At 37.3% G+C, this 56,791-nt stretch overlaps 1 protein-coding gene across 1 annotated transcript; it reads left to right on the forward strand.

Annotated features, from left to right (window-relative positions):
- The first annotated feature begins 14,200 nt into the window (after nucleotides 1-14,200).
- LOC149816314 (putative mitochondrial adenine nucleotide transporter BTL3) lies at nucleotides 14,201-30,676 on the forward strand. The gene is made up of 4 exons (XM_089986870.1): nucleotides 14,201-14,616; nucleotides 23,297-23,600; nucleotides 29,440-29,910; nucleotides 30,334-30,676. The coding sequence occupies exons 1-4, from the start codon at nucleotides 14,201-14,203 to the stop codon at nucleotides 30,400-30,402; spliced, it is 1,260 nt and encodes a 419-aa protein (XP_089842996.1). The 3' UTR covers nucleotides 30,403-30,676.
- The last annotated feature ends 26,115 nt before the right edge of the window (nucleotides 30,677-56,791 follow it).

Consider the following 56,791-nt stretch of genomic DNA (forward strand, 5'->3'; position numbering starts at 1 on the left):
CCAGACCCGATAAGAACTATATGAACCATACCCGGTAAAATAATATTTTTTTATCATTTTTACATTGAAAATTTGAAGGTCTTAATCGGTACTCGGTTCGGGCTCAGGTTTGGTATAAAATTTTACAAACTATACCCAGCTCCATGTATTAATTGGACCCTTTGGGTCTGGACCTGGGTCTTAATTGGGTCTTCATATTTATCACTCCTATAGGGTCTGGTACGGGTAAATCCGACCCGTTGACACCCCTAGGTGCAGCTGCAACACACTAAAAGTGTGCTATCACATTGCACCTGATCCTCCCTCGCTCTGTTGCACCTCTAGTTTTTAGAAACTATTCTTGGACCCTCATCTAAGCATAGACATGGAATAGTGTATTGCACGATATGCATAGTCTTCTAGTCAAAAGATTAGGGGTGTCAACCGTCCCGTTTTGTTCAGACCCAAGTGAGACCAAACTCATAAGAGAAACCATACCGGACAAAATGATATTTTTTTATCCTTTTTATATTGAAAATTTACAGGTCTTGGTCAGAACTCGGGTCGGACCCAGGTCTGGTATGAAATTTCACAAATCTTATCTGGTTCCATATATTAATGGAACCTTTTGATCTAATACAAGTTCTAATGAGACTTCCTTGTTTATCACCAAACCTTGACCCTGTAGGGTTTGGTACGGGTCCGGTCAAACCTGAATCATTGATATCCTTACAAAAGATGATAATATTGGCTCATTTCACCCCCAAGGGGTTTGGGGGTAGTGGGAGGGGAATTTGACCATAAGATGGGTATAAGGGTAATTCTCATGGGCATGAACCCCTTGAAGGGACAAGGGCATTATGTTTGGCGCTATACAGGTTTACACTTTCGGGAATGCCACTGTGATTCTGATGAAACGAAAAAAGCAAAACAAAAGCAAAGTCAAGTGGCATTTTAGTAAAATCAGATATCTGAGAGGGAGAATCCTGTCATCAACGTCCCATTAGGCGACTCCGGCGAGGGAATGACAAAAATTGGAAGCATCTTTTCTCTCAATATTATTTTTGTAAAGAGCCAAGGGCTGGATGCACTAGCCGTTAGCCTTTTTGGAGGGGTCTGAGTTACTCACGAGAAAGTGTTCTTGGTGGGGCCCTGATGAATTTAGGGATGTACTGATGTAGACCTTAGTGGTGTGGATCGGATATCCCAATGAACCCAAATCCATTTTATCGTGTCTCGCAACAATTAGAGGTGCAAACAGCCCGGATCCTGGCCTGATCTTGTTAGATCTGAATATGAAATGCAAACAACAGATCTGGATCCGAATCCAAATTAGTTCTGATGAAGTAGGGTTGAATCTGAATCCAAATACAAATGATAGTACTGGATGCAGAAAAAAATAGCAGAAAAACAAGCTATTTACATGTAAAAAATTGCAAACAAACCGGATTCTGACTCTGATCAATTGCAGAACTGAAATAAAACATTGATCTGAATCTTATCTGAATCCGGAAATAATTCAATTGAATAAATCCAAATTCACATTTGGGTTTTACTTAAAGGATCCAAAACTGAATATAACATTAGGACTCTAAAGTCCGATCAATTTGCAGCCCTAGGGTCAAGTGCCGGACCTCCACCAGAGTTGGGAGGGTTCGGAACCGGTTCTGACCAAGAGGTGCTGGTACTGGGCTTGGGCTTGGACTTGGGTCTTGCTGGATCTTCCATAGAAACCCACATTCGGTCATATTAAGGATTACATAAACCGGACCTGATGTCAGGTAAAATATTTTTTTTCAGATTTTTTACATTAAAAAGTTGTGGATCAAAAATAGTGAGAGACCAATAGCTTGTGTGGGACCCAGGTTTGATATGAAATTTCATAAATCATACGTGGCTCCGTATGCTAACTGGACCTCATGGGTCCAACCCAGATAGTTAATCAGACACCTTTCTTTGTAGCCAAACCCTGACCCTACCAGATCTGGTATAGGTCAAGACCAGGTCATAACAGATCCATTGGCACCCCTAGCTACAGTAATCGTAACATGTCGTTCTTCAAAAAAATAATCATATATGATTAGTTAATCTGGTCAGACCCAGTTTTTTGTGATTTTGAATCTGAAATCTTATATCCAACTAGATCTGACCCTGATTACATGTTAATCTAGATCTGATTAGGACACATAGCAAATCGGATCTTGGTTCAATACGGGCTTTCTGCATCCAATCTCAACCCTATTAGGCTGTATCGATTACTTCCAACCCAAGTCTGACGCGTATCCATCCTTACCAATGATAGCGATATCAGCAGTTTTGGACTGGGTCGAGTATTTGATTGGTACAAATCCAATCCGTTTAGTCACCAGGTAAAAGAAAAATAATTTGATAATTGGATTCAATACAGACTTTACATATGTATCGGAATCCAAATCAAAATCTGACTAATCTCTGTATCAGGGAACATATATAAAGGGCATGTTTGATTAGATTAAAAAAATTCCAAATCTAGATTCAGTTGTACCCATTTTTATTTCATCTGAATCTAGAACGGGCTCCAAATCTGGTGGCGGGTCCAGTTATATCAGATTCAGTGATGCTTACGTCTGAACCAGATCTGACCCATTTAGATACCCATGGTGTTGGGTAGAGATAGTGATGCAAGTGGTTGGTTCGCTATCCAATTGACACAGGATTTGGATCATGTTCTTGGATACAGTAGCCTGTATCCAAATCTTGGTTGGAATCCGGTCATGCATGGTCGGGTCTTATCAGATCCAGACCCAGAACCTGGTATAAGCAGGTAACATTGAGTCCTGGTCGGATGCAGGTTTAACCTAGTTCCTTTGAATTTTTACGTATGAAAAATAACAGAACATATTCATTTCACTGGATCTAGAGTCATAGAGGTTTGAATTTGATCCACTCCCCCGTGAGACACCAATCAGATCTGGATCCAGGACTGAATACAAGCTTGACCTGACGCATATCCAAAACCTTTGCTGACCTATGTGTGGAGATAGGCCCATGATATGGGGGATTCTTTATCAAGCTTGCTTACCAACATGTTAAGGGGAAATGTCAGCTGCCCTCGACTATACTGTACTCTCTAGTATACGGATATAGTCTATATTGTTTGCTTAGTCAAAATACTGTTTAGATCGTCTAATTATGTTGTATAAGAATTTTTTAAAAGCTTCAAATTTCAATGGCTCACAATGAATTAAAATTTCACAAGTCACAAAACCATGCCTTTACATAGAAGCCACTAACTTCAAATTACATTCTATGGGGTCAGATTGATCAAATAAAGTCCATGCCTACGAGTTTCAGCTAGAGAGTACGGTACTCTAGTGTGTAACCAATATTTTTTCCTGATTATTGACAATGGGCTCATGTGGAACAGGAAAATATTGGCTACCCAAACAACCCACTTCAGCACATTTCTTGATTTTTTTTGTGCATCAAGCTTTGTAGATATGATCTGTATGGTTTGTTTAGTCAAAATCATGTTTTAGATTTTTTTATTGCATTGTATAAGCAAAGTTTTAGAGGATTCAAAATTCAGCAGTCTATAATGTGTAAAAAATTTATGATTGAAAAAATCACGTTTTTCCCATCAAAACTACTCGGTCAAAAGTGTATTCCTTAGTAAAAGAACCATGCTGAATGCATCTGGAGGGTCAAATTGATGAAATAAAGCTTACATGTATGAATCCTAGCTAGAGAGTATGGTACTCTAGAGTGTAGCCTATATTTTCTGGTATTGAACATGCATATGTATGTGAATGGCATTTATTCAAGGAAGTGTATGATTCATGCATGTAGAATACATGTCAGGTGAATCTTTGAATTAGTAGATGATTGAAAATAGCCAAGGAGGCAATACATGGAGGCACAATACACTGAAAGATTGGCCCATGGTCTAGAGTTGTCAATGGGTTGAGTTTGTTTAGAGTGCCCGTCCTTACCAGTCAGTACACAAGGTATGAGCATGAAATATGATCGAAAAATAATCATATTAGTCTTGTAAAATGGTGTGATTTCATAAATACCTCACAATTTGTCAAAATCTTCTCTATGTCTAAAATGTTTGATTCTTGACTTTTTTAGTATATTGTTACTCATGGCAGATGTTCTCACGATAGATACATAAGTCATCTGAAGGTCGCAACATCTAAATAAAAAAGTGATTTACATGAACATTTTGCAAACCCGATGAAATTCACATAAAGTATTTGTGAACGGTTAAAAATTTTATATGGCCTTGCATAACTTTTGATGAAACCTATTGATATTCAAATATGATCGTGATTATGTTCATGAATTGTTGTTTTGGTATTGAGTGAGATTATAACTTATGCAATATTTTATCATGCTTTTACTAGTTTTGGTTGTAGGATTAGCTCATCTGGGCACTTATATAAGTAGTGGCAATTTGAACACGAGAAAAAGGCCCAGCTTCAAAACTTTGGATATACTACCTTTGTTGTTTAACAAATCAGGTTAAGGGTATAAGCCTGAGTGTGTTGGGGTGATGCAATGTTTCTTATTTTTTTTATAGTAGGATCTCTTGAAGATGATACCTTCAAGAGATAGACTTACTCACGACACCAGTATGGAAAAATCACTTAAGAACTCGACATAGACTGTAGAGCATGCAACACACATGTTTCCAATAGACCCGACATTGTCTCTCTGCCATTTAGGCAAATTGATATGCACATGTTAGTAGCCATATTGAGAGGCAATGATTAATAACCACACTTGTTAGTAGCTTTCGAGATAGGTTTAGCTATGCAAACTTTTGTCTTAGATAATCAATGTATCCTATCTTGGTACCGTATGTCTTTGTACTGAGTGAGCAAAGTTTTTTTCATGCTTGTAACAATAATTAGTGTGAGCGCATTATATTAAGGTTATACCTCTAGTGCATCTTTCAATATGGTCCCAGATAATTTACTAGTAAATATGGATATATTGCACAAAAGTTATGATTTGCCAAACAAGTTTTTTTGTAAATATTATTTTCAAGACATGTTTATAATTATTATGTTTGTTAAATTTTGTTTTTGGTATTCTTAAAATCTCTATAATTTTCATAGTCTAATTTTAATTAAAAATATTACCTAATAAGAAATGGCCTTATCAATTAAAAAAGTGTGGTTGAAGGTTGGTATCAAATGTAACTCTTTTTATTAATGGGGGGCTGGAGTTTTCATACTCTCTAAATAAAAGTTTTCACCATAGAGAGGAGCAATAGCGAAATCTTTTTTGGATAGCTTTGTGCCATGTAACCAAAAGGCAAACTTAGGTCCACCTCATTTGGTGTACTCTTAAACCTAAGGTGAACATAAAAGCTTAAGCTCAATTATATTTTTATGATGGTTCAAGTTAAAGTAAGTTGATCTTGTCTTATGCTTTATTTTTTCTTTCTTTTTCAATCAAAATAGACCTGAAAATCTTTCGTTTATGAAGGGTATGCTTTCTCTTCTCCTCTTTCTTGATGTTATTATTAATGTATACATATTATTTATTCAAATTTGTGTTTTGATCCTATACTTATTTAAATTCTGTATTTTTAAGCCAAAAGCAAAATTTTCTTCTATATGTCAGAAATTACATAACAATCAAACAGTTTTGGTTTTGGCAGATTAGGTTGCTTGTTTAGATAAGTTGATCTTATTTAAAATCATATTTATGATTTTTTATTATGATTACATGTTTTTAATTGCAAGTATATTATTTGAAATTTAATCCATCTAAAAAACTTAGATAGTTTAATTGATTATTTATGATCATATATACTAATTTAGAACATGTTCATAAAAATTTTATTTGCATATTTAAATTGACATGTCATATGGATCATGTATAAAAGTGTATAACTAATTTCATTAATATGATAATTTTAAATAAATAAACAAAAAAATATATTTGTTTCTCATAAAACAAAGTAATGAAATTCTATACCTAATTACAATCATATGTGGATATGTCATACTTGAATCCTAACACAAGAGATTCATATATGAAATATGTGGATCTTATGAGATTAGAAAGCGAACTTTTTAGAATTTAAAAGTTTCAGCTCCAAAAATTTATATCACACATTTGTGGATATCAATACATACGTGCATATGTCATGCAAAGCCTCATTAACTAAAAATTTTCAAGTATATACGCAAATGTGTAACTTTTTTTTTGAAAGGCAAACTGGGGTTAGGCAGACCCCTACCAAATATCTCTTAAGCCCCATGTGGCAGAGGAATTCAAACCTGGGCATTCAGCTTGGCACAAGATCCCGCTTACCACATGGGATACCACCTCGGTGGTACGCAAATGTGTATTGTAAATGTTCTTAACCTCACATCTTTTATTATTCAAGCTCATCAAGTTTATGGCACATATTTATGGATATCACAACCTTGCAAATACCATGAAAACTTCTTTTAACTAAAAACTCACATAAAGCTAAACATACACTCATAAATGTGTGTTTGACAAATATGTGTTGTTAATGTCCTTATTTTTGCATGTTTCTTTATTCAAACTTGACAGGTTCGTGTCATACATTTGAGGATATCATAACCTTCGCGAAGATAACTTGTAAACAACTTTTAACTAAAATTGCATAAAGTTAGGATGTCCGCAAATATATGAAGTGACTTTCATAAATACTATATGTGAACCTCTTGTTAATTCAATGCTAATATATTTTAACGTGTGAATATTCTTACCTTCACATGTTTTTTTATTCATATATAAAGTCATTGGCGGTCCTTTTTTCCTTTTTTTGTTTATCATTAGAACCCTAACTCTTTTTTCTCTCCCATTACAGTGATTCTTGAGCATTTTATATTGCAGTATTTGACAAGGTTGAGATAACTTTTTGGTCAACCTTTCCTATCTTTCAGCCCCAAAAACTTAAGACAAAGAGTGAGTTTCATATATTTTGTTGTTGGATTAAGGTTTTTTATAGATATATATTTGTTAGCCTTTTAGTATTTGTATTTGGTTATTGTTGTGGATGATTTATATTTGTTTGCATGTATTTTATTTAATATTTGACACTAGATTGTATGATTATAGTTGTTTTATTCTGAGGTAATGGGGTTAGAGTTGATTGTCCGCAAGCATTTAATTGAGGTAACGAAGTTACAATTGAACTAACTGGTTTTCAGTTTGAGACAATAACTATGGTTGATATAGGCAGTTATGTCAAATAAATGTATGAAGGTTATATTATATAGATGGCATTTTGTTAAATGTTATTTTTATTTGATGCATGATATATTATGTGGTTGGTGTAGACAATTAATGATGACCTCAGAAAGGGTTAAATTACACTACCTTCTCATCGATGACCCTCATTGAAGATCTATAATGATGTCCAAAAATAATACCTTTAAGAAATTTATGGCCTTAATGTATCGTAAAAACTGATATACCAAAGCGTATCTGAACTTCTAATACAGTTATTCTGCAAACATAGAAAGTCAAAAAATAATTATACTCATTCTAGATGATGATGATTTAGACTTTATGTTATATAATAGTGACATTTACTTAATTTTCTTCATTGTACTACATGACAAAGTTAAATAAAAAGCAGTTGAAAGTAATTTTCGAGAAACAGCTGATGAACAAAATAACCACTAAAGAAACAATATATCAAACAATGCTAAGAAACATATGAAAAATATGCATTTATCTCATGCAATATTTGTTGAGAGAAATCATGTGGCGAATATCCAACCCTCCAAACAGTTGGTAATATAGATGTTCCTTACATGTACATGAAGAGCATAAAGTTGTCCCAACCAATTAAGGATATCGATGTCGTATGTGCATGTAATGATCAATTTACACAAATAATTAATGTTGTACATGATCAAGAGATGTATCAATATTCTTCTATACAATAATATATACACCATCAGCCATTGAATATTTTTTTTAAATAATATTTAAGAGAGAACAACTTCAGTATATTACATAAGTTTTATGATATAGAGCAATTTCTATCAGCCTATTTGTAGCATGCACATATCATGCATGTCTCTTTGATCGACCAATAGGTGTTGGTGCCTACATGTCACTTTCTTTACTTGTCATCTTTATAATATAAGATAAAAAAATTCTACACAACCAAATTCGAGTATAGAGGTAAACAGGCAAGCAAAGGAGACTAACATGAAATTAAATTTTGAAAAAAAATAAACAAGGTATTAAAAATGCAAAAATAACTTGAGATTCATACCATTGTTTACTCATTATCTTTAATATATGATAAATAACTAAATTCGAAGCTAGAGGGGTACCAGATTAAGAAAAGTGAGCAAAAAACACTTACATGAAATTGAATTAAATAAAAAATGAAATAGGCTATTGAATATGCGAAAACAACTTGAAAATCACGTCATTGTTTTGTAAAATAACTTAGCATGTCATTGTTTTCCAAAATAACTGACTCAATCGATTGAAACATGTGCTTACCAGAAAATCTCATCGTCGATAAAAAAAAATAGGCTATTATGCAAAAACAACTTGAGAATCATGTCATTATTTTACAAAATAACTTATTCATGTCATTGTCTTTCAAAATAATTGATTCAACTGTTATGAGTAAAACATGTGCTTATCAGAAAATCTCGTCATCGATGATGTGCCTAGTGCTAAAAAACTCATTGATGATGTGTTGTCGCATGATGGATATCAGGCAAGAACAGTAACACCTCATCAAAAAAATTTGTCGGAGAAACAAGTTGGGGACCACAAAACCCTCACTAAGAAACCCCGTTATGTGAACATGGTCTTCAAATGTGAAACATGGCTTTTATACAAATAAAGAGTCGTATTTAATGTGCGTGTGGAGGTTCGCAAATGTTATGCGTGAGGGTCAGGAGATTCACACAAAGGTCATGAGAATATTTGTGAACCTGACAACTTCGCATGTTGAATATATGAATGTTATGTAGGCCCCCAATTGAGGTTAGAAGATCTGCATATACAAAGGAGGTTTGTGAGTCGTCTATGCAAATGCCAGTTGTACAACCACAAATGTATGGTGCAAACATGCCAAACTCGAACCAGAAAACATGCAAATGTAAAGATATTTGCAAAATAAGCTTAAGACAATCACATTTTAAATAGAATTGTGTTTCATTATTAGACTTTTATGAAGGCCATGACATACATTTGTGAATATCTTGACTTTGTTTAAATTTTTTAGTTAAAGGAGGTTTGAATGTGGTCTGTGCGAAGGTCGGCATGGCCGCAAATGTATGACACAAATTTGTCGAGTTTGATCTTTTAAATTCTAGAAGGTTCACATATAGTATTTGTGAAAGTAACACTATACATTTGTGGACATCTTGACTTTATGTGATTTCAGTTAAATGAGGTTTGCATGCTATTTGCACGAAGGTTGGGATGTTCGCAAATATATGACACCAACCTATCGAGCTCGAATCAGAAAACATGCGAAGGTAAGGACATTCACAACACATATTTTTGAATGTCAAACACACATTTGTGAACATACATCCAGATTTTATGCGAGTTTTTAAGTTAAATAAGGTTCGCATGGTATATATGTGAAGGTCATGATGTCCACACATGTGTATTGTGAACATGCTGAGCTCAAACTTTTAAATTCTAAAAGGTTCACATCAAACTTGCAAATCTCAGAAGATTCACACATTTTAAATGTGAATCTCTTGTATTAGGATTCAAGTTAACCATGTTTGTAAACACTTTATGTGAATTTCATTTGAAAAATGTTCATATAAATCTCATTTTTATTAAGATGTTGCAACCTTCGGACGACGTACACATATGTCGCATGAACATCAACAGATTCATTTGTGTAAAGGGTAAAAATGTTTTAAAGAAGTCAAGACTCAGACATTTTGAACACGAGAAGGATTTCAACAAATTGTGAGGCATTTCCAAAATTGCACTATTTTACAAGGACAATACAATCATTTTTTTTTATAATATTCGGATCAATTGAGTTTCGAGTAATATGTGGGTCAAGATTGAGTTATGATTTCTTTTAGTTCAATCTCGACTCGGATTGACCTATGTATTTAAATTATATGGGTTAGGTTTGGGCTTCTATTTTCTGAATCCAACCTGACAAATTATTATGTAGCATCGTCATTTTAGCTTGAGTAATTAAACAACTCTTTTGGCCTATCAGTCAGTCGATGAAGTGCTACACCTAGTCACCAGACTAGCATGCATCGTGTTGAACTATTTGAAGTTGGACAGGTTTTCTCTAGTTTTTTTTTTTGAAAGGCAAGTAGGGGTTAGATAGACCCTTACCAGATATCTCTTAAGCCCCAAGTGACAGAGGGATTCTAACCTAGGCCTTCAACTTGGCACAGGACCCTGCTTACCACATGGGATTAGGAATGCACTCCAAACTAAGCTGGCTCAGTTAAAGCTCGGCCAGGGCTTGTCCGCTTCATAAATGAGCCGAGCTTGAACCGGTGTATGAAGCTCGATAAGGCTCGGTTCGTTGCAAACCCAATATATATAATATCTTTGCAACACTTAAGTCAAAAGACATATTTTAACTTAATGGTGTGGGTCACTTGGTTAGCTTTTAAGAGGAGGTCGGGGGATCAAATCCCTCCTCCACAAATTGTTTTTTAATGATCTTGTTGAAGCTCGACTCGAGCTTGGAACCTAGCCGGACAATGCCTTACAAGCTTGGCTTTGAGCTTGGACAAAGTAATTTTGAACTAAGCTGAGTTCGAACTGAGTTGAGTTCGAACCGCCCAGGCTCAGCTCGTGTGCATCCCTACATGGGATACCACCTCAGTGGTAGGTTTGCTCTAGTTCATGATGACACGGAGACCATGGCAGAGAGAGAGAGACCCGTAAATTGTGAAAGTTAGTGGGTTTCAAAACATTCAAGTTGTGTTTGATTCGTCCCAAAGGTGTTTGGCACAGTGAGAGGGGCCAAGGCCTAGGCTGCCTAGCAGTCAAGGTTCCATTCCCATATGCATCACACCTCTTGCATTAGCCGAAGCAAGGTGACTCCCTGTGGAGAGGGGTATGCCTACAAAGTTTTACGCTACCGGGTCGGTGACCGTACGTACAACAGGCCAAGTCCAGTGCAACTAGGTTTCTAGCCCAGGGGCAGTTTGTTCATGTACTAGAAAAAAAAGTGTGTTTGATTCACTGGACAAACACTGCCAGGATGGACTGGGTGGCATTTGTTTAGGACACATGATAATTAGGCTTGCAACTCACCTGTCCCACACCCAAGTTAAAATGTGGGGTGCAGGACTTAGTTTGTTATGGGTGTCCCTGACGCAAGCGAGTCAAACACCTCTTTGCAAGATGACACGGTGACCATCCAAACAATGTTCAACATTGACAGGCCTTCTCAAATGAAGTACCTTGCCATCCAACCCCGTGTTGATTGAAAACCTTGAAAGAGGATTTCACCTAATGAGGGCACAATTTTACTCTAAGAAGCTAGTCATAACCTGATAAAAACCTTTGTGTTGGATCCAATAGTGTCCTCATTGATATCTTTCTATACATTGTCTGTCGTTCATCTTCAATTGACTCTCATTCATTTTCAGGGATGTAAATGGGTTAGATCCAGGATGGAGGTTTTGAAATTTTTGGTTGTATTAGATTTGAACATATTCAACTCCCCAATACATTTAGTTGTTTTGTGTCTGATTTATAAAATTAAATATAAATCCGATGTGTTTATAAAGAGACAAAGTAAAATTGATGGCGAAGGGTTTCTCTGGGCTTTGATTATCACGAGACATTTGCTCCTGTGGCTAAATTAATTTCTGTCAAGATACTTTTTGCCATAGCAGCTGCAAGAAACTGATTTTTACATAAGAGGTTGTCCATAAGGCATTTTTACATGAAGATCTACATGAAAAGGTATACATGAAAATGCCTCAAGGATTAGATCGACAGAGAAAGTCTTTGGTGAGGAAGTCTTTAGTGTGTAAGTTGAACAAGGCTGGCCTAAAACAGTCTCCAAAAAATTGGTTTGAGAAATTTTCTTGTGCTTTCACAAATTATGGATTCTTGCAGTCTAAAGCCGACTACTCTCTCTTCACCCTTACAAGAGAGAAATTATTTATTGTTGTGTTGATTTACGTTGATGATCTGATTATAGCAAGGAACAATGAAGACTCAATAAATACTTTGAAGTCCTATTTACATCAATAATTTTATACGAAGCTTATTCATTTCCTTATAAATGACGCCGAAAATTGGTTCCTTATCTTTTTTTTTTAATTTATAACCCAAAGAAATCGCACCCGGCTAGGACCCCTGCCTCTCTGGGGCCTATGCTACACATTGACTTGCGCAGAAGGGTGACGCCCATGAGAATCGAACCTTGACTGCCAGTTTAGCAGCCATGGCTAAATTCAAAGTGTTAGAAATCAGGGGCTTTATTTTTTTAAGTTTTTATCTAACCCTCTTGCAATACTAGTGCATGCAAGCATATATTCCACCAACTTGTTGGACTCTTAGCATGCAATGGTGCAACTATAGCGTGGAACCAACTTTTTCAACAAGATAATAGACTTACTTTATGCGCACTAGATTCAGTAATCAATGAGTTATGCTTGATAGGCAACTGTACTATTAATGTGACACTTGAGAATAATTTATGAGGGTTGTTGCCTTGTGGAATATTGTTGGGATGGTGAGTTAACAGGATCAGGGAATTGTTCCATGCACAATATGTGCACCATCATAACAGAAAGGTGCACAACTTGCTGCTGCCCATGAAGAGTCACTTAATAGTTGTTCACACAAACAAACAAGGGTAAACCTCCAATTTGACTAATCCTTCATTTGAACCTAAATGGATTCATCTAGACCCAAGGCAGATCCAAATCTAAAGTCAATCACATTCAATATCCAAATTTCAAAGATTCACTAATGTTCACCTGAACCTAAATGAATCCATCCCCAAGACATATCCAAATCTAAAGCTTATTGCATTCAACTCACCATACTACACAAACTTAGGGATGCCAATGGATTGGATTTTATCCGATATCTGACCGAAACCGATTCCGTTTAGTCGCATTCGGTAAGTCAAAACCATATTGGATTATAATCGGATTCAAATATTGTTTTTGGTTTTTGTTACCTAAATCCGACGGATCTCCAGTTTTGATGGATCTCCGAATCTAGTTAGATGTAAAAAATCAGACTGGTGTGAGCATTTCTTCATCCTAATTTGAATCCAAATCTGAATCTTCTTACTCAATATCCAATCAGTAGAATATGGTATTGGCAACATCCAAGCTGAATCCAAAACCATGTAATCCCTACAAATAGAGATGCCAACAAATCAGATTTTATTCGATATCCGATATCTGATATCCAACTGAATTCAATTCCGTTTGGTTGCATTTGGTAAAGCCAAAACCATATCCAATTATAACCAGATGCGGATATGGTTTTGATTTTTTTGTAACTGGATCCCACAAATATCCAAATTTGAGGAACCTGTTTACATATAAAAAAAGTGGATGTGATATGAGCTTTTCACCATCCGAATCCCAATCCGTTTAGCCAACATCGGATTAGTCAAATATGATATTGGCTACATCCGATCCGAATCAGAACCGTTTACATCCCTAACTGCACACAATCCAGCGACATCTGCCACTATCATGCTCATGTTATGCACAATATATTCAAGTTCATGTTATTCACAATGATGCTTAGGCTTTCCAACGTCTAAAAAGAAATTTATAGAAGTTTTCCGCCGATATGATATTCGATAAAACTCAAGGGCCTCGTGAGATACAATAAACTGAAAATTTTGGTCCATGCTTCAGGGGGAGGGGGCAACAACTAATATTTAAATCTTTGTTTTTCATTTCCTCACATTTCCCATCTCTTCATAATATCAAAACCCCCCCAAAATTTGTGAATCTTTTGTTTTTGCATCATAGATCGATGCGATGATGGCCGTCTCTTGAGCGCCGCAACTGGGAAAGCAATCGATGGGAGCTCGCCCACTTGCTCGATCTCCTTGTCATGGCATCCGGAAGCCGCACAGATTCTCATTCCCTCGTCTCCTTCAGCAATCTTCCTCTCTCGCGAGATAGCGATGGACTGAGCATTCTCCGCACCACCCACGGATTCTCCCCGCTCCCCCTCGTCGCAATCCCTCCCCATTGCCGAATTCCTCGCCCCCAACGCGATGCTGGGATCGAGGTACGTCGATAGCGCGGAAAATGGTGAATTGGGTCGTCCTCTTCTTGGCGGTTTGTTTCTCGAACCGTCCGTTTCTCCGTCGTTCTTTGCCGCCGTTTCAAGTGGCAGAGGGGAGTCTGTGTGGATCCGTAGATGCCGGAAACCGGTGATCTCTTTGTGTTTTTCGAAGGAGTCGGGGTGCAGATGGCGGGGAGGTGGAGGGGGGAAGGGGGTGTTTCTTTCGGTGGGGTTGTCGATCAAGGAATCGGAGGAGAGTTTGGGGCAGAAGAGTGAAAGGGTGGTCGATGAGGAGGGGGAGAGGAAGGGAGTGGAAGGAGAGCGGAGAGTGGGGTTTAAGAGTTCGGGTGCGGTTGGTACTGCGAAGCATCTCTGGGCGGGTGCGGTGGCTGCAATGGTTTCTAGGTGGGTGTTGATTCTGATTTTGAGGGTTTTGTTCTTCTTATTTCTTTTTTTGGATTTTATTGAGTTGGGTTTGGTTCGAATTCTCGAATTCTCGTTGTAGTCATTGTTTTCTTCGAAATGATTTAGATTTTCTTGATGTTGTTTTCTTGAATTGTGTGATCTGAGAGTTTTTTGGTAATGAAGAACTCTTTTGAACGTTTGTTTGTTGTATTATTTCTCTTGGACGGTTGGTAGCACTTCTTTACTGGTCTTTCTTGGTGATGTTTGTTTCTTTTTTGCTGATGTTTTGGATTCTTTCTGCAATCTTGTTATATTTTTTTTGTTTCTTTGGTTTAATCGTCATTGATTATTCAATCGAGATTACTTATTGGCAATTTGAAACGTTCATTGGAGTTTAGATGCAGTAACTCTTCTTGTGAACAAAGCCTTTAATTTGATCTTATGTTCCAATTGGCAATCATATTATTTTGAATTCTGCTTCCTCCCCAAAAGAAAAAAAAAGAACTCTTCTTTTAAATTATTTGGGTTGGTTTCAGTTGAAATTTTAGGTAACAAGAATGGAGTGTTGGATAATTTTCTTAGAAGTGTCAATATTGTGTGTCCTTGAATGTCTTGTAAATTAGACAAGGATGCACCGTGCTACGCAAGACATGGGAAGAATAATGACTCCAAGTATTGCTTAATAGGTGTTCCCTTCTTTTATCTGTGGTAGACATGGCAAATAATTATTATTTATGAATTGGGTTCTCCATTTTTACTCCTGTATCATGTCTCCATATAGTCTTCTTAATAGAATGCATAAGTGACATGGATATGGCTGTGGAATTCATGATATGGCTCTTCTCATGGAGTTTTCTGTTTGGAACACTATATGTGCGGATTTGTTTCAGAAGTAAAAACTAGGGCACCTCTCTGTTATACATGGGACACTGTGTGAAAATAGCCGTATTTTTATGACATATGGGTTTTGGTGGTTAAAAGTTCTAGTTTATGTTATTCTTTTCTATTGGATGAATTAACAGTCCAATTTACTCTATCCTAGAAGAAAACTTGCTTTTGAGTGAGGAATAGATTTCTGGTATCACTTCTGGTTTGATATGAAGACAATGACTATCTGTGCTTGCATAATTTTTCAAGTTGAAATTAAAGGGTGATGGGACTTCCAGGAAGTCTTTGGTGTTTGTTTGTTAGGGGGAGTGGATTGTTACTGTGAGAAGTTCTTTAATAGACGATTATGAATATGGCACATGAGTAGCTAACATTCCACTGGCTCTAGTATCGACCCGCTTTCTAGGAATGAAATAAGAATAACCTTTCATTATTCGTTTAGATTAGCAGTTATGGTTCTGCCATTTCCTTTGCATCTAGGTTAATGACTTCCATGTAAGTATAGGTACGCTTCCCTTCATCGTATGTAGAATTTCTCTCTTTTTCCTATTTTTAGAGCAAGAATGTGTCTTCAGTTATTTTCAGTTGATCTGTTAAAGCAGTGTGTCTTTCTTGTTCATTGACTTTATTCCAAACAACATGGGATAATCTCCTAGTAGATGGAGAGTTTCGACTTTCTAGCTTGCTGTATAGCTTGTAGTGGCTTATGTTGGGTGGTCAAGGCTAGCTTTTGCAAGCATTGTAAGATGTAGAAAGTGGTCTGCTAGATTTTTATTTTTTATGCCAAGATGGGGATTAGACCCAATCCGAGCTGCTAGCTTAAAGATACTTGAACTCTATCAGTCCTGCTAGTGCATTCAACCAAACGTGTTCTGATAGTTATACATTAAGGAATTCTATTGGGCCCAAAGTCATCAATATTGGTCTCAGTAAAATCTCAACAAGTTTTTCCTTGGGAGAATTTGAAAATGAGCGGTAGAAAATCATGGGAAAATTTTTAGATAAATGATAGAATAAAGTAAATTTTTCAAATAAAAATAAAAAACAAGTTTCTCGGAAGATATCACAATATTCTGAATATGATTTTTTTCTTAATCTTGTGATTTTCCATTTATTTTCTCAAAAAGCTTTCAAAATGTAATATTGTTAAAATTGTGAAAGTATCTTCAACAAGATACTATGATCAAGACCCAATGTTTTTGATGAAAGACAAGTGCACACATGCACAATAAGAACACTTAGAACACATGTGCACAAAGGCACAACCCAATCAATCTCACAAATGCACTCAAGGTATAAAAAAAACTTTATTGAAGACTTGGGCTTTGACCCAAAGCCATGAATAAAATACAAGGGAAGGAACCCCATTTATATAGAGGTGGAGACCTTGGAGGGGCTCCACTTCTAGTCGTTGGAGCCCCTCCAACGGCCACAAATGTGACCGTTGGAGGGGCCCAACGACTAGATGTTGGGCCCCCCAAGGTACACACTAACCTAGGTTTACAAAAAGAAAAGAAGAAATAAAAGAAAAATAAAAGGAAATTACAGCATATCCAAAAAATGGATATGCGTAAAATGACTAAACTACCCCTCCGACTATTACAAGAAATATATATATATATATACACACACACACGTAGGTAGATATATGTGCATGTATCTTCCTATATTTATATAAAATATATATACAATTACATTGATTCGGTATTACAATTTAACACTCCCCTCAAACTTAGGGCATGATGACCGAAAGTTTGCCAAGAAGGAAGTTGAACCACGGAGAACACAGTGCTTTAGTGAAGAAATCTGCCAACTGATATTCTGAAGTTACATATGGAAGATCTATAACTCCTTTCGGATAGGCTTCTCGAACATAGTGATAGTCCATCTCAATGTGTTTAGTCTGCTCATGAAAAGTATGATTTTGGGCATTATAGATTGCACTCTTGTTATTACAGCATAACTTAGTGGGCCCTTCTACATTAATCCCCATGTCTTCTAATAGCTGATGAATCCATACAATCTCCATGGTAGTAGTTGACATGGCTTGATATTCAGTTTCAGTTGAGGAAATAGACACTTTTTGCTGCTTCTTACATCTCCATGAAATTAGTGAGTCTCCTAAAAACACACAAAAACCAGTAGTGGAGTGACGGTTATTTGGGTCACCTCCCCAATCAGAGCCAATATAAGCAATTAATTTTAATTCAGAATAAGAAGATAAGAATACTCTCTTATTTAGTGTACCCTTTATGTATTTTATGATCCGCAAGATGGCACTCATGTGAACCGATGTTGGTGCATGTTGGAACTGACTTGCAGTATGAACTGCATGAGAGATATATGGTCTAGTAATACTCAGATACATCAATGATTCCACAAGCTGCCTGTAGGGGGTGAGATCTGAAAGAGGGATGCCATCATCAATCTTCATTTTGGCTCCTACTATAGCAGGAGTTTCACAAACCTTATCATCCATAATACCTGACCTGTCAATAATCTCAGAGGCAAGCTTAGTTTGAGATAAAAAATACCCTCTATGAGAGTATGCTACTTCAATACCCAAAAAATATGTTAGATATCTCAAATCAGACATCTCAAATTTATCCTTTAAAATTGATTTTATGCTTCTAACACCTTTAGTATCACTTCCAGTTATTAGCATATCATCCACATACAAGAGAAGAAGAATAATCCCTGCATTGGTTTTTCTAACGAATAAAGCAGTGTCAGTGAAACAGGATGAAAAATCATTTTCTAACATTACCGAATTAAATCTATCATACCAAGCCTTGAGAGCTTGTTTTAAACCATAAAGTGTTTTTTGAAGACGAAGCACTTTTCCTTTGGGAGTCTTCATTCCTTGCGGAGCATCCATGTATACCTCTTCATTTAAATCACCATTTAAGAAGGCGTTTTTAACATCCATTTGATAGATGTTTCATTTGTTAATTGAGGCAACAGTGATGAGGCATCGGACTGTGACCATGCGGGCCACAAGAGCAAACATTTCTTCGTAGTCAATCTCATATTCTTGACTATATCCCTTTGCAACTAACCGAGCTTTATATCTCTCAAGATATCCATCGCTCTTAGTTTTCACCTTGAATACCCATCTACACCCTATTGTTTTCTTACCCTTAGGGAGATCTTGAAATTCCCAAGTTTTTGCCTTGTTGAGAGCTGAAAGTTCACATTCCATTGCTTTCAGCCAGTCATCATTCTTTTTGGCTTCTTCGAAGTTTCTGGGTTCTACATAGGAGTGAATGGCGCTAAGGCAGGCTCTATGTTTAGGTGTAAAGGAATCATATGAGATGAACCTAGAAGGCAACTTTCTACTTCTCTCAGTTCTCCGTAGGTTTTCATCATTTGTTGAATTGGAGCTACTAGGTTCACTGTATTTTTCAATTGCACTCCTAAAATTGTTTTTTATCTATGTGAGTATATGTTATATGATCTATTGATGTCCCTCCATCACTATGTTGGGAGATAGGTGGATGGGAGGAAATATTTTCTTTATCTTTATCATTAGCATCATTGTGAGTGAGTTCATGATCACTATCATCATCTTGTGCTAACAACTCAAATAAAAAGGAGTAATCCATGTTTTCTTTATAAGGACCACTTCTCTCAAAACCGTTAACATTTTTCAGAAAACTCACATTTCTGGAAACATATAACTTATCATTCTTGACATCATAACACTGAAACCCTTTTTGGGTTTCAGAATATCCAAGAAAGGCACATGCAATGGTTTTGGGTGAAAGCTTGTCGTTCTTGTCAGTATGAACAAAGCATTTGCAACCAAAAATTCTCAACCGACTATAGTCGGGTTCTTTGGTATACAACATTTCAAAAGGCGGGATATTGTTCAAATTTTTAGAAGGTAACCAATTTATCAGATAGACAGACACTAAGGCAGCTTCGGCCCCAAAACTTTTTGGAATGTTTTGAGAAATAAGTAGAGTTTGAGTTGTCTCTATTATGTGTCTATGCTTTCTTTCGGCTAATCCATTTTGTTGAGGGGTCTTCGAACAAGATGTTTGGTGGAGAATAGCATGACTTTCAAGATAATTTTTGAATTCACTTGAAAGGTATTCTCCACCCGAGTCGGTTCTAAAAAATTTTAGGTTTTCATTAAATTTATTTTTAATCATCATATAATAGGTTTTAAAAGTCAAAAAAACTTCATATTTGTGCTTAAAAAAAAATCCAACAATATCACGTGTAGTCGTCAACAAAAATGACATAATATGCAAAATCCCTTTTTGATAAAACAGGTGCCGGTCCCCATACATCTGAATGGACAATTTCAAAAGGTCTTGTTGTAAACATAGATCTTTGACAAAAAGGTAATTTTTTTATTTTCCCAAGAATACAATCATTACAAGTGAAATCACTTTTATATAGATTTTTAACAAAAGGTAAATGAATTTTTTTTACAACATTTGGATGTCCAAGTCTCTTGTGCCATACATTAATATCCTTTTGTTGAGCAACATTACAAAACAAGTTTTTTGAAATTTGAAGGAAATCGACATAATATAGATTGTCTTTTCTAGAGCCTTCCCCAATCAACCTCCTGGATCGGCGATACTGTATCCAACATTTGTTAGAAAAAATTTTTATATCACACCTATGATCCGAGAGTTGAGAAACCGAAAGCAAATTTAAGTTTAATTTGAGTATAAATCCAATTTTTGGAATAAAGAACCCTTGTTTTTCAAAAAATTTAATTCCTTTTACTTCAAGAGATGTTCCATCTGCGGTTGACACAAAGGATGGAGAAAGACTGTTTGAGTATTCGAAAAAAGAAATAATACTTGGAGACATGTGAAATGAAGCACCCGAATCTAAAAGCCACGAGGTCTTACCGGGAGGAGAATATGTTGACATAATGGCTCCGAAAATAGCCCCCTTGAGAAGAGGTTGAAGTGCATTCACAGTTTGTTGTAGTGAGAGAGATCCATTTGAAGATGACGAGAACTCTTCCTTTTGAGGTTGGGATGTGGTAGCCATAGCTAGCAACTTCTTCCACTTTGGGCAAATCGGCTTGATGTGCCCCGGTTCCTTACAAAAGTGGCACACGAGCTTGCTATAATCCCTCTTTTCACCTTGACCACTTGAACTTTGGTTTTGATTCTTGAAGTGGGGAGGCTTATAGGTCCTTATTGCTCCCCGATCTTGAGACGACATTAACACCTTCATTTTCTTCATTATTGGAAGGTGTTGCTAGAACACTTGGGTTATTCTTGCTTATACCCATACGAGTCTCTTTTCCACTTAGTTTAGTAATGACATCTTTAAGATATGGGAAAGTGAAAGCGGATAGAAGAGAAGACTGAATTTGTTCAAATTCAGGCCTAAACCCATTCAAAAATTTTAAAAAGCGATCTTCCTCTAATTGTTTATGCCTAAGCTCAATAGCCTCTCCGCTCCATTTGGGCTCAAGCATGGCAAGCTCATCTCAAATGGAAGACAACTCCACGAAATACTCTCTAATAGTGATTTCATTTTGTTAAAGGGTCAAGGCCCTTTTTTGAAGGTAATATTTGTGGGACAAATCCCTTGAAGTGTACATTTTTTCAAGGTATTCCCACGCTTGAGAAGCTTTCTTGAACTTTATAATGTTAGCATTAATTCTTGTCTCAACGGATGAGAAATGAGAAAATCCATGAGAGAATTTTAAAGTTCTTCATCTCCCATTCTTCATGCTTTTTACTATAGTCTTCAAGCGCATTGGCTCTTTCTTTTCCTTCGAGGATCTTTATTTCTCCTCTCTCCATCAAAGTGATTTTAGGCCCCGGTTCCGGAATTGAGTCTTGGACATAACTCCAAAGCCCTTTTCCTTTATGAGCCTTCATGTTTTCGGCCTATACGTGATAATTAGAGCCATTAAGTTTGAAACTGAGAGAGAAATGAGAGTCTTTTTCACCCATTAGAGAGGAGAAATAAGGGAAAAAGTTACGTACCACAAGAGCGTTTTAGATTTTTCTTGATAGAAGAGGCTTCTAAAATATTGGTTGAATAAGAGAATCTAAGTCAATCGCCAAAAATTTGAGAGAACGTTTTTCGAGGCACCGAAAAAGTGAGTCCACTCGATCTTCTTTCTCAAACCTTGCTTTGATACCATGTGAAAGTATTTTCAACAAGATACTATGGCGAAGACCCAATGTTCTTGATGAAAGACAAGTGCACACATGCACAATAAGAACACTTGTGCACAAAGGCACAACCCAATCAATCTCACAAATGCACTCAAGGAATAAAAAAACTTTATTGAACACTTGGGCTTTGACCCAAAACAATGAATAAAATACAAGGGGAGGACCCCCATTTATATAGAGGTGGAGACCTTGGAGGGGCTCCACTTCTAGTTGTTGGAGCCCCTCCAACGGTCACAAATGTGACCGTTGGATGGGCCCAACGACTAGATGTTGGGCCCTCCAAGGTACACACTAACCTAGGTTTACAAAAAGAAAAGAAGAAATAAAAGAAAAATAAAAATAAAAGGAAATTACAACATATCCAAAAAATGGATATGCGCAAACTGACTAAACTACCCCTCCGACTATTATGAGAAATAAATAAATATTATATATATATATATACACACACGTAGGTAGATATATGTACATATATATGAAATATATATGTGCATGTATCTTCCTATATATATATATAAAATATATATACAATTACATTGATTTGGTATTACAATTTAACAAAAATATTGTGAGATTTGGTGCTGCAGTTGTCCCTTACTGGTATGTTACTAGATTAACACATTTCAAGCCAAGATATATTAACAAATTATGTCCAATTTCGCAAACATGCAACCTTGTCAACATTTTACTAGTCAGAAAGTACTTTGCACTATGCAGCATTCTACACATCACCATTGAGTTCAGGATTTAGTGGAGTCCCAATGCAAGCCAAGATCAGTGGATCCCAAACATAAAAGTTCTTGTGCAGGGTTTGGAGAATGGCATACATCTGATTAGGTGAGGCTATAGACAAGACTATTGGAGTCTAAAAAGGCATTTCTTAACCTCGAAGTATAACCATCATAGGTTGAATAATGGTTCTGACCCTAAAGAAGGTGACACTAGCAACACCATTCTGTAGTCCTCTATCTAAAACGCCTGAAGGGTCGTAGTGCACTCCACAATGAATCAGATGATTCAGATCATTTTAGCTCTTTTTCCAGATTTAACATGGTTTGTGATACAACTGATAAGCTCATTAACCCATCTAGAATTCCAGCTGCATAATGGGAACCATGGTTTGCCACAAAACATGGTCACTAAAGGGTGACAAAACAAGTCTGTTCAGCTTTTAATACTAAAGTCTAAAGATGACCATGTCATAGGCTCATCCAAAGAACACAAGATTCACTGGCATGGTTATAATTCGTTAGCAAACAATACTAAATTAACCTATTATTAAACTGATGAAATTGACCTCAATTGTTCAGCCATTTGTTCTTAGCATTAAAAGAACTTAATAGTTCATTCTGCTTCTTTCTTTCTTTCTATGTGAGAAGAATGATGCAAGCACATGGTGCATGTTACTGCTTCTTATTCCAATAGTTGAACTAAATCCATTTCTTCAATATTGCCTCTTTAGCTATCGTTTTTTTTTTGCATCTTTTTGCTTAATTTATTCTAATTTTAGTAGGAAAACACCAGCTTTACAGCAGTTTGTCCTACTGTTTATGGTATGCTAGTTTGGGTGAGTGCTATTTTTTTGCTTTCAACTTCTATTTATTTGTTTTTTTTAACATTGCCAGAACAATTGTTGCTCCTCTTGAGAGATTGAAGCTTCAGTATATCGTTCATGGTGAAAAGAAGAATCTTTTTGAACTTATTAAGACAATTGCTGAGTCCCAAGGTATAAGAGGCTTTTGGAAGGGCAACTTTGTTAATATTCTTCGCACAGCGCCATTCAAGGCAGTGAACTTTTATGCATATGATACGTACAGAACTCAACTTATGAAATTGAGTGGTCATGAGGAAATCACAAACTTTGAAAGGTTTGTAGCTGGTGCAGCTGCAGGGATCACTGCAACAATACTTTGCATACCCATGGATACGGTAAGCACCATGATCCTGATACAATATTAACAATATCATGCTGAGGCCTTAATTAATGTTAAGTAATTTTGGTTGACTTTTTCCTTTGTTACAGTATTGACTGGAAATAGCATCTCTTTCTGTCTCCTTTACCCCATATATGACTAACGAGTTATCATATACTGATGATGATGATGCGTGATTTTAGTCATGAAAATTTAGAAGCATTTCTGTTCTGTTTCTTGGATGAGCATGTCCTGATACAATTGCGATGGCATGTCCTCTTGTTAATATAGATAGTATTTAAGGGCAGGAGTCTTTAAAATTCTGAGACTGCAGATGTCCATGTCTTCTAATATGCTTTTTATTCTATACATCATGTTGCAGTATCAATTGCAGTTAGCAGCACTTTTATAGGTTATGTGGTTTGACTGTTTTGGTAATGCACAACATTATTGACTCTTGGAACAAGTAGTGTGAATGGGTCAAGCTAACTAGAACACTGAAGCTTAATTAATCATTGTAGCTAGTTTATGTGATGCAGTGCATCTGGATCAATTTGGATGCACACGAGGAGCGGGACCCGATCCAGAAGGCATCCCCGTGACCCCTAACGAGACACAATGGCAATTTGGATCCAAAAAGGGGTCCATGGGCAATTTTGTCATTTATATTTTGAATTTTCTGATTTTTTTATCACAAACATCTTAGAAAATATTTTTGTGATGTATTTGAATTTTTAAAGTTGTATTTTTATTTTATTTTTGGTAGGAACCGGATTTTATGGATCTGGACTGTTCTAGTGTCCGCTAGGATCTATTTGTGCGACTAGAGGGTGTAAGGGGTAAAAAGGTAGTTTTATATTTTGTTCCAGTCATGGATTCGGATATTGGATCCAATTTTGTCTTGAATATTGGAGGTCTAATCCATCCAGGGTGGAGCCCTCCTATTGGCCAACTCTTTTAGAGTGCCATTGGCCAAAGTGTGAGGTGGCCACTTAAGAGTCCAATCAAATCCAGCCACCTCACCACCCATCCTCATTGGGTCTCTTGGAGGTGCCGCCCAAGGGGGACTATCCTCTCACTCTTGGTGTTTCTCCATTGGCCAGTCAAGAGAAGAGTAAAACAAATATTGTCTCTCATTGGTCTCAAGCTTGGTGGTCACTTAAGGGACTAACGAGACACAATGGCTTCAGCTACCTTTTTAAATGGGATTAAGAAAAACATGTAAGGGACTTGATTGTGCTTTCAAGTCCCAGAACCACCTCCATCCTCGGCCAATGGGAGATGACCTCCCTTCCAAGGCTCATATTTAGCCCAAAGTCAAAGTAGAGAAAAGTAGTTTTGATCATTAAAAAAAAATTGGAAACAATTCCTTAACCGTGGAACCCTAGAAGGGGAAGGACGTCTGGTCCTAGTGAGAGGGTGGAGCTGCACCTCGAATGTGAGCTCAAACCGTGGAGAGTTGAGATAGCCCGTGGGTGGGAGGAACCCTGTGCGTTTGAAGCTTGTAAGCTTATGAAGAACGTGTGAAGGTTTGAGAATTGGTGTGAGAAGAGCTTGAATAGTGTCTCGGAGCAGCTGGACATGAAGTCCAGGTCGGGTGCTGTGTTGGTGCTGGACGTTTGAGGAACCCCATCATGAAACAGGCTGGTGGCAACCAGACCAGTCGTGGTTCACATCTGGGACAAGTTGTGAACTTATGACTCAAGCTTTGAGAGTGTCGATCCTTAGAGCTGCTGATCTTCACTGCTGGGCATGGCCTGGTGACTGCGTATTGACCGTGCCTTGAGAACCCTGTTGCTGACATGATCTCGCTGCGACCATTGGAGCATTGTTCATCCTTTCCCAAACGATTGTTGGTGGCTGCCAACAATATTTTTATCATCGTTTGCTTATCTAAACTGTTTTCAGTTTAATCTCGTGTTGGGTTTTTTTTTTTGCTGGACTGTTGTGACCTGATTATAAAGTATAGCATATCTGCGATTATGTTTTTTTATGATTCGATATCCCTCAGAAAATCGTGAATGTTGTTACCAATCTGTTTTTCTGAGATTAGTGTTTGATCATATCTGAGTTTTTCAACCTGTTGGAAAGTTCCTGTTTGGGAGTGAATGTATTTGTTGAACCACTTGAGTTGAATGTTCTTGAATCTGCTTAGTGACTGTCTATTGTCCTACATGAATCTGAAATCAGAGTAACTGTGAATTTTCTGTTCATTTACAGTTCCTAAGTGTGCTTAAGATTCATGAAAGGATTTCATGCTGATAATATTGATTGATTTACATGAGTGAACATGCTGCTAATTTGAATCTGAAATCTGATTGCTTGCAAACTTGTCGTTCATTCCTATTTGGTGATTGTGTTAAGGGTTTAATATTCATTGACAAGGAATATTATCTTGTTATAAAAATTTGCTGAGTTGATGCTGCGTGTCTTGGTTCTGAAATCGAGCCGATAAAAAGGGAAAATGTTGGGAACGTTTTTTTTTCAATTTGAGCCATTGTACGTGTCCGCTGCATGGCCAGTTGAGTGGTCTTTATTCTGTTCCTTGAAGTGTGTTGTGCACACAGGTTAGCGGACCCTTTCTGCTGGGTCTAGGCTTGACCTCAGCAGAGTACGCTCATATGCGTGTGCTGTTTTTGGTCTTGTCGAGCACACAGATCACCAGACCCTATCGGTTCTGTTCTGCCAACACGTCAGCTGAGTGGTGACACAGCTGACGCCCCTCTTAGATTACTGCTGCATGAGGAGTCCATCACAATATCTTTTTTTATGCATCATCTCTTTCTTTTGGTCTTTTGAGATGGTGGTGTGCACTTCGTTGTTGTGGAGTCAAAGATGTTGGATTGCTGGGGATGAGTTGTGTACACCTCGTTGTTTTGTCAATTTAGATTGTCGGTTTATGAGTGTAATGTTGACACTTTGTTGGCTCTAACTGATGGTTGTTTGATCTTTGGTTATGTGAGTGTATTGTATCACTTATTTGTTTATTTGGCCCTTGTTATTATGTTGGATGCTTGTATTGATCTTTATCTGTGATGGCTAAACAATTATTTACTTATGACCATATTGGTTCCTATGAATTAAATCTCACAATATTACAAAATTTATTTGTCTTGCCTTGATTTGAATATTACTTTTCAAATCATCTTGCTGATTTTGTTGACATTAGTTTGTTTTCACTCTCCCCTCTTATTTGAGTGATTGTTTCTTTGGACAAGGGATCTTGTTTTATCAGTTTTAAAACCATGTGTGTGATGAGTTATGTGCACTCGTTGTAGCTGATGGTGTTGTTTACAGTTTTACAACCATTTGTAAGGTGAGATGTGTGCACCTCTTGTAGTTGTAACTGGTATTTATTATCAGTTTAGATAACCGGTGTTGATGGTGCATGGTTACTGGTATGGTTATTGCTGACATATTTTTTTTATTTCTTGTCCTATGTGCTGATAAATTGGATTTTGACGTTGTTGAGTTGGAGGTTAGAGAGGTGATTGCTTGAGGTGAACAAACTATTGTTTTTATAAAACCATGCTGGAATTTGTGAAAAACCTCTCTTCTTATGATATTAAAATTTTTTGTATGTGGGATTTTTAAAATCTCTTCGTGCATTTTCTAGTCTTTTCCGTTGCCTTTTGCCCTCTTAAGAGAAGTGGATATTTTTTGAAGACTCCATTAGCATGCATTATGCATTGTAGCTTCATTTGCATAGATTGTTATATATTGAATATTTGATATTGATATCATTATTGTTATTGAAATTTAGATTACCGTGATCCTTTGAACTTTTGCATTTGTTTGAGGTGTTGTAGTCTTACTCTTATATGATTGTTACTTATTGACAATCTGATTTAGTTGTTTAGAATTATTGATGATTTGTATCTTCGTATTGATACGTCTACCTAAGCTATTAAAATGTTGTTTGAGCATGATTGTCTCTTGATATTCTATATTGATATATGATTATCTTGGTCTCTAGGAATTTATATTCTATTAGTATCTTTGGAGATACGTTGATTTTGTGAATATGGATATTTGACTTATTGGGTTTTTGAGAAATGGTTTCAAAGTTACCTTAATATTTTGTGGTTCTTGTTTGATAGATTATCATATCTCTTAATTATTTTTGAAATATTTTGAATTAAGTTTTCTAGTGTCTTTTCTTTGATATTCATGATTTAAATTATTGCTATTAACTCTTATTTAATTGATTATTGTAATTGTTTTTGAAATATTTCTAAATAGTTTTTTTCGCATGAATTGTTTAAATGATTGTGTTTTTAAATGATTGTTGTATTTTCTGTATGTTGTATTTTCATGTGTTTTTGGTGTGCTTGACCAACCTCTCTCCATGTGTATATATATATATATATATATCTAATATCATAACTATTTATTTTGTTTTTAATATATATATATATAGATAGATAAATTTGTATTATAACTCCTTTGTTGTAGCTATTGCTATCTCAGTGCAGGAACTCAGAGAAGTCGTGGATTAGTCAAAGCTTCGTGGAGATTTGAATACTAGAGTGCTTGAAACTCTGATGATGATTGAAGTTTTTTCATTGAAGAGGTCTTAAAGCTTGAAGTTCTCATCTTGGAAATCATTTATGGAGACAATTGAAGACCCTTTCTTATCTTGTTTTGACAAACCTTCAGTGATCTACTGCAAGTTTGAGGGGGGTGTTAAGATATATTTTGCATTTCCTTATGTTGTATTTGTCTTATATATACCAAAGTACACCTAAGTGTATTGTAAGTATTTTCCTTCTTTCTTTCTTTTAATGTGTATTCTTGTACATTTAATTTGAGTTATATTCAAGGTATACTTTAGGTATATCTTTTATATTTTTTAGGATATGTATACTCTATGTATACCCATTAGATTATTAAGTATACTTATGGTATACTGTATGTTAGATTAGGTTTTTTGGTCATTATTAAAATGACTAAATATTTTATTTTTGTTTTTTGTTTTTTTTCCTTTTTTGTCATTTTTTGAATGACCAACTAGCCGTTGGGGCTTGTAACGGTCAAACTAGTTGTTGGGATTGGCTCTATCAGCTAGTCTGACTAGTCAAACTGGCTGTTAGGACTAGCTCTAATGGTCAAACTAGCTGTTATGTCTTCTATATATTACTCATTCTTTTGTTGTATAGGTGAGAGATGATGGATGTACATACTGTGTGTGTTTGAGTGTTTTGTAGTGAGGTTCATTTGTAATTTTTATTTATTTTGTTTCTTGGTGTTCTTGTGAATGTATAAATATATTATTTCCTTTTTTGGTTAAATAAATTATGTTTGTGCTTTAGTTCTTTTTTCGTTTGTCTTTTGGTTGTGTCTCGGGTTTCGTGCCACTTCGTGACAGTAAGAAGATTGTTTAGGTGCTTAGGAAGTGAGAAGTGAAGTGGAACACTTAAAATTGGGTGGACTTTTTCAAAAGCATGCTTCCCATTCTTTGGAAGTATGTCATATGTTTATTGTTGTTTGTGACGGTTGCATGTACTTTTAATTGTTATATTATTCTTTTTTGATGAAATAATTTAACGGTTATTTTTTTCTCACCCATCAACTTCTTCCATCTACTTTCCCAGGCAAATTTTGTCCTCCATGATAATTCCTCATATGACTTCATTATTGTTTTCCACTTCACAAATCCTTTCAAATGTTAAGGTCACTGCTTTTTGCATATTGCTTCTCGTGCTGGCAGCTGAGATTTTAATAAAAATAATCTGTAGATTGATTAGATTTCATTGAACAAAATCCTAAAAGTGAACATGGTTAGACAATTCACCCTTTGGCTTGCCTGATTTCATGGGCATTGTCTTAATGTCATTGGTTGTCAATGTCTGCAGATTCGAACAAAGTTAGTGGCTCCAGGAGGCGAAGCACTGGGTGGCATAATTGGTGTATGTCGTCACATGGTCCAGACTGAAGGCTTTTTTTCACTATATAAAGGCCTGGGACCCTCAATTATAAGCATGGCTCCTTCTGGTGCAGTTTTCTATGGTGTATATGATATACTAAAATCTGCCTACCTGCATTCTCCTGAAGGGAAAAAGAGGCTTATGCTCATGAGGCAGCAGGATAGCCAAGAACTCAGTGCTTTCGACCAGCTTGAGTTGGGTCCAGTGCGGACTCTTCTGCATGGTGCCATTGCTGGTGCATGTGCTGAGGCTGTGACCTATCCTTTTGAGGTTGTTCGGAGACAGCTTCAGATGCAAGTCCGGGCAACAAGAATGAGTGCACTGGCTACTTGCATTAAACTTGTTGAGCAGGGTGGCGTTCCAGCACTTTATGCTGGTCTAGTTCCAAGCTTACTTCAGGTATCTTCGGATTTTTTTTCAATTTTATTTTGTTTTACATAAGGTACTAAAAGAAGAAAAGTGATTCTTATGTCTTTGCTATTTATTTAGAAGAAAAGAAGTATAGGTGACACTTATAATCTCAGGTTAAATGCTCTAATTTCTTCATGATATTTAGAAAATCAAGGATGAGATTTGTTGGTAATGCTGTCAAAAATTAGTCAGTGCGTATTTCACTTTGATTTTAGCTTAGGATGCTCTCATGAAACTGTCAAATCCTCTGATTATCTTTGCTAGTTGAGAAATTGGTTTTTGATGAAATATAACAAAATTTTCCAGGGTCGTCCTTATTTATGATCTCTTTCTGTTAAATTTGCATTTTGCTAAATGTGCCTGCTTCGAGTGACCTTTTTCATTGAGTTTTTCCTTTCATTCAATTTTCAGGTTTTACCTTCCGCTGCAATCAGTTACTTCATGTACGAATTCATGAAGATAGTCCTCAGTGTAGAGTAATTTTGATCACTGCGGGTAAATTTTTTACCAGCCAACTGCATCTTTGCTTGGGTTTTGGTATAATTTTCATCGGATCTGCTTATAGTCGGTCACTTTCTTGCTTGGGGAATGCTAGATTTTCTTGATTAATGCTGATGATTCTTGCAGTGTGCCCTCATGTATGGAATTGATCTGGGATTTGAAAAATATGCGAGATTAAACCCTGACAGTTAATGTTGCTCACCATCATGTACTACATTTTTTTGTTAAGATAAATGTAGAATTTTTCTGTAAATCACCACTTGCTTTTTTTTCTTTTTATCCACCCCACAATTCAGTGGATAACAGAACCCCCCCTTCCCCCTCTCCTATGGTGTCTACCAGTCAATATGGTTATTTCTGCACCATCTTTAATAATGATTTAACATAAGAGATTGAGATGTGCACCAATAATATCAGGATGATACATTGATTAAAATGATATTGCCATGTGAGAGCAACCAGGAAACAACCAAATGCACAAATAACTAAGTGCAAAAGGAATTATAGAAAAAAGAATTTGAAAACAATTGATCTGTGCGATACATAAACGGTTTCCATGCATTGCCAAACATGGTTTTGAAAAGTTATGGAGCTGCCAACTCCTTGTGTTGTTTGAGAGCTGGCTTTGGTTTTCAGATGGTTTTGGCAATGCAAGGAATTGGTGTTGCCTTCCAAACAAATACAGTTATTTGGAGTAAAAAAGGGTCAAAATTTTTAGCTTATTTAAGGGTTTTAAAGAGAAAAAAAAAGGCTGACTTGGACTGCTTTGACCAGTTACACATGCCTGACTAATATCTTAACCCCCTAATAGAGGTTGACAACAGCTGCTCGACCCATTACTTAGATGGGCCAATGGGCTGTTGACCGTGCTGGCCCAGTCAATGGCCCGGCATTCAATTGATAACTGAGCCTAGACACGGTTAGAGCTGGCTGTGTCGACCTGTTACAGAGTAGGGCTGCAAACAGATTGGATACGTGGTGGATCTTGTTGGATTTGAATCAGAATATGAAAAGTTTACATGACCCAACAACATCCCAAGAACTAAGACTGACTGTGTAGCATAATCATGTGGAGTGCCATAAAAGATTTACATGATGCATATAGTGCAAGACAAATCAAGTTTATACATCACATCCAAGAGAAAACATTATGACTTATGTCTAGTGTTTGAATGTAGCTTTAACTCTGATGGAAAAGTGTGAAGTTAATCTTTTATAATAAAGCTCTGCAATTTCACCTTCAAGAAAATGCCAAAGAGATTGCGAGAGCACTAGAACCCATAAAAAGATAGTGAAATAAAATCCCATAATTCTGATGTTTGGCATCAACGTGTTCATATTCATAGCAGTTTACAGATTGCATAAAAAAGTATTGAGAAACAACTCATAGCTGCAGACATTTTAGAATTGGCAATGAAACAGGATAAGGAGAAATATGTATTGAGAAAATATGTATTGAATTGGAATGATAGGTATGTTAACATTGGGTAGCTCAATATCTAACAGAACTCATGTTTCCACTGTCCAACAACGTGCAACATTTTCTTTTGATTCCGCACAAGCTGGTGATCGGAGAAAGGATGAATAAAATGATCACATATGCAAATTGCAAAGAAAGCATACCAATAGGGGCAAAGTTAAATTTCTTCAGGAATCTCACACATTCAGAGTGGCCTATTAACAGAAATCCAGACTTTTTAACATGTAATAAACAAAATAATAAGCCAATACTCCTTTAAAGATCCAGACTTTGAACATCAAAACAACAGTATGTGCCAAGGGGATTTAACGGAAGAAAGAGAGGAAGGCTAACTTTTAATACCTGTCCTGTCAAAGAGTCCTCACTCGTTACCTTGCTTGCGGCAGTAGGCGGAAGTTCACTCACCTTTCCTCATGCTTGCCTTGTACACTCTCTTGCAGCATTTGCGCTGCTCACTCACACCCTTTATAGCACATGTCTACTTTCTACTTGGCTTGCTTAGGCGTGGTGTCCCCGTTCCTATCTGTTTATGAGTGTATCTATAGTGTGTAGGGGTGGCAATCGGGTCGGGTTGGCGGGTCAGCATACCTCAACACGAACCCGATCCGTTTATTAAACGGGTCAGCTGTGGCAAACACGAACCCGACCCATTTATTAAACGGGTGACCCGACACGATACGGTTAACCCGTTTAATAAACGGGTCGGGTAAACGGGTTAGCGGGCAGGTTGGCGGGTCGGGTTTGGGTAAACAGGTTGACCCGACCCGCCTAACCCATTTATTAAACGGGTTGGCGGGTTGGCATACCCCTAACACGAACCCGACCCATTTAATAAACGGGTTAGGTGGGTCGACCCGTTTACGACATGAACCCGTTTAAGCCAAACCTGAACCCGGCTAAGAAGCGGGTTGGCGGGTCATGTCAGAAATTGCCACCCCTAATAGTGTGATAACCTATGCTAGAGGGAAGGATAAAAGGACTTGACTGACTTAAGGCCGGGAAGGCAAGACGGACAAGGCAAGGAACTGACTGGAACCAGAACAGGTTCCCAATTGTTTTAATAACCCAATTGTTTTGAAAATTTAAGAAACGTTTAAGCCAAAGAGGAGAAGGGGTTAGCAATGGAGGGAATTTTTTAGGGTTAGGTAGAGAAGATTCAATGGGTTATTAAGGGTTGGTACTGCCAAAACCCCTCCCGATACCCATGTTTTGATAAAACATGGTTCCCAAACGTTGGAGTGCATTGGCGATTCCACAAACTCAGCACCCATACACTCCGTGTTCTCAAACAAAGCCAACATGTAGCCAATCCTACTCCCACAAGGAGGGCAGATCAGGTGCAATCACATAATTAGGCTTTAATTGTGCCACTGCACTAGGGATGCAAATGGGTCGGATTTCAGATCCCAAAATACATTGGGGAGTCGGTTGGTTAGGATCTGGAACAGCCAAAATTTGCAAGAATGCCTTCCTGAATGACCTGTTTGCAACCCAGCGCTGCACTTGACTGCTCTCCATCTATGGGGTACAGTCTCTGGCCCGTAATGTCCAAATTATTGTTGTCTGAATCGGTATTGGGTCTGAATCCATTTTCAAAATGATTCAGGTAATTGGCTTATTAACCAAATTGAGCTAAATCAGTCGACTTTTCACCATCATCTGCCACTTGTGTCATTAAAAAATAAAGTATTGAAAAAGCTTTTAACGCCTTTAGAATATTAGAAATGTTAAAAATAATTAAACCCAATTGTCTCACTTTAGAATCGATTTTGGGCTGATTCGACGCGATTCTGACGACATTGGTCAGAACCATACTGATGGTTTATCCTCGTTATCACTAAAAAAAAGAAGAACTGGATCACTTAATGAGCCCACCCCCTGCCTGGTAAACCCCGAGTGAGGTCACTGACATCCAGGCCCTTATAGAGCCCACCTGTTAAAGGCATCTAGGGATGTCAGTGGACCAAGGGGGGGGGGGGGCGGAGACAATGTCTCCACTCCTGCCCCGTCTCAATATTTTGCCCTTGAACCCTGCCTTCATTCCCACACAAGTTTTGATTTTAACTTTCATCTTCGGTCCATTCCTCATTACATGTCCTACATCCCCGGTCCAAATGGGGCAAGGCGGGGAAGCGCCCCGCTCTACCGGTCCCTCCGCCGTTAGAGAAAGGAGAAGGAGAGAAGAGAAATGGGAGCTTGCATGGTTCTTTAGAGGAAGGAGATGAGAGATTTGAGAAAGGGTTTTATGTTAGGGTTATATATATATATATATATATATATATATATATATATATATATATATATATATATATATATATATATATATATATATATATATATATAGGATTTTATAATATGTATAAGGGTATAATAGTAATTTTTTAATGAAGATCGGAGATGGGGACAAGGACAGGATGAGGCAGGGTGAAGGCAAAAGTAAGTACATCCTCGCACGGGTTTTGATTTTAACCTCCATCTCTAGTCCATTCTTTGTTTCATGTCCTCTATCCCCGATCCAAACGAGGCAAAGCAGGACAAGGCCCCGTTTCCCCCTGGTCCACTGCCATCCCTAAAGGCATCTGCACACCCGGTGGGAGTCAAACTTAGGATGAACCAAGTGTCATCGACCCCACTGCATCAAGTCTAAATTCAAATTTAGAATTTAGAATTTAGAATTTAGCATGCTACTGGATATTTGGATTCAAATTGGAACCTACCATGATCCAATCCATATCCAACCAGTTTGAAAGCCTGCTTTTTGTGTGGTATTGTTGGACAGTGGGGCAAATCTATATTACCATAACCATCATCGTCTTAGTAGTAAGATCAAAAAGTGCATATTGTTTCTTTGAGTAATGATATTCAAATCTATTGTTGCACTAAAGCAATCCTTAGATAGACATGATTAGAAGTCCAATTAACTAATTGATCTGCACCCGGTCTTGGTTATTAAATGGGCCAGGTATGGTTTATGGATTATGAAATTTTATAGAAAACCCAGGCCCGACCCGAGTTCTGATTAAGATTTGTAATTTTTCAATGTGAAAAGCTTTCAAAATTTATTTTATCGGGGTACGAAACAGGTCTGGTATATGTGATTCTTATCCGATCCGGGCATGATTTTGCTTATGAAGTCTAATCGGATTTGTATCTCAACCTGATATCAGTACCTCTTAGTCGGATCTTGGTCCAAACTGCAGACCCATTCCACTTGGCGAGAATGAGACTTGTTTTCACCCCTAGTTAATCGTGTGGATGGCTCGGTGGGGGCAGCAGGCATCTTGGATATTTTAATCCCAAAAAGGTGGTTATGTGACTTTATAAAAATAAATGGGTTTCTTTTTGTAATATAAAAATGATTTCGCAGTTCACATGCTCTGGCACGTGTCCATCCGCGTAGAAGTGTCAATGACCAAAATGGAGTTTGGTCGTCTTCCCGGACCAACCCAATTTTATAGTTACCAAGGTGAGCATAGTCAGCCCTCTTAATTGACTCAAGGTCTTTGACCGAGAAGAAGTCGAGTCAAAGGCAGTATTGAGGAACCTAGGCTAGTGGCACTTAGGGGCGTCCAATGGTCGGGTTTACCCGGACCCGACCCATGCCAAACCCTATAGGGTCATAGTACGGTGATAAATAAGGAGACCCGATTAAGACTTGGGTCTGGACCCGAAGGTTCAATTAATACATAGATGGACTCGGGTATAGTTTGTGAAATTTTCTAATACATTCGGCCCGACCGGAGTTCTGATTAAGATCTGTAATTTTTCAATGTAAAAATGATAAAAAATATTATTTTACTGGGTATGGTCCGGATCTAGTTCATGTAGTTCTTATCAGCTCTGGGTATGATTTTTCTTTTGGTGAGTCCAATTAGACCCAGGTCCGTACCCGATACCATACCTGAAATTGGGGCCAACTTTGGTTCCACCTCAAAGCCAACCCGTTGACACCCCTAGTGGCACTGCCACTCCATCACGTTTAAGCAAGCCTTGTTTTGCTTGAAGCTTAGCCAGTCAACACGCCTTTTTATGAGTAGGAGCAATGTGGTCTGTATCGGTGCTGAGTCATTTGGCCAACGATTCAGGTGAATCGCTCAATACTGATTCTCAAGTGAATCATTTTGAATCCCTTAAAAAATAATTTAAAAATATTTGATATCAATCAAGATGTAGGATGTGACATGGGTTAAAACCATTAAAATAAGGTGCCAATGGGGAGTTGGCGTAGTGGGGTGGGGGCCTTGGCTGCTAGACGGACAGTCAAGGTCCGCTTCTCATAGGCGATGCTTTTTTGTGCAAGCCAATACGTTGTATAGGCCCTAGGATCAGGGGTCCTAGCCTTAGAGTTTTACACTGCTAGCACGACGATGGCAGGTATGACAAGCTGAGCCAAGCCAGCATGATCAGGTCTTTGTGTTGAGTGCAGTTTTTTTGGGTTATAAATAAATAAAAAACATATGTTTTACATTTATTAAAAATAGTTGATTCAAGTTAGTATCGTATCAATTTTCTTCCTATACGATACATATCGACGATACAGGTCAATTCAAGCCATTACTGGCAACATTGAGTTGGAGTGAACCACTGGTTTGGTTTAGGTCTGATCAGTGAGCCTCAAGAGCACTTGACTTATCTACTCAGTAAGTAGTGCAAAAACTTGGCCTACTTGACTGAGTCTGTTGGGGTGTGTGGCCATTATCCGCACATCTCGGCATATTCACGAACAGGGCTCGTTCGTAGATATGCTTGGGCAGTTTTGAAAACTGTTTTTCAAATTAAACCTTTATCTCTAACTGTTTTGCTTTTGCCTGTTCCAACAATCTCTCGTTGAGTTTATCTGCAAAAGCTGAGTCAAAAGAAAACTAAGAGATGCAATCTATAAAATTGAGACACGCTCAACAGTCATGGATGTGTGAAAAACATAAAGTAAGCCTCTCGAAGCAAACCTTGAAAAACTCTACCTATCTTCTTCTCCTTATTAACCTACTCTAGGATACGATATTAGAGCTTCTGTTGCGCCATCCAATAGTGGTATCAGAGCCGGTTGAGATATTTGGAGTTTGTCGCATCCTTCTTCTTCTGCCTATCGAAACCTGCAAGGAAAAGCATGACAAGTTAGTCGGGCTTCAGGAAGCCCTCTTTTTTTTCTGTAACTGCAATCTGCACAAACACGGGATGTTTTTTTTTTCAGCTTGAATGCATTTCTGCTTGAGAGACTCTAAGATCAGAGACCCTTTTATGTTCTGTGTTGCGTCTATATATCTGAAAGATGCAGTAGTAATCATACATGTTGTGTTCTATGTTCATGTGTTCTGTGTTGCATTTTTCTCTACATCTGTAGCAATCTACAGTAAGAATATGAGTCTAAATAAAATATAAAAAAAATGAAGAAAAATGATCTTCTGTCGCCAGTTTATTTTTTTTTTCGGCGACCGTTGCTACTTTATCAACGGCCTCGACCTTTGATCGACTTTTTACTGTTCTCACTCTCTCTTCTTGCCTGGAACTGTGACCGGTAGGGAAGATATCCACCGACGTCCCTGAAAAGGCAAACAAAACAAACAGAATACTGGAAAAACTCATCAAAGAAAACCCCAAAAAAAGGAAAACACTGAAAGTCGGTCGTTCGGCTACTGTTTTGGCATGGGTCTTCTCCTAGAGATATATTTGAGCCCGGAGTACCGACCCAAACACTCAGCGAAACTTTTTGTCAGAACCCCTAGCCGGAAACTCGATAGAGGAGTTTGTCTTCTTCGACGAACGTTCAAGAGAAGAGAGAGAAACAAAACCGAAAAATAAACTTTTCAGTCGACTTTAGGGTATTTATACCTTGTGGTGTGAAAAGACCTTGTTGCCCTCTGTTTTGTGGGTTATTCAAAACGCACTTATAATTTTTTAATATTTAATCTGCATACCTTTTTTAAAAAAAAAATTGCTAAAAGAGGTTTATGTGCTGTGAAATTTCTTAAAAACTTATGTTTTTGCCTGAGATTCCATTATGAAGCCCGAGAAGGTTTAAATTTTCAGAAACAGGGTTTTCTGTTTTAGTCTTAATTTTTCTTCAGAATTTCGGCTAAAGATCTCTTTTTTTTATTCTTATTTTCTCAGCATAACATTTTATAGGTTGAAACTGATTCTTGTCTTACTATTTTTTTTCTTAAAATAAAAATAAAAATAAAAATAATTACTATAAATTAAAATAAAATATACAAAACTAAAAATGATGACTAGTCGTGTGTGTGCTTCTGAACTTGTCAAAACTGATAAGTTAAATAGAACAAACTTTTTAATCTGAAAAAGGAGAATATCTTTGGCTCTTATACTTGAGGGTTTGAAATATATACTACACAAACAAATAGAAAATTCTGGAGAAAAATAGTCAAAAGAGGAGAAAGAAAAATATGAAAAGTATCTAAGAGATGATCGTATGGCTAAAACAATTATGCTAACATATATGGATGATGACCTGATTAGAGTCTTTGAAGACTATAAAATAGCTAATGAAATATTGAAAGCAATTGGGTCTAAATATGACATTATATCTAAAGTACATGTTCAACTTCTCTTAAAACAATACAACTCATATAAGATGAAAGAGTCAGACAACGTAGTAGATCATGTAAATCGCATGTTGGTCATGGTAAAAGACTTAGCAATAGTTGAAAACGTGATACAGGATGCAAATCTCAACAATTTTGAATAGTCTGCCTATATCTTGGAGAATGGTAACCACAACACTTAAGCTGAATGCTAAAAGTCTAAACCTTGATGAGTTACCTCTCCAACTGGTGATAGAACAATAACACATGGTCAAGGATAAAAAATCAGAACTCATGATAGCCCAAGATGTCTCATCCAATAATCAAGTACCCTTTAAAAGAAACAACAATAACTTTAAAGAAAAAGGAAACACCATGTTCAATAAAAGACAGGAAACCAACTTTAGAAGGCATCAGAGAAATGAACCTCAAGTAAAGTACTTCAAATGTGGAAAGATGGGACACATCCAGAGAAACTGCAGGACAAAGACCTTCAACAAGAGCAATAAACTGCTTGGGAAGCAGAACAACAAAAGAAGACCTGATAATAAATAAGTTGTTTGTGTGGTGTCTGAATGCCTCTTTGCAAATGAGGAACTCTCAGGATGGTGAGTTGATTCTGGAGTAACCCGAGATATAGCCAAGACCACAAATGGATTTGTAAACATGAAAGAACTAGGTCCAAGAGAATACAAGGTGTACATGAGAAATAACACCTACTGCGATGTACGTGAAATTAGGTCTTATAGACTTAATGTAGGTGGAACAAGTGTTTTTCTTAATGAAGTTTTTTATGTACCCTCAATGAGGAGGAACTTAGTATATGTCCTGGCATTGATTGAAAAAGGGTTTGAAGTCAAATTCATTTCTGGAAAAGTTACAATAAAGAAACATAGTATATTCCTATTTGAAGGAACATTTGTCAAAGAACATTGTATGTTTAAGTTGTGTGATAATAAAGAATCAGTTTCTGCTTATATTGATTGTGTTTTTAACATTGATGTAAATGCATGGCATAAAAGACTTGGACATATAAGCATAAAGAAAATGAAAATTTTAGCACAATAAAGAATAATTCCTACATTCAATGAATCACACTTTAAAAAATGTGAAACTTGTATATATGGAAAGATGGCTAGGAAACCCTTTCCATCAAATGTTGAACGTGCTAAAGAATTATTAGAAATAATTCATAGTGATATTTGTGGATCATTCAGAGTCTAAACTCATAGTAGAATGTTATATTTTATAACATTTATTGATGATTTCTCAAGATACGGTTACATATACCTAATTAAACATAAATCAGAAACTCTTGAGAAATTTAAAGAATTTAAAAATGAAGTTGAAAGACAACTTGAAAGATATATTAAAATAATTAGGTCAGACAGGGGAGGTGAATACACCTCGAATGAGTTCTGTGAATTTTGTAAAGATCTTGGCATTAACAGACAAAGAACCATGCTAAGAACACCACAACAAAATGGTGTTGCAGAGAGGTGCAATAGAACCCTCTTGAACATGGTTAGGACCATGTTGGCAGGAGTATAATTACCCAAAGTTTTTTGGGGTGAAGCTGTAAATACAGAATGTATACCCTGAATAGAATGCCCTGTAAAGTTGTCCCAACAACTCTGTATGAAAGTTGGACTGGTATGAAACCAGATTTGAGTCATCTTAGGAGATGGAGATATGTAGCACATGCTAAGATCTTAGATCCAACTATGTACAAGTTGGACAATAGATCTGTTAGAGGTATTTTTATCGGATATCTTAAAAGACCAAAAGGCTACAGGTTATACCACAAAAGGTTGGGACTGATTGAGAGTAGAGATGTTGAGTTCCTAGAAGGACACAACAATGAATCCAGTAATCCTATTAAGGATCACTTTGATTTACTGGATGATCTTGATGATCAAGATGAACAGTTTGGCAATGAACCAACTGCAGATCAGTCAGGCAATGAATCAACTGATCCAGGCTCTTTTACTTCTCAAATTTTAAGCGGTCATAAGAGGACTATAGCTCCTCCATCCTATCTGAATGATTATTATGTATATCTAACTGAAAAGTTATGTTATTCAGTAGATATAGATGAAATGACTGACAATCTATTATATTTTGATGCTATTAAATCACATGAAGCATCAGAATGAAAAATGACTATGGATGAAGAAATAGAATTCATTGAAAAGAATTTGGGAATTAACTGATCTTCCTGAAAGAAGGAAACCAGTTGGTTTTAAATGGGTTCTTAAAAAGAAGTACAAGGTTGATGTGTCAATAGACAAATTCAAAGCAAGACTGGTAGCTAAAGGTTTTTCCCAAAGGGAAGGTGTTGATTACACTGAAACCTACTCACCAGTTGCTAAGTTTGCATCTATTAGGATAATATTATCCATAGCAGCTCATTATGATCTGGATGTGTGGCACGTGGATGTAAAAATTGTCTTCTTGAATGGTGATTTAAAAGAAACTATTTTTTTTTTCAGCTAAAGGGATATGTCACAGATAGTGACAAAGTATACAAGTTGAAAAAATCCTTTTACGGACTTAAGCAGACACCAAGATAGTGGTATTTGACTTTTCATAAAGCAATAACCAAGATTGCATATGAAGTCAATCAATTAGACCACTGTGTATATATCTGGAAAAGTAGGAGTCACTTTTGCATTTTATCTCTTTATGTTGATGATATATTGTTGACTGAAAATGATAATGATATGATAGTCAATACAAAGAGTTGGTTGTATACCAACTTCGAAATGAAAGATATGGGTAAAGCCTCATACATTTTGAGAATCAAAATTACCAGAAATCGAGAATAAAAAATTCTTAGTTTGAGTCAAGAGAGATATACTGACTATATTTTGAGGAAATATAAAATGCATGACTCGAAACCTATTGAAACTCCAGTTGCTAAATGAGTGAACTTAAGTAAAAGTGCTTGTCTAGTAGAAGGTCAACAAAGATTAGATGTGCTTTATGCTCAAGTTGTAGGAAGCTTAATGTTTGTTATGCTCTATACAAGACCTGATATAAGTTTTACAGTAGGTCGTGTTAGCAGATATCAAAGTAATTAAACCTGGTTGGTCTCACTGGAAGGCTGTCAAAAGAATTTTTCGATATTTGAAAGACTCAAAAGGATTACAATTGAGCTTTCAATCTGACAAACTTGATTTGATCGAGTATTCAGATGTGGACTTTGCAGGATGCAAAGATGATAGCAAGTATACCTCTAGCTATATCTTCCTGTTTGGAGGAGGTGCAGTAGCCTGGTCGTGTAAAAAGCAAGGTTGTGTGGCCCTGCATACTCAGGAAGCTGAGTATATTGCATGTAATGCAGCCACAACCTTTGCAGTGTGGATTAGAAGGTTCATCTGTAATTTAAAACTAAATCTTGTATTTGAACCTGTACACCTTTTTTGTGATAACCAAGTTGCCATCTCTCTGATGAAGAGTAGAGCAGATAACTCTAAGAGTAAGCATATAATGGTAAAATACCATTATATACATGATATGATTGAACAAAATGAGATAACCGCTGATTATCTATCATCATCAGACATGGTAGCAGATCCTCTCACGAAAGGGATCCCTGAGGATTTGTTTACAAAACATATGGCACATATGGGATTAAGATACTTGTGATTACGAGGCAAATCCTTATGAAAAATCTGTAATCAGTGCATGGAAAGCTCACAATAGTGGAAGCAAGGCCGGTAGATATATTTGGCCAACGATTCAAGTGAATCGCTCAATATCGATTCTCAAGTGAATCATTCTGAATCCCCTAAAAAATAATTTAAAAATATTTGATATCAATCAGAACGTGACATAGGTTAAAACCATTAAAATAAGGAGCCAATGGAGAGCTGGCGTAGTGGGGTGGGGCCTTGGCTGCTAAACGAACAATCAAGGTTCGATTCTCATAGGCGGTGCTTTTCTGTGCAAGCCAACGCGTTGTATAGGCCCTAGGATCAGGGGTCCTAGCCTCAAAGTTTTACACTGCTAGCACGACGATGGCAGGTATGGCAAGCTGAGCCAGCACGATCAGGTCTTCGTGTCGAGTGCAGTTTCTTTGGGTTATAAAAAAAATCATATGTTTTACATTTATTAAAAATAGCTGATTAAAGTTAGTATCGTATCAATTTTCTGCCTATACAATACATATCGGTGATACAGGTCAATTCAGACCGTTACTGACAACATTGAGTTGGAGTGAACCACTCGTTTGGTTTAGGTCCCATCAGTGAGCCTCAAGAGCACTTCACTTATCTACACAGTAAGTAGTGCAAAAACTTGGCCTACTTGACTGAGTCAAAATCTTAGTCTTGAAAGATCTTAAGGTTATGGTGAATAGGCTTATGAAAGAGCTGGTGTGGGCATGTTGGGTTAGATGACTTGATTACTTCCAAATAAGTAGTGAATGACGAACCGTATGAGGTGAAATGACTTATTTGCCAACTTTTCTACATCACCTCTAGAAAACCAAACTCTATGGTACGTAAAGGATGACGTCATTCGCTCACGAAGAGAGAAGGGGATATTTGAAAGAGCTGCTAAAAAAGGGTGTCAACATTGGATGCTACTCAACTTGCTTCTTCAATATATTAGAAGTTAGTTCTCTAGGAAATTTGCTTAGGAAGCATGAAACCACACTTTTTTGTCTTTTAATTTTTATTAGTAGTTTTTTTTTTTTGGAAAAAGACGCTGCGAAATTACCCTGAATTGCGACGACCGTAAGTATGGCATACTGAGCCGGCGCGACCAGGTCTTCATGCCAGGTGCAGTTTCTTCGAGGTCTTCATGCCAGGTGTGGTTTCTTCGCGTTATAAATCCCAAAAAAAAACATATGGTAAGGCCAATTACAAATAGATAGAATCCAATCCTGTGGCTTGTCCTTCATGATAGAAAGATCACAAGGATTTGGTTTTTTTTTTATGAGTAGTTAGTTTTTAAATAACTAAACATTTGTTGTTGTCATTATGAAAGCTAACTTGTCATTGAAAACATACTTTTCATGATAGAATAATTGTATTTTATTTTTTAAATGTTTGATCTAATATTAAACTAGTTATATTAGCTTTAGTTGTGTTTATCGTATTGAAACGATCAAGATAACCTTAAATGCAAAGGCCTTTTAAAAAAAATACATAGTTGTATTGAAACGATCAAGATAACCTTAAATGTGAAAGGCCTTTTTAGAAAATACATAGTTACATTTTTCAGTTAAAATTTCACTTAACAAAATTGAATATGGAAAAATGTAATTTTTTTTTTATATTTACACAGAAAAACCACCGTAAAACTCCATGAGCTTACCCCTTGCCTTCAGCATAAAACCACAATCAGTTAACATCATTCTAACGCCATCAATGGCGCTTATAACGTACATGAGCAACATCCTCCCAATTTGGCAGGTTCAACTCATTTAAGAAACGGATGAGCGGGGGTAGAGTGGGCTGAGTCTAGTCTTAATACCCGGTTCAACTCGACTCGAGCTTTATTGAGCTCGACAGGTCGTTCAGGCTCAACTCATTTAAGAAACGGATGAGCCCTAGTTGAGCCTTAACCGAGCCGAGCTCGAGCCAAGCCTGACCCATTGACAACCCTAATTAAGAGAGAGAGAGAGAGTAGGGCTGTCAACATGTTTGGTACGACGTAATCCCCACCTGTATCAGATCTGGTAGGGTCAGGGTTTGGTAACAAATGAAGTCCAATTAACTAATTGTTGTGGACCGGTCTTGGTTATTAAATGGGCCAGGTATGGTTTATGGTTGATCAAATTTTATAGAAAAACCAGGCCCGACCCGAGTGATTCAGATCTGTAATTTTTCAATGTGAAAAGCTTTAAAAAAATATTTTATCGGGGTACGAACCAGGTCTGGTATATGTGATTCTTATCAGATCCGGGAATGATTTTGCTTATGAAATGTCTAATCGGATTTGTATCTGAATCTGATATCAGTACCTCTTAATCGGATCTTGGTCCAAACTTTAGACCCATTCCTCTTGGCGAGGGTAAGACTTGTTGATACCCCTAGACAATCGTGTGGATGGCTCGGTGGGGACAGCGGGCATCGTGGATATTTTAATCCAAAATAGCTGGCTACTTGTCTTTATAAAAAATAAGTGGGCTTCTTTTTGTAATATAAAAAAATGATTTTGCAGTTCACATGCTCTGGCACGTGTCCGTCCGCGTAAAAGCGTTAATGACCAAAATGGAGTTTTGTCGTCTCCTCGGGCCAAACCTATTTTATAGAGACCAGGTGAGCTTAGTCAACCCTCTTAATTGACTCAAGGTCTTTGACCGGAGGAAGGCGAGTCAAAGGCAGCATTCAGGAACCTAGGCTAGTGGCACTTAGGGGTGTCACGGGTTGGGTAAGCCTAACCCGTACCAAACCCTATAGGGTCCTTGTTCGGTGATAAATAAGAAGACCCGATTAAGACTCGGGTTCGGACCCGAAGGTTTGATTAATACATGGATGGACTCGGGTATAGTTTGTGAAATTTTATACCACATCCGGGCCCGACCCGAGTTCTGATTAAGATTTGCAATTTTTCAATGTAAAAAATGATAAAAAAAATATTGTTTTACCAGGTATGGACACGTGCAATTTTTCATGTAGTTCTTATCGGGTCTGGATATGGTTTTTCTTTTGGTGGCTCCAATTAGACCTGGGTCCATACCAATACCATACTCGAAATCGGGGCCATCTCTGGTTTCACCTAGATCTGAATCAAACCCAACCCGTTGACACAATGCCAAGGCCTTTTTCGAAAATACATAGTTACATTTTTCAGTAAAATTTCACTTAACAAAATTGAATATGCAAAATGTACATTTTTTATATATATTTACACGGAGAAACCACCATCAGGATCAAAGACCTAACAGCTCTGGCTTTGTCTGTCATACTTATAGTCATTATCTTGGCAGCGTAAAACTCCATGAGCTTACCCCTTGCCTTAAAGGAGTCGCCATGCTTCGGCTTGCGCAAGAAGTGTTGCCCATGGTATTTGACTTTTTATTTTCTTAAACAAAAACTTACTTTATCTGAAAAAACAATAATATATCTTAAAAATCTCATTGTTTTTAAAAGTATTTGTGTTATTTTTAGTTAGCTGTTAATCCCTATATAACTAACTTAATGTTAGATGAACTCCATTTTGAAAATTTATAACTTACAAAATGCATTTAAGTTAAAACATAGGTTTTAGTCGCTTTTCTCTTTTTAAGTAAATTAAGGCATTTTTTAAATATTTTTCATATTTCATCCATTGCTTCTCCCTAGGCTATAAACAGGTCTGGCAAGTAAACCATTAAGGGGAACCTAAACTCACCCCTCAAAAACAAGCACTTGGTTTTTGCATTCACATTATAAAAAAATGAACCCCCCCCGGTCATAAACGGGTAGACAGGCTGGGCAGAATATATATATATATATATATATATATATATATATATATATATATATATATATATATATATATATGCCTAGGTGCTTAATGAATGTGTTTGAACACCTACTTGATGTTGTTGAGCGTCCATCTTGTGCACGATGAACACTCAGCCTTTTTTTATGCAAAAATGCACAAAACCCTATGAAAAGAGGTATTAGTGGCACTTTTACACTGCCACTATTTTTTTTTTAAATATCGAGTGTGTCCATGTGGACCATTTAGCAGCGTTTTTATGAACCGCAAAAGGTCCCAACGAAACTGGGACCTTTAGCGGCACTTCAAAAGCAGCAGGTAAAGCCTTATTTGGCGCAAAAAAAAATGATTTTTACTATTTTTCCATGTTGAGCATTAATCACCAACGTGCAATGGACGACCAACGTTAGGGGTGTCAACGGGTCGAGTTTGGTTCAGATCTATGTAAAACCAAAATTAGACCACATTTTTGGGTATGGTATCAAGTCTGAACCCGGTTCTAATCGGATCCACTATAAGAAGACCATACCCATACCTGATAAGAACTGCATGAACCATACCCGATAAACTATATTTTTTATCCTTTTTACAATGAAAAATTGCGACTCTTAATCGGAACTCAGGTCGGGTCCAAGTCTAGTATAAATTTTCACAAAACTATATATGGGTCCATGATTAATCGAACCTTTGAATCCGGACCTGGGTCTTAATCGAGTCTTTTTATTTATCATCATACATGGATCCTATAAGGTTTGGTTCAGGTTGAGTCCCGGTAAACCAAGCCCGTTGACACCCCTAGTCACACAGGTTAAACACCTATTCACACTACAAGAAAAACGTGGATTGGCAACGGACGATATCTAACGCTAATCCGTCGCTAAAATGTTTAGTGACGGATTGGCGATGGATTAGCGTCAGATATTGTTCGTCGTAATTTTCTGGTTGCTAATGAGCAACAGAACTTATTTGTCGCTACTTTCATCACTAATTTGCGACGAATTAGCGAATATCATATTTCGTCGGGAGTTCGTCGCTAAATAAGCACTAATTTGGTTTTTTGACAGATTATATTCTGTCACTAAAATAGCGACAGAATATAATCTGTCACAAAACATTAAAAATTCATCGCTGAATATTAGCGATGGATTATATCTGTCACTAATTTTATCGCAAAATTTTAAAAAAAAAAGAGCTTTGAGGCGTGCGCCTCATACGCCTCGAGGCGAGGCGTGCCTCAAGCCGAGGCGTACACACCTTGAATTTTTTAGTCAAATGAGGGTCAAAGTCCTCATTTGACTGAAAATTAGGTTTTTTTTACACAGATTTAACTAAGCTGCTAGTAAAAATCAGGTATGATCCATAAGACACCAGGTCTCAAACATAAGCCTAAAAAAAAACTTTCGGGGGGCGCGGCCCCCCTGGACCCCCGCTCGCTGAATAAGCAGTGGAACCTACGTCGAAGGGAGCCCCCAGACCCCCCTTACTGCAAGGGCAAAAACTCAGAATCAGGCTCCACAACTCATCAGTCAAACAATCTGATGGTAAAAATGTATGCTTAAGGAAATAAGCAAATGCAAAAGCACGAGGAAAGGAGGGCAGAGACCCCAAATCAATAATAGCAATTAATATACAGAAAAAGTCTTTACTTGTCTCCTTTTCATACTTCCTCCAACATGTACTATGTCCCTATTTTTTTATCATTATTGTTTAAGGTCTAAAAGTGACCTGCACAAACCATCTCAAACAACATTTCTTGATTATCTCTCTCTTCTTCACTTTTTTATTTTGAAAAGCAAAGGAAACTTTGTATCAAAATGAATTGAACAGATTGAATGAAGGTTATCAAGTTCTGTAATATAACCATCTTTTACCAATCTTTCATAACAACAGGACTAGCAGACCTTAACCCAATTATACATGGATGAACAACTAGACTTAGTATATTATAGGAAACCACTTAATCATAAGGAGTTTATAGTTGTCAGACACAGGTTTGACTGTGTCAATGAAGTGTAGTGGCATGTCTAGTGTTATGTCATGTCAATACAGGATATGCATGCTAAGTGTCTTTGAGAAATTAAAAGATTACAAAGAAAATAATATTGTGTATGTGTGCCTATGTGTGTATTTGCATGCCTGCTTATGTGCATTGAGTTGTTTACAAGTAGGTTGGAAGAACAATGAGAACATAAGTTTGTGGAAACAAATACGTGCTTTTATGAGTAGAAATACCTCTGCGTAGGCGGCTGGCTTAGCAAATCAATCAATCAGAAACTCTACAAACCTACTTGTAAACCCAAGCAACAAACCTTCTTATCATGTTCCCTGTTATCAATCAAAGACTTTAAAATGAATCTGTATATTTTTCAACAAAAATACTAGGGTAATCTTAACAGAAAATTCTAACTGACCTCTTAAAATTAACAGGTGCACCACTTTTTTAACATGTTGCAGCATCTGGAATCAGAGATTGAAAACCTCTGCTGCAACACCAAGTTTGTGTAATATGTTGAGTGTTAAAGTTGCATTATAGTAAAAGGCATTCGCTACCTGCAAATTCAAGTAGAGGCAGCTTCATCAATAAAACATCTTATTCCATAAAAGACCTCACACAAGACAGAAATTTTTTTATCCGGTTAGTCGACATATCATATGTTTTTCAGTCCCCCTACATTCTCTTTTTAAATATTGTTTTTTATCAACCTTCTGTTGCAGAATCTGGGTCCTGACTACACTAACATAGATGTTAGAAAGGTAAATTCAAAGCATAGCAGTTCACAGTACAAGTTCAAAAAAGAAGTGTTGATCAACTGACTGTGTTGCAATGGTTTGAGCAACAGGTATTGAAAGCAATGGCGCAGACACTCACCCTCTTTGGAGAATGGTAGAGTATCTTGGTGAAACATGTTCTACTGAGATTGATTCATCTGTAACACACGTAATCACAATAGATCTAGGAACTGAAATGTCTCGCAGGGCATTGCAGCAAAAGAAGTTCATGTTCAGTGGAAACTTTTAACTGCTCAAACCTGGTGTCTTGATAAAGCTGTAAGCTCTCAAAAGCTGACAAATCAGGTCTATCCCTTTGATCTCTGTACTTGTTTAGGTTTGCCAAATGATTTCTTATAATTTCACATAACCGACGAAACTCAGTGGTTCGCTTGTATTGCTTACAGAATTGGAAAACCCGGTGTGCTGTCATCGCAAAACATGATGGGCTCTGATCCATGAGAAGCATTGAGTCTTCCCCACATCACAAGCACTGTAAATTGGGGAACAAAAGAAAAATGTATATAAATCAAACATGGAACTAAAACATTTGCCCAAAATACATTTTAAGTGCATATTACAGTTTTTATTATGTTCTCTGTTATTAGAGCTTTTATTACATAAAAAATAATTACATAAACAAGGAAAAAACAATTTACCTGCTGATAAAGGAAAAGACTATCACATACTTGCAGAATGTGTTTTGCCCAACATTTACCAAGTTCTCCTCCTTTTTTAATGTCTTTTGAACCATTAATAGCCTCTCCATATAAGAATTTCATCCATGTCCCATACGCACACAGTCCTTTTCTGATCCACCAAACCATTCATCTTCATACACATGCATGCACAAGCACAACAACTTTAAGTGCATAACTTTTGTGATTAATAAAGCATACAAGCAAAAGAAAGTTTTCAACGTCGAAGCATTAGTAGACTCCAAATCAGCATACTAATACCTCACATGTTTGAACTGGAAGAGTGTTTTTTTTTTTGCTAAATGGTCCATTAAACTTCAAGTGGACCAAACATGTTCTTGCATCCATCAAATTACAATGACAAAGGTTGTTAACCTGGATCAACCCAAATTCATAGCCATGAAAAAATAAAAAGGAACTTGTTAATATGGTATATATATGTGATTGGTGGCAATATCAAACACATGGAAAGCAAAATTTTGGAAGCATGCAGGAAAATTCAGCAGAAGTAATAGTAAGCCATTTGACTAGTTGAGCAGCCATCTTGGATTTTGAATTGAACAGTACCTTCTATGTGGCTTTGCAAGAGGTGATACCTCAATTGGATAGTCCAGCACAAATGTTGGTTGCACGAGTGTTGGTTCTACAATTGTCTCAAACACCTGGACAAAGAAAATCTATAAATTGGCAAAGATGGATATTTGGGATATAACTTGAATTATAATGGAGTAGATTACTAAGGAATTCAATATTTCATAGGAACAAACAGAAAGTCAAATTTTTACCTCATTAAGAAAATGACCCGCAGATGTGCACATCTCAATGGAAATTCTATCTTTTTTATCTAAATACGGATCACTATCATAGTAAAAAAGCCACTATGTGATATGCAACAAATAAATGCAACTCCAGAAAAAGACATGCTTGCAGGGAAACATCGTTCAGGAAGCATAGAGGGGAAGTGAGTTGCCTTTGGTGTGGCTTGATCGACAACAACTGTTGAACCTTCCAATTCATGAGTTTCAGCCATCAGAGTATCCACTGAATCTATAACACCTAGAACAAAAATTTAATCCTCAAGAAGCCCCATGACATCCCATCATCTGTTCCAACATCACCATATGCCTAGGAACAAAAAAGAAAATAAAAAGGAAGAACCAACAAAGAAAAGCTTAAAACCAACAAAACCCCACAACCCCAGTTCAGGAAAACCAACAACCAAGCATCCAAGTGAGAGAGAATTTTTTTTTAAAAACCCAAAAAATCTGACAACTCACTTCCCACTAGCAATAATCACCCCAAGAAACACCAAAAAGAACTAAAATCTTTAACACACACTGAACCATCAAGTAAAAACCGATCCCCAAATCAAAAGACAAAAAGAAAAATAAACACACACAAGAGACCAACCAACATGGACAGTGAGCCTTCTCCCCTGAAAGTTCGAGGCCCAAAGCAGGAACCCGAATATTTCCCGTCAATCAAAACAATGCCCTCTCGTTTATGCATGGCAAATATGTGCCAGCTAGAGACACTAAAGAGACATTGCAAAACCGCTCTTTACGAAAAAGAAGAGTGGTTTTGCCCCGTCCATGAGGTGGGAAAAAGGTGAAAACCGGGAATCTCAGGGAGGGTCTAGCAGGGGCCATCGACCCCTGTTGACCCTACGACAATCCAGAAAGAGGCACGACAGAGGTCGTTGGCCTTGTGCCGGCCTTCTGGCAACGAAACAGAGGAGAGGGGGAGGGGGACAAGAAAGAAGAGGAGTCAGAAGGGTTACCTGAGGGATGCAGGGCGTGGCCGGTGATCGAGAGGAGAGGGGGATGGCACTGGGGTCGTAATCGCATGCGAGCCGCTGCCTTTGGGGGCCTACCGGAAATGCAGAAGAGACGGGGAGCGGGAAAGGGGGTGAGGAGAGAGAGAGAGAGAGAGAGAGAGAGAGAGAGAGAGAGAGAGAGACTTTCGCGCCCTAGATGGGTTGTTTTATATAGAATAGTTGCAAAATTAGCGACAGAAAAATTTTGTTGCAAAATCCATTGCTAATTAACGATAGAATTTTTTTGTCGCTCATCCGTCGCGAAGTTGCGACGGAGTTTGCGACAAAAAAATCTGTCGCTAATTAGCGACGAATTTTGCGACAAAATTTTTTTGTCGCTAATTCTACAACTAATTCCAATTTTAAAGACGGATAGTTTTCTCTAGCTAATCCATTGCAAATTTGCTACGAAAATAATCCGTCGCAACTTTCCGTCGCCAATTAACATTTTTCTTGTAGTGTCATCATGTTCCTACATATTTTTCTATATATATATATATATATTAATTGATAAGAAACATGTTTTGGATCATATTTTTCCAACATAAAAATAATTTTTTTATTTATGAAATTTTGGTACATTAACATGCATGTATGTCACAATCACAAGATACAAAACTTGTTTTCCACTAAATATTTTTTTATAGATCATAGTTGTAGGGTGCCATCAAAACAAAATGCTCAAAATTTCCTAAATTTTGAAGCTTTTATTATGTGGGAGTATGTGCTTCGAGCTATATATATATATATATAGGAATTAGGATCATGGTGTGAACAGTGAAGGCTAGAGGAGAAGAGAAAATTGTTGATATTAATGGCCTTCTTCAGAGTGGATCCCTTAATAAAATTATTGAGTTCTCAGTATATTTCCTGTAAAAGCAGGGACTGAGATATTTATCCTCCTCTGGGTTATCGTTAACCAGCCATAACCAACTCATTGGATTCTCAAACATGCTAGAAATCCAATGTGAAGTGGGCTCACCAATATTCATTAGTGGTTCATATCTTAATGACCCACCACTTAAGTGGGTCATTGGATTCTATGTGAGACCCATTGGCCACATTGGATATGTACCAAGATTTAACATCTCCCACTTGGTCATATGGGGAGAACACCCACATTGTATCATAACCAGTGCATTATTTATTACACTCATGACATTATGAGGTTTTACATACGCTAGTTGGATTTTTCCTTCACGATATATCCTTATCATGAAGCTATTCATAAACTAGATTGTTTTTTCATCACGTCATAAATTTTATAATAATCTTTAATGTGTAATAATTTATTTCAAGTATTCACCAACCACTGCATGCTTAGTTATACAGTTCATAGATCAAAAAATAAATAAATACATCATAATGTGAGTCTCACATAGTCATGGAGTTCTTGTGGCTCTTTCATGACCATACCAGAGGACATCATCATGTCCACATGTATACTAGTGGAGTACTATGAAATTTATTAATTCATAAATTCATGATTTGCCAAACTTAACAAATACTCTCATTTTTTAAACTTTCACCATAGTTTATACTCTCATTATCCATGTGCATTATCACATGTTGATCATCACCTGATCATTTTGGATCAGTATATCCAAATAGTCATATATGTGACTGACCATGTTATATTTCATGCAAAGGCTTTAAAAGCATAAAAAATATCTTTTCATGTATTCATGCAAGCATACCATATGAAGCATTATTTGTAATAATTATTTATAATTATTTATAAATAAATATCCTCACATGCATGTGTAAAATTATAATTCAACTCTCACTTTTTCAATGCATTGCATTTAAGCAATATTTGCATTATGTTGTGACATCACGAGGTTTTACATACGCTATCTTGACTTTTTCTTCATGATATATCACCATCATGAGGATATTCACAGACTAGGTTGATTTTTCATCATTAAGTAAAGCATAAATTTTCATATCCAAATCCAATTTGGATATGTACTAGAAATCATATCCAATAATAATTATTCAGTTACCATTTGAATATGCCAAACATTAAAGTTAATCTCAAGGATTTAATCAAACCACAAGCTTGTGAACATATAAGTTCTGATCCATTACTCGATCTACTCAACAAAATATATTTATATGTGTCCATATCTAAAAACGACTTGAAATGTTATCTATCAAGTCTAACTCGATTCATATTAAAATGGATCTCCATACAAGCTTAAATAAAATAATTAATCACACAGAATTTGACCATAATCCAAATCTATATCCAAAATCATATATTTCAAATGCAAATGGATCCATATTACACATCCAACATTCTACTTATTTGGATCTAACAATGTTAAATCCGGACCCATACAAAATATATGTCATTATTAGGTCCAAATATCTCGACTGATACTATCCAGATTCAACATAAAACTTGGATCAAATCTAGATCCATACAATATATCTAACAATATATATATATATATATATATATATATATATATATATATATGTCTCTAGATCAATTTTGGATCCATATCCCATATCCGGGCATAACACTTATCCAGATCCAATCATAAATCTTGAATCAAATCTAGATCCATATTCCATATGGTAATTATACTTATCGAGATCCATAACAAATTTGAATCAAATCTAGATCCATATCTCATTCAACCAGACCCAATATTGTTTTATTGGATCAAACTAGGTCTATTTCACCTTACAAGATTCAAGCATCTGATCTAGTACTGATCAGATCTACTTTTAAACCAAACATAAGCTCTAATGGATCATAGTCTAATTAAACTTGATTCATATAAAAAACTGAATCAATACAAACCATACCATATCCATATATAATATGATCCAAAACATGAACATAATATTAAAAAAAATGCAATAACTCAAAGAATTTCAGGATCCAAAAAAGTTTTACCAGATCCAACCAGATCTTTATGAAACTACCTGTATCAACTGGATCCAAACCTGTCTAGATAACTCTTTGTGAGGTATTCTGCTAACGAGAACCACTTTTTTGTACAATCAGAAAGTCAGAAAATAGTTCTGGGTAAAATGAACAATTCAGAATATAATATCTCAAAATTTTATGAGTTAAACATAAAACTCTAGGTGATTTTCTGTAATTTAAAAAAAATAGAACTGTTTTGAAAAAAATGGATACAACAACCTTGTCTTGGATAATATCAAGAGAACATGGTTGTTTCTAAAATTACCTAGAAACCCGAATCTCTATTTTAAAAAATAGAATGACACATGCGTAATAAGCGAAGAAGAGCAGGACACATGCATAATATAAAAATGACCCTTTTTTTGGGTAAAAGAGCGATAACCCGATTAGGGTTCCCTCTTTATGAGAGGGAAGAGGGAGAGCTGGCAGATGTTGCCCTCTCCTTCTTCTCTGTTTTTTTTTTAACTGCGACAACTGCCGTGATTTCCAGCAATTGCCCAAGCGGTGGAAGAACCTTCACCATCCTCTGCAGCTGTGCTGCGGTTCCTGGCACCCACCCGTCCGACGAAGGCATGCATGCCCTTCCAGTGGAGGTGGCTCCAACACCTTCGAGCGACAACGATCACTTGAAAAACAAAAAACACCAACGACGTCTCCGCCACTACCACTCGACAAAGGGGGTCTCCAACACCTTTGCCTCTTGCTCTGCCCACCATGCAATTACTCCCAGAGGCTTCTGTTGGGCAGGTACTTGTACACCAGCAGGCTCGAGTCATTGCTGGTGATGTTGCAGAAAAGCTTTACCATGTTCACGTGGTGGATGGATGTCATAATCCCCACTTCTGCCTCGAACTCCTTCCACTTCCCCGGATTGCTCTTTCGCATCATCGTCGCCGTGTTGTTGATGTTGTTGCTCATCCCGTGGTTCACTACAGCCTCTGGGTTCAAGGTATGCTTCATGGCCACCGTGTTGTTGTTCTCCAAGTTGACCCGGTGCACCTCGCCTGCCGCTCGCCTGCCCCTCCCTTTCCGATCTGATTCTCCTCCTTGATAGCGTAGATGATCTTCTGCTCAGTGAACGTCAGCACCCGGAACGACTTGAGGTCCCATGAGTTGTCCTGGAGGGGGCTTCCTTGAACCTGTGCAGCTTCATATAAAGGAAGAATCTGAGGGACACGAGGAGCAAGGCAGTGCCAACGATAAAGCATGCGATCAATGCTCAGTTCAAAGATGCGCCAGGATCGGAGGAGCACAACCAAAAAGCCCTACGTTCACAATATAGAGACCAGGGTTACGGGCGAAGCTTCCGTTGTAAGCCTCATTGGCGAGCCCTAAAAGGATGGGCCATGTGAGGCGGTTGTCAGAGAGGTCAAGGACACTTAGTTTCAAGGACGATAAGCTAGTCGGTATCTCGTCGAAGAGTTTGTTGTGCGAGAGGTTAAGCGCGTTCAGGACCTGAATATTTCCCAAGGTGGACGATATCCCACCATAAAGGTTGTTTCCCAAGGTGAACGATGCCATCTACGTGTGGGGTGGAGGATGGAGAGGCACGATTGGGACACGCTGTCGCGCCTCCACACACAGATGCTCTTATCGGCAGACCTGATGAAAGCAAGGCAGCCAGCGATGGCGAGGCAGAGCACAACGAGCATGTGGCCGTGGATGACCCCGTCGTGGGTCAGCTGCTTCTCTCTCTTCTATAAGTTAACCACCCCATCCGACAATCCGCAGTAGATCACCGACTTGGGTCAACAACATCTGCCAACACGTGTGCTTCATTGCCTTTCCTCACGCTTCTCTCTGCCGTCGATTTCCGCAGGCAACGCTAGAAAATCTTACATTTGTTGGGCACCATTGTGCACACCAGAACCTGGCTCTGACACCACTGAAGGAATTAGGATTGTGGTGTGCACAGTGAAGGCTATAGGAGAAGAGTAAATGGTTGATATTAACGGCCTGCTTCAAAGGGGATCCCTCGATAAAATTATCGAGTTCTCAGTATATTTCCTGTAGAGGCAGGGGCTGAGATATTTATCCTTATCTAGGTAGTCGTTACCCGATTATAACCAACTCGTTGGATTCTCAAACATGCTGAGAATCCAATCTGAAGTAGGCCCACCACTATCCTTGGTGGTTAATATCTCAATGGCCCACTACTCAAGGAGGTCATTAGATTCAATTTGAAACCCATTGGCCACTGGATCCGTACCAAGATCCAACAATATATTATGAGGACAACCTGTAAGGTCAAATGAGCTTTTTTTGAACGAGCGTTGCTCGTTCATCAATATGTTGAAAAAAAATAAATTAGCGGCTGTCCGTGACCGGCGCTAATTCCCTAGGCAAAAAATGGCATTTAGTGACCGTTGCTAAAGGTCATTTTACTAAAAAAAAGTGCACGCCGCTGATTGCACGTTGGATCAGTGGTGCGTGCTCGTCCAACGTAGCATCAAACACTTTGGGTTACTCATATAATTATATGGATATATATTCAGCCTGGTCTGGCCCGACCCATCCCCACCTGATTAGGTCCACCAGCCTAACTAACGGGCCGTGGGCCAGGGGTTTCCCAATGGGCCAGCCTGGTCAACAGTCAGGAAGGCCTGGTCCATTAGAGGGCTGGGCCGGCCCATAGCTCACTCCTACTCTTAGGTCAGTCAGTCTGAAATTTTTTCGCAAAAA

Source organism: Nuphar pumila, chromosome 14 (genome assembly GCF_984573655.1).
Source record: "Nuphar pumila chromosome 14, dmNupPumi1.hap1.1, whole genome shotgun sequence".
NCBI lineage: Eukaryota > Viridiplantae > Streptophyta > Magnoliopsida > Nymphaeales > Nymphaeaceae > Nuphar > Nuphar pumila.

Bases quoted from the DNA above. Each gene is read 5' to 3' on its own strand.
- LOC149816314 (XM_089986870.1), top strand. From the start codon at position 14,201: ATGCTGGGATCGAGGTACGTCGATAGCGCGGAAAATGGTGAATTGGGT. The intron at 14,617-23,296 runs GTGGGTGTTGAT...TAACATTGCCAG, and splicing joins GTGGCTGCAATGGTTTCTAG to AACAATTGTTGCTCCTCTTG. The intron at 23,601-29,439 runs GTAAGCACCATG...CAATGTCTGCAG, and splicing joins TTTGCATACCCATGGATACG to ATTCGAACAAAGTTAGTGGC.